Source organism: Sciurus vulgaris, assembly GCF_902686455.1.
Source record: "Sciurus vulgaris genome assembly, chromosome: 5".
NCBI classification, from domain to species: Eukaryota; Metazoa; Chordata; class Mammalia; order Rodentia; family Sciuridae; genus Sciurus; species Sciurus vulgaris.
In genome coordinates, this window is record NC_136465.1 from 157,944,207 (window position 1) to 158,016,295 (window position 72,089).

The following is a 72,089-nucleotide window of genomic DNA, read 5'->3' on the forward strand; positions in this document are numbered from 1 at the left end:
ATGTATCTTCTTTAAACTTATATCTTGAGTTCTAAATTGTCATTATTTTATTTAGTCCTAATTTTATATCATTTTAATAGATGTCAGCTTTCTAGTGAGATGTTCATCTTGTCCTTCTATTTGTAAAACATATTAATCAGATTTATTTTAACATCCATGTTCAGTTTATCATTATTTTATTCCTTATTTCTTCCCCTCCATTCTCATGCTGGAATTTCTATTGACAAAGAATTTATCAATTTCTGTTTTATTTTCCTTCTTGGGAAACTTCTTGAACATTGATCTCCAATCAATTTATGTTTGTTTTTCTCCTGGGACAATTTTCCTCACTTTATCTTCAACATCTATATTGATTTTTTTAAAGGTTGTGCTGATTTTTTTTTTTTTTTTTTTTTTTTTACAGACTGCATTTTGATTCATTGTACACAAATGGGGTACAACTTTTCATTTTATGGTTGTACACAATGTAGATTCACACCATCGTGTAACCATATGTACATAGGGTAATGATGTCTGTCTCATTCCACCATTTTTCATACCCTCGCCTCCTCCTCCCTCTCATTTCCCTCTACATAATCTAAAGTTCCTCCATTCTTCTCTCACTCCCTGTCCTGCCCCCCAACTTTATATATCATCTTCCACTCATCAGAGAAAACATTCAGCCTTTGGTTTTGGGGGATTGGCTTATTTCACTCAGCATCTATTTATCTGCAAATGCCATAATATTATTCTTCTTTATGGCTGAATAATATTTCATTGTGTATATATATACCACAGTTTCTTTATTTATTCATTCATTGAAGGGCATCTAGATGGGTTCCATAATTTAATGATGATGAACTGAGCTGCTATAAACATTGATGTGGTTGTTACTGAAGTATGCTGACTTTAAGTCCTTTGGGTATAAACGGAGGAGTGGATAACTGGGTCAAAAGGTGGGTCCATTCTAAGTTTTCTGAGGAATCTCCACAATGTTTTCCAGAGTGGCTACACAAATTTGCAACTCTACCAGCAATGTAAAAGTGTACCTTTTTCCCCACATCCAAGCCAACATCTATTATTGTGTTCTTGATAATAGCCATTCTAATTGGAGTAAGATGAAACTTTAGATTTGTTTTAATTTGCATTTCTCTAATTACTAGAGATGTTGAACACTTTTTCTATATTTATTAATTGCCTATGTATCTTCTGTAAAGTGTCTGTCCAGTTCCTTGGACCATTTATTGATTGGGTTCTTTGTATTTTTGGTGTAAAGTTTTGTTAGTTCTTTATAAATTTTGGAGATGAGTGCTCTATCTGAAGTGCATGTATAAAAGATTTTCTCCCTCTCTGTAGGCTCTCTTTTCACATTACTGATTGTATCCTTTGCTGAGAAAAAGCTTTTTAGTTTGAGTCCATCCCGTTTATTGATTCTTACTTTGATTTCTTATACTTTGGGAGTCTTGTTAAAGAAGTCTGATCCTAAGCCAACATGATGAAGATTCAGGTCTACTTTGTCTTCTATTTGGTGCAGTGTCTCTGGTCTAATTCCTAAGTCCTTGATCCATTTATGAGTTGAGTTTTGTGCAGAGTGAGAGATAGAGGTTTAATTTCATTTTACTACATATGAATTTTCAATTTTCCCAGCACCATTTGTTAAAGAAGCTATCTTTTCTCCATTGTAGTTTTGGTTCCTTTGTCTAGTATGAGGTAACTATATTTATGTGGGTTCATCTCTGTGTCTTCCATTCTGTACCCTTGGTCTGCCTGTCTATTTTGGTGCCAATACCATGCCATTTTTGTAACTATTGCTCTGTAGTATAGTTTAAGTTCTGGTATTGTGGTACCTCTTGCTTCACTCTTTCTGCTCAGGATTGCCTTGGCTATTTGAGGTTTCTCATTCTTCCAGATGAAGTTCATGATGGCTCTCTCTATTTCTATGAGGAATGTCATTGGAATTTTAATTGGAATTGCATTGACTCTGTATAGCACCTTTGGTATAATGGCCATTTTGACAACATTAATTCTGCCTATCCAAGAACATGGGAGATCTTTCCATCTTCTAAGGTTTTCATCAATTTCTTTCTTTAGTGTTCTGTAGTTTTCATTAAGAGATCTTTCGTCTCTTTTGTTAGATTGATTCCCAAGTATTTTTTGTTTTTGAGATTTTTGTGAATGGAGTGGTTTTCCTAATCTCTCTTTCAGAGAATTCATCACTTATGAATAGAAATGCATTAAATTTATGAATATTAATTTTATATACTGCTACTTTGCTGAATTCATTTATTAGTTCTAGAAGTTTTCCAGTGGAGTTTTTTTGGATCCTCTAAATACAGAATCATGTCATTGGCAAACAGTGAGAGCTTGAGCTCTTCTTTTCCTATTCATATTCCTTTAATTTCTTTGGTCTGTATGATTGTTCTCGTTAGTGTTTCAAGGATGATGTTGAATGGAAGTGGTGAAAGAGGGCATCCCTGTCTTGTTCCAGTTTTTAGAGGGAATGCTTTCAGTTTTTCTCCATTTAGAATGATGTTGACCAAGGGCTTAGCATAGATAGCCTTTATAATGTTGAGGTATGTTCCTACTATTTTTTCTAGTGTTTTAAGCATGAAAGGGTGCTATATTTTGTCAAATGCTTTCTCAGCATCTATTGAAATAATCATATGAGTCTTAACTTTAAGTCTACTGATGTGATGATTTACATTTATTGATTTCTGGATGTTGAACCAATCTTGCATTCCTTGATCATGGTGCACTATCTTTTTAATGTGTTTTTGTATGCAATTTGCCACAATTTTGTTAAGGATTTTTGAATCTATGTTCATCAGGGATATTGGTCTAAAGTTTTCTTTCCTTGATGAGTCTTTGTCTGGTGCTAATTTATTTTTAATATCCACTTTGCTTTGCGTTTTCAAAATTTTTTAAAATAGTATCGTCTTTTATTTGAGGAGATCATTTGTAGTTTTGGGGTTCTTTGTTTGTTTGTTTGTTGTACTTTTGTTGCCTCTGTTTTCTCTATTTCCTTCACATCTCTTTTTAATCTGCTTATTTGGGTCTATTTCTATCACTTAGAGAATTTTCTCAAAAACCTGATAATTATTGTGTGTTAATCATCATGTCTGTGTATTTATTTAAGAGTGACACACTTAAAAACTCTATGTCCAAAGTTCAGTTAGATGACTAGTGATTTCTATTATAAGATAAATGGGAATGGTATTAGTTGACTCTAATGTCCATGTTTATTTGATTTTAGTTTGGGGAGATTGTGTTTCACTGAAGAGTAATTCTCCATTTTCTTGCCTCAAAGTTTTAAGTATTAAAGCCAATATTCTGGAATCGGAGCTCAGGAAGGTGTCGCTGTTCTCACCATTAGGTATGTATATACTGATCTTTCTGTTTCTGCTCCTTAAGCACATTGGTTGAGTCAACAGCTCTAAGAATTCAGCTTCCATAGTTGTATTAGTCAGACGAATCTCCAGAGCAGCAGAACCATTAAGATATGTAGAAATATAGAAGGGAAGATTTATTATGGGAGTTGGTTCATACTATTAAAGGTTGAGGAATCATAATATCTAGTCTGCAAGCTAGAGACTCAGGAATGCTGGTGGAGTAATTAGTCTGAGTCTAAAGACCTGAAAATCAGGAAAGAGCATGGTGTAACTCCTAGTCCTCAGCGAAGAATTGAGAACAAGGGGCAGATAGAGAAGGGAAATCTACCGGGTTAAGTCCCAGAGTCTTAAAGGTCCAAGAACTGGGAGGAGAACAGGTGAAATTCTGGCTCAAAAAAGGAAAGAATTCACCCTTCCTCTTCCATTTTGTTCTACCAAGGCCTTAAATACCTTGAATGATGTCCAATACCCACATTGGTGAGGACCGATCTGTATTCCATCTACTGGCTAAAATCCTCTTCTCAGAACCTCAGAGACACATCCAGAAAGATTTTACCAGTTATCTGGACATCTCTAAAACCTAGCTGAAATGATGCACAAAATTAATAGTCAGCTAGTCCAATGTCTCCTATTTGGGTAAAAAAGGAGTAGTCACTTGGCTGGCTGGGGGAGGGGAGTGAATCTGGGGGATCTAAGCAATCCCTTTGTGATGACTTGTAGTATTTTTCAGTTCCATCTTTAACTCCACATGTAGAAGTAACTGTGAGCTCCAAATATCAAGACTTGCTGGGGATTAGTGACACTAATAGATCTCTCCTTTTGACTTTATCCCCTGAGGATTTCTGTCTTCTCACACTTTCAATCATTACCCACTTATCCACTTGCTTCTTTGTCTTATAGAATTGTTTACATTTTCAAAAGATGTAGTCTTGCCTATTCTCTATGTCTTTGGGAGTTTCAAATTTTTCTTCTACTCATCTATAAAACTGAAAAAGCAGTCTCCAATGACTCAAGAAAAGACAGTCATAGTAGTTGTGAAGAAGTCACCTTAGGCACTGTGTCCTCTCCTGCCATACGGACACTGGCCTCCTGACTCATAGGATTTATCTCAGTCCAGTCCCTTTATTTGCCCAAGGGATACTGGGAGTCATTAAGCTCCGTGAGCTCAATTTCCTTATTAATAAATAGACGATAATGCCTACCTCATAGAGTTCTATGGGAATTAAATCAGATAAACCACATTTAATATATAACACATTGACTGCTGACAATAAATGTTCCAGCAGTTATCATTATCATCATCATCATCATCATCATCATCATTATCAGTATTAACTTTAAGAACAGGTGTCTTAAGAGATAAGCAAGGTGGAAAACTGTGAGCACCGTAAAGGAGGCCGCTCGGCACAGCGCTGGGACTCGGAGCAACCACTGGGGCTCCGGCGGCTGCCCAGGGGAGGAGTGGTGAGGAGAGCTGTGTGGACTCAGAACACCGGGGCCTGCCCTGAGGAGGAGGAGGAGGAACGTGGCCGCTTGGATTCGCAGTGACTGCACCAGAGCTACAGGCGGTTGCCAGAGGAGAAGCTGCACGGCGAGCTGTTTGGACTCAGAACGACTGCTTCTGAACACCGGGGCCTGCCCTGAGGACGAGGAGGAGGAAGAGGAGCGCGGCCGCTTGGATTCAGAGTGACTACACCAGAGCTACAGGCGGTTGCCAGAGGAGGGGCTGCGTGGGGAGCTGTTTCGACTCAGACCACTTCTGAACCCCGGGGCCTGCCTGGAGGAGTAGGAGGAGGAGGAGGAGGAGCGCGGCGGGTCATTTAGACTCGCAGTGACTGCATTAGCACTCCAGGCGGCTGCTCAGAGGAGAAGGCGAGTGGTGAGTTGTTTGGACTTAAAGTGACAGCTCCTGAACACAGGGGGGCTGCCTGGAGGAGGAGCGTGGTGGGTCGCTTGGTCTTGAGTGGCTGCACCAGAGCTCCGGGCGGTTGCCCAGAGGACCCGTGCTGCGGGTCAAGTGGATTCAGAGCCACTCAGAGTGACCGCTCCTGAACACTCGGGGGGTTATCTGGAGAAGGAGGAGGAACGGGGAGGGTCACTTCGACTCGGAGTGATTGATTGCCCAGGGCTACGGGTGGTTGGTGGGAGGAGGAGGCACGCAGTGAGTTTCTTGGACTCCTAGTGACCGCACCGGAATACTGGGCGGCTGTCTGGAGGAAGAGGCGTGTGGCGGGTCTCTGGGTCTCAGAGCGATTGTACGGGGCCCCAGGTGGCTGCTCAGAGGAGGGGCCGCACAGCCAGGCGATTAGGTGCAGAGCAGGGTCCCAGGATCTAGGAGGCTTCTGGGTGGAAGAGCCACACAGAGACAGACTTAGGGCGGAGCGAAGGTTCCAGGCCTGTGGGCAGATTCTCTGAGGAGGGGCAGCCTAAGGAGATTCATCTGCGAAGGGTGAGGCTCCCAGGCCCAGGAGGTAGGGCCGGGCCCCTGGGAACTTTGCAGAGGAAGGCAGCCCAGCCCAGGCGGTAGCTGTAAATTGAGGGGAACCTCTAGGAGGGTACTGACAAGCGAGACCTCCCCTCCGGGTGAGTCTTCCCTGCCGGGTGAGGTTTCCCCACAAGGACGGTAAAACTAGAGACTCAGGCCCAAACAGGCCTTGCCTCAGCCCGCAACCTAGGTCACCTTTGGATGACCATTGGTCAACAAGTGGAGGCACCTCTGCCCACTAGCAGGGATTATACCCCACCTGAAGGCCACCACTCCTAGAGAGGCAGCTTCCTTGTGGAGCACCGCATTATCAACTTCCTCCAAGACTTCAGCCTACTGAAGGCTAAGGGGGGATATATATAGAAATCTTCAGGGACATTGTAAGTCAATAGAGGAAATCTGCAATATCTCAGCGGTCCACTGATACCTGAACAATATGAGAAAACAAGGAAAGAAAATGCTGCAAACAAATCTAGATGTTACATCAATAAAACCCAATGACAGCATGGCAGAAGAAATGACAGAAAAGGAGTTCAGAATGTACATAATTAAAATGATCAGAGAAGCAAACAATGAGATGAAAGAGCAAATGCAAGCATTGAATGATCACACCAATCGACAGTTAAAAGAGCAAATACAGGAAGCAAAAGATCATTTCAATAAAGAGTTAGAGATATTGAAAAAAAACCAAACAGAAATCCTTGACATGAAGGAAACAATAAACCAAATTAAGAACTCCATAGAAAGCATATCCAATAGGATAGAACACCTGGAAGACAGAACCTCAGACATTGAAGACAAAATATTTAACCTTGAAAACAAAGTTGAACAAACAGAGAAGATGGTAAGAAATCATGAACAGAATCTCCAAGAACTATGGGATATCATGAAAAGGCCAAATTTAAGAATTATTGGGATTGAGGAAGGCCTAGAGAAACAAGCCAAAGGAATGAACAATTTATTCAATGAAATAATATCAGAAAATTTCCCAAATCTGAAGAATGAAAGGGAAAATCAAGTTCAAGAGGCTTATAGGACTCCAAATATACAAAATTACAACAGACCCACACCAAGGCACATTATAATGAAAATACCTAACATACAAAATAAAGACAGAATTTTAAAGGCTGTGAGAGAAAAGAACCAAATTACATTCAGGGGGAAACCAATACGGATATCAGCAGACTTTTCAATCCAGACCCTAAAAGCTAGAAGGGCCTGGAACAACATTTTTCAAGCCCTGAAAGAAAATGGATGCCAACCAAGAATCTTATACCCAGAAAAACTTACCTTCAAATTTGACAATGAAATAAAATCCTTCCATGATAAACAAAAGCTAAAAGAATTTACAAAAAGAAAGCCAGCATTACAGAACATTCTCAGCAAAATATTCCATGAGGAAGAGATGAAAAACAAAGAAGCAAGTCAGCAAAGGGAGGAATTATCCTAAAGGAATTGTCAAATAAAGGAGGAAACAAGTTGTGTCAAACAAATAAATAAATAAAATTTAAAAAATGAGCCAAATGACCATGAAACCAAATCATATCTCTATAATAACCCTGAATGTTAATGGCCTGAATTCATCAATCAAAAGACATAGACTGGCAGATTGGATTAAAAAGAAAGATCCAACAATATGTTGCCTGCAAGAGACTCACCTCATAGAAAAAGATACCCATAGACTAAAGGTGAAAGGATGGGGAAAAACATACCATGCACATGGACTCAGCAAAAAAGCTGGAGTATCCATCCTCATTTCCGATAATGTGGACTTCAAGCCAAAGTTAGTCAGAAGGGATAAAGAAGGTCATTTCATACTGCTTAAGGGAAGCATAAATCAGCAAGATATAACAGTCATAAACCTCTATGCCCCAAACAGTGGCTCATCTATGTATGTCAAACAAATCCTTCTCAATTTCAGAAACCAAATAGACCATAACACAATAATACTAGGTGATTTTAACACGCCTCTCTCACCACTGGACAGATCTTCCAGACAAAAATTGAACAAAGAAACCATAGATCTCAATAACACAATCAATAATCTAGACTTAACGGACATTTATAGAATATACCATCCAACCAAGAGCGAATACACTTTCTTCTCAGCAGCACATGGATCCTTCTCTAAAATAGACCATATATTATGCCACAAAGCTAATGTTAGCAAATATAAGAAGATAGAGACACTACTATGTATTCTATCAGATCATATGGATTGAAGTTAGAAATAAATGAAAGAGTAAAACACAGAAACTATTCCAACATCTGGAGATTAAACAATATGCTATTATATGATGAATGGATAGCAGAAGATATTAGGAAGGAAATTAAAAAATTCTTAGAGGTAAATGAGAACAAAGAAACATCATATAAAAATCTCTGGGACACTATGAAAGCAGTACTTAGAGGGAGATTTATTTCATGGAGCACATTTAATAAAAGAAGTAAAACTCAACAAATAAACGACCTAACACTACAGCTCAAAGCCCTAGAAAAAGAGGAACAGAACAGCACCAAAAGTAGTAGAAGACAGGAAATAGTTAAACTCAGAGCTGAAATCAATGAAATTGAAACAAAAGAAACAATACAAAAAATTGACAAAATAAATAGTTGGTTCTTCGAAAAAATAAACAAAATTGATAAACCTTTAGCCACACTAACAAAGAGAAGACGAGAGAAAACCCAAATCACTAAAATTCGGAATGAACAAGGAAATATCACAACAGACACGAGTGAAATACAAAACATAATTAGAAGCTATTTTGAAAATCTATACTCCAACAAAATAGAAAATTTCAAAGACATCAACAGGTTTCTAGAGACATATGAATTGCCTAAACTGAACGAGGAGGACATAAACAATTTAAATAGACCAATTTCAAGTACTGAAATAGAAGAAGTCATCAAAAGCCTACCACCAAAGAAAAGTCCAGGACCAGATGGGTTCTCAGCCGAGTTCTACAAAACCTTTAAAGAAGAGCTCATTCCAATACTTCTCAAAGTATTCCATAAAATAGAAGAGGAGGGAACCCTCCCAAACTCATTCTATGAAGCCAATATCACACTGATACCTAAACCAGACAGAGACTCATCAAGGAAAGAAAATTTCAGACCAATATCCTTAATGAACATCACATACAAAACATACATCGCATACAAAAACATATTAAAAAGATAGTGCACCATGATCAAGTGGGCTTCATCCCAGGTATGCAAGGTTGGTTCAACATCAGGAAATCAATAAACGTAATTCACCATATTAATAGACTTAAAGTCAAGAATCACATGATTATTTCAATAGATGCAGAAAAAGCATTTGATAAAATACAGCACCCCTTCATGCTCAAAACACTAGAAAAAATAGGGATAGTGGGAACATTCCTTAACATTGTAAAGGCCATTTATGCTAAGCCCATGGCTAATATCATTCTAAATGGTGAAAAACTGAAAGCATTCCCCCTAAAAACTGGAACAAGGCAGGGATGCCCTCTTTCACCACTTCTATTCAACATCGTTCTTGAGACTCTGGCCAGAGCAATTAGACAAACCAAAGAAATTAAAGGGATACGAATTGGAAAAGAAGAACTCAAACTATCCCTGTTCGCTGATGACATGATTATATATTTAGAGGAACCTGGAAATTCCACCAGAAAACTCTTAGAACTCATAAGTGAATTCAGTAAAGTAGCAGGTTACAAGATCAATGCCCATAAATCCAATGCATTTTTATACATAAGTGATGAATCTTCAGAAAGAGAAATTAGGAAAACTACCCCATTCACAATAGTCTCGAAAAAAATAAAATACTTGGGAATCAATCTCACAAAAGAGGTGAAAGACCTCTACAATGAGAACTATACAACACTAAAGAAAGAAATTAAAGAACACCTTAGAAGATGGAAAGATCTTCCATGTTCTTGGATAGGAAGAATTAATATTGTCAAAATGGCCATACTACCTAAAGTGCTATACAAATTCAATGCAATTCCAATTAAAATCCCAATTGTGTACCTTACAGAAATAGAGCAATTATGAAATTCATCTGGAAGAATAAGAAACCCAGAATAGCTAAAGCAATCCTTAGCAGGAAGAGTGAAACAGGGGGTATTGCAATACCAGATCTTCAACTCTACTACAAAGCAATAGTAACAAAAACGGCATGGTATTGGTACCAAAATAGAAAGGTAGATCAATGGTACAGAATAGAGGACACGGACTCAAACCCAAATAAATACAATTTTCTCATACTAGACAAAGGGGCCAAAAATATGCAATGGAGAAAAGATAGCCCCTTCAACAAATGGTGCTGGGAGAATTGGAAATCCATATGCAACAGAATGAAACTAAACCCATATCTCTCACCATGCACGAAACTAAACTCAAAATGGATTAAGGACCTCAGAATCAGACCAGAGACCCTGCAGATTATAGAAGATAAAGTAGGTCCAAATCTTCACCTTGTTGGTCTAGGACCAGACTTCCTTAACAGGACTCCCATAGCACAAGAAATAAAAGCAAGAATCAACCACTGGGACAGATTCAAACTAAAAAGCTTTCTCTCAGGAAAGGAAACTATCAGCAATGCGAAGAAAGAGCCTACAGAGTGGGAGAATATCTTTGCCAATCATACTTCGGATAGAGCACTAATCTCCAGAATCTATAAAGAACTCAAAAAACTCTACTCCAAGAATTCAAATAATCCAGTGGACAAATGGGCTAAGGAAATGAATAGACACTTCACAGAAGAAGATCTACAAGCAATCAACAAACATATGGAAAAATGTTCAACATCTCTAGTAATAAGAGAAATGCAAATCAAAACCACCCTAAGATTCCATCTCACCCCAATTAGAATGGCGATTATCAAGAATACGAGCAACAACAGGTGTTGGCGAGGATGTGGGGAGAAAGGTACACTCATACATTGCTGGTGGGGCTGCAAATTAGTGCAGCCACTATGGAAAGCAGTGTGGAGATTCCTTAGAAAACTCGGAATGGACCCTCCATTTGACCCAGCTATCCCACTCCTTGGCCTATACCCAAAGGACTTAAAATCAGCATACTACAGAGATACAGCCACATCAATGTTCATAGCTGCTCAATTCACAATAGCCAGACTGTGGAACCCACCTAGATGCCCTTCAATTGATGAGTGGATAAAGAAACTGTGGTATATATATACAATGGAATATTACCCAGCCATAAAGAATGATAAAATTATGGCATTTGCAGGCAAATGGATGAAATTGGAGAATATCATGCTAAGTGAGATAAGCCAATCTCAAAAAGCCAAAGGACGAATGATATCGCTAATAAGTGGAGGATGACACATAATGGGGGGGAGGGAAGGGTTAGTGTTAGGGTTAGAGTTAGGGTTAGAGAGGGGGGCAAATATGGAGGAAGGAAGTACTGTATAGAGGGTAAAGAGGGGTGGGAGGGGTGGGGGGAAGGGAAAAAATAACAGAATGAATCAAACAACATTACTCTATGTAAATTTATGATTACACAAATGGTATGCCTTTGCGCCATGTACAAACAGAGAAACAACATGTATCCCATTTGTTTACAATAAAAAAAAAAAAAAAAAGAACAGGTGTCTTTTTGGATTCACTCATATCTCTTGGTAAAACAACTTGCTTTGGTTGTAAAAAATGAGGAAAAAAGTAAGAATCAAAATCATATTTTCCAGAATATATCATCATTTAACTTAGAAAGTGTCACACAAGCCTTCATGGGAACATTTGATAAAAGTCAGTGCAACCACCTCTTCAGTCATGCATTAGACAGCAATTCATGGACTGTTTCTATAAAGGAACAGATAGCAAATATTGTAAGATTTATGGGACATACCATCTGTGTTACTACTCAACTCTACCACGGTAGTGTGAGAGCAGTCATGTACAATTCACAAGCAAATGTACATGGCCATTTTCCAAATAGAACTTTATTTACAAAAACAGGTGTTTACCACATTTGGTTAGACAGTTCTAAGCTTCCAGACCCTACATAAGAAAAACATCTTATTGTTGAAAATATTAAGAAGGTTAATCAATACTATTTCTATAATACCTGTGAATTCTCAGTGACTTTACACAATGTGTATTTCTTATAGTTTGGTGGGCAACTTTATAGTGATGATTGGGGGACCCTATCTCCTTCTAACTTGTATCACTTCCATCTTCTAGATTTCCTTAAAGTCATTTAAGAGATCCTTTAATCCAGTCCTGGAATCAAAAGAGAGACTGAGGAGGAGGCCAGGCCACATTGAACCCACATTTTATTAGCAGACATAACTATAAGAGACACTGGGAAATGCAGTAACTTTCCATAAAATTTCTCACTAAATAAATGAGCAATTTCTACCAACATGGACTGCAAGTTAAAGAGCAGCCCATCCATCTAACTTTGACAGCCATATTTTCCTCCCAACAAACTACAAAACCAGAATGTAATCACTTAGAACTGCAGTATCAGGAAAGATCATGTATGTGGCTTCAGAATCATCCCCAGGGTGAACTACTTAATTTTTTGGGCCCACTACAAAATAAAAATTTGAGTCCCTTTTAACAAAAATCTGGTTCAAAGATTTTGTCTTCTTTCTGTAGTTTCTTTGTACCTGTTCTGGTGCTTTCTTAATTTGCTAACTAATCTCACATTTCCTTGGTCATGGAGATGCTCACAAGGAAAGCACACACATTCAGAGACAACCCAGGTCTGTCCACAATTCAGCATATAGAGCATACTCTGGGCCCTGACTCTTTCTATGTTTGGATCCAAGTTTCCCCAACCATTCCTACAGCAGAGGAGCAATGGCCAAGGCCTCACCTTGGATGGGTAGGCCTGTTTGTGAGCCAGGGTTCCAAGTTCCCAGCACCTATTCCATTGTCCTAAGACCTCATATATAAAACAGGCATTCAAAGGCAAAATATTAAGAAATTCAAGATGGCAATCACAAAATATTAAATGTCCCATCTGAGTATAAGATCCTATGAGACAGTACTAGTCACCTGTCTCTGCCTGTCAGGTGGACCATCTATTGGGGATGATCAAGCTTTAAGATGATTAGCAAGGAGTCAAATCTTTGGTAGCAAACTGGAACCTTTCTGTGTGTTCTTATCCAGTTCTTTCCAACCCTATTCTACAGAAAAGGACTTTTGTAGGATTCCTACAAAACTTTACGCATAGATTGAATTGGTCATTAAGAATATATCCCTTAGCTCTGGGTGTTTAAAATTTTTACAGGTTAAGAAAATGTGATGCAAAGTGTGAAGGCCCACTGTTTTCGTCAGCTTTTTTGCTGCTGTGACTAAATGATCTGATCCAGCACAATTATAAAGGAGGAAAGGTTTATTTGAGGACTCATGGTTTCAGAGGTCTCAGTCCTTAGAAGGCTGACTCCATTCCTTGAGGCTCAAGGTGAGGCTGAACATCCTGGCAGAAAAGTGTGGCAGAGGGAAGCAGCTCACAGCATCAGGAAGCAGAGAGAGAGAGAGACTCCACTCTCCAGATACAAAATATATACCCCAAAGCCACACCCTGATTCCTACCTCCACCAGTCACACCTATCACTTCAGTTACCACTCAATTAATCCCTATCAGGGAATTAGATTAAGACTCTCACAACCCAATCATTTCTCCTTCAAACCTTCTCGCATTGTCTCATATATGAGTTTTTGGGGGACACCACATGTAAACCATAACACCCACCTTCAGACCTCTGAGGGTCACGTGGAGTTGCCTGTCAATGCTGGGTCCTAAGTCTGAGGGGCAAAGAAGAAAATATGGAGCATGGTTCAGAGGTCCAGGGGCCTCCTCTGGGACTGAAATCTAGACACATAGTAGGTGAACAACAAATATTAGTTGAATCCACAAAAAAGTGTTCTGACACTGAATCATTCTTCTATTTTTATATGCAACATTTATTGCCATTTTAAAAGTTGTATAAATGAATCTTAAAATGTTAGCTGTCCATTCATTATTTATTCCATACTACTCATACCATAAAAGGTGATGTAGAGAAAGGAAAAATTTCTGACTGACTTGCAATCCTACTTCCTGAATTCATCAGCTTTATGGGTATCGACAAGATGCTGCATTCTATGAGTCTCAATTTCATCATCTCTAAAATGGACGTGGTAGTATTCACCTCACATTGAGACAGCATAAGCATAGAGCTTGGTACTTGGCAAGCACTCAAAACGTGGTAACCATTGTTAGTGTACATTGGTGGTAACGCCAGTCATTATTATTGGGAGGTGGGAGAAAAATCTTCAAACACAATCACTGAACTCCACAAGATGATGAGTTTAGAGAAAGAAATGAATTCTAAAACAAAAACTACAAAACCGGAGGGTAAACACTCAGAGCCCTGGGAGCAGGACAAATCACGTATGTGGGTTATAAAATCAATAAGTGGTACCATTTTAACAGCTTCTCATTTAGAACAAAGATCTTTGTAAGAGAGTATTTCAGGCTATCTTGAGTCTGCTGGCTCCAAAGGTGGACTCTTCTTTGGTGGGTGAAGGGCACCATTTAAATATGTGGCTATTTGGTGGCTAGGAATTTACAATGATGCAATTATCTGTGAAATGTGAGTACAAGTAAATAATGCACTGCGTGTACCCATAGTAAATAATAAGATCAGGAAATGTGAGTCATTTCTGAACATTGCCTTTAGTGCTGCAATTCAGCCAGCATTGGTTATGTGCTGTAAGCTCGATGGGGAAGAGGAAGCATCCTCATAAAATAAACATTTGTCTGCAAATTTTCCAGTTGAAGGAAAGGCTAGCTCTTAGTACTGCTATTCTCACTGCATATGATGATTGGACATTAGTGAATCACACGGCCTGGGTCAGCTTGAAATTGTCCTATAATGAAATTGAAATATAATAGGAAGTTGTGTTATTTTTGTATTGTCAAAGAAACATACAGCTGTGCTCCTGTGTTGAAAAGTGACCCTCAAAATAAGAAAATGACACAGGGACAGTCTGAGCCCTGAGATTAAAAGTGGTAACAAAACAATCTTGTTTCTGCCTCATAAAGGATATTCTCACCATTGAAATACCTCTATGGAAACCAGTAATAAGAAAAGATTAAGTCTATCAGCTTTCCCTGAACTTTGATGATCTTATACCTAATTTTAAATATGGGAGCCCTGTTCACATCATCAGGCTGATTTTATTTTTGACTTCAGAAATATCTAACTATTCTTAGAGGGTCCATGTACAAAAATACAGAAGTCTGTTCAGTTCTATAATGTTCTAGGAGAGCACTGGAATTTCATTTAAATTTAGAAGACTGGAAAGAATAAAACTTATAAATCTCTTAGTGAATCACAAGCCTGCTGCATATTTGAGTATACTGTTACATAATATATTTATATTTGACTATGCAATAGATATGTTTGCCTTCTATTATCCCTGGAAACATGTCTAAATCTCTCTCGTTGCTCAGCAAGAGAACAGGCCATTATATTTTAAATGTGTAAGCCAGAGTTATATTTGTGAATTTCATAAACTCATATCTAAGGCAGTATTAAATTTCTACAGCTGCTATAATTATCGTACTTCGGTGGTTTAAAACAACAGGGATTTATTATCTTCCAGTTCTGGAGGTCGGAAGTCCACAAGTGGGTTCCCTTGAAGACTCTTTTGAGGACTCCCGGAGAACATCTCCCCTTGCCTCTCCAGCTTCTAGAGGACGTCTGCATTCTTTGGCTGGTAGCTTCTTTATCTTTGAAGCCAGAAGAGCACCATCTTCACCCTTCTGTGATCTCCAGCCTCCCTCTGACGCTAATCCTTATGATTATATGAAACACTCTCAGGTTGTCCAGGATAATCTCCCCACCACAGGATCCACAGCTTAATCACATCTACAAAGACTCTTTTACCACGTAAGGTAGCACACTGGCAGATTCCAGGAAGTAGAGCAGGTACTGATCAGAACAGGAGGAGCAAGAGGGGCATTATTCTCATGGTAATTCTTTTCTCTACCTCACATGCAAGTCAGTGCCTCTGCTGACATTATATATCAGCATATAAACCAACTCAAGTCTTTTTTGTGCTTTAAATAAATAAAGAACTCCCCTATTGACTGTCTAAATCTCCCTGTAGTTCTTTATCTCTTTTCCCATTTATGGTCAGATGGCTAGACGTGCTAACTATACCTACTGCCTCCAGGACATTTTTCTTTCTACCAGTTTTTAAAATCTACCTGATGCTACCTGACACCTGCCTCTACTACTCTACCATGGTTTGAAGTAAGGTGAGCAAAATCCAATGTGATTGGTGTCCTTATAAGAAGAGAAAAAAGACACAGAGAGGACACAACCAGGTGAGGACACAGGTAGAATAGGACAGAGAGACAGAGACAGTAGAGACAGAGATTGGAGTGATCAGATGTAAGCCAGGAAATGTCAAAGATTGACACCTGCCCAAGAAACCAGGAAGAGGCAAGGAAGGACTGTCCTCTACAGAGCTCAGAGGGGTCCTACTTCTGCTGACACCTCAATGTGCAACATCCAGCCTCTAGACATGTGAGAAAATAAGTGGGATTGTTTTAAGTCACCCCATAGGATTCTTTTATCCCAATCAAGAAGCCTGAAAATATTCTTGTCCTTGTCTATTCTTGTCCTTTACTTTCCATAGATTCGATCCATCACTAATTTTTAAATTCCGTGTCCTGAACATCACTCATAAATATTTATTTCAGGCTGACATGAACTATTGAAGAAACCTTCTTTATCCTGTTTTCTCTAACCTCATTAATATATCCCAATCCAACTTTTCATCACTTTTCAAGAACACAAATGTGATCTTCTTGGCTAAGAATCCTACAGTACTTTCATATTTCCTTCAGGATAAAATAGAAACTTCTCCACAGATATACAAGGCTCTCTGAGATCTCACTTTGATCAGTCCAGCCTTACATCCTTCCACTTTTCACTTTGACTTTATCAATGCCCCAAAACTCCATCTTGAAGCTCCAGGAGCACCTTGCTACCTCTGCCTCTGTGTTCTGTACGGTCTGCTTTTTCTGTAAAGAGGGCTCCTTCCACTCATACCTCAAGCTCTCACCCCATCTTCCATCCAGCTTGGAGACTACCCCCTTAGAGAGGCCTTTTCTGAGTTTCCTCCAGGAGCCTCACCTCCTTTCTTTATTCCATCACCTTTGCAGCATCCACCACTAAACAAGCAATTCCAGGGCTGTCTGGGAGTTGTGGGTTGGCAGGACTGAGTTATCTTAGGAGCATTAGCTGTCTGTGGGGAGCAAGTCTGTCTCCAACTTCGCACTCCTGAGATCTATCACTAAGATGGAGCATGGTGGGAATTCGGTAAATATCAGCTGATAGTATGCATAAATTAATTAAGTGAACTACAACAGTAAGGCATTGCTTGAAAAAACTCAACATACTAGGATTTGGCTTTAACCAGATAGAGGAGAAAAGAAGGGAATGCTCGTTTATGCTGTTAGTACTTGTCAGTTTGTCATTCACACTAATTAACTAATTAATTAAATAATTTGTTCCTTTATTTACCAGACATGAGTAGTGCACACAGGATGCAACAGATCCTGTGCCTGGCACTGCAGACACAAAGAAGAAAATGTCTTTCCACAAAGAACCCAAAATTGTGATAGCACACTAATGATCATTATCATAATGTTACTTGTACATGACTAACAATTAATTGAGAATTCTTTTCAGTAAGGAGATGAGTCAGAGTTTTGGTGAAGTAAGATGGTAAGGAGAAAGTAGGGAAGCATAATTTATCTTTATAACCATCACCAATTTGTAAATGGAAAAATCACACCCAGAGAAATTAAAAAGGAATTTCAATTTTTTCCTTTGTCAAAAAAAAATTTAAGGACTCAATTTGGAATTCAGAATTCTAGGTCCTAAAATATTTCCTGTTTGATTTTCTTACATTTCTCACACACCACAGTTGCCTGGACTCCCTTTGCATTAATCAGCTTTCTGTTATTATGACAAAATACCTAGATAACCAACATTAAAAAAAAAGTTCATTTTGACAGTTTCAAATGTTTCAGCCCATGGGACCTGTGGCTCTGATATTTTGGTTCTGTGGCAGTATAGTGCCTCACAGCAGGAGCAAGTGACGGAGAAGACCTATTCACGTCATGACAGCCAAGAAGGAGTCGGGGGGAGGGGGGCAAGAAGGAAGGGACAGGCATCCCAATATCATCTTCAAGGTCATGTTTCCAAGCACCTAACTTCCTTCCATTAGGCTCCACCTCCTAATAGTTCCACGACCTCCTACTATTACCAGAGGGTGGTGACTAACACTTCAAGCATGGGCTTTCCAGAGATAATTACCCAAACCACAACAACCCCTCTCTGAACTCCCTACTGTCAACTTCTCTCCTCCAACTGTTCCTGTCCCTTGATCCTAAACTCTTGAGGCCCTTTCTTCCTCATTTCTTCTTCAGCCCCATCATCTTCCAAGCCAATGACAATAATTGGTCCTCTGCTATCTACCATGTAACCTGGAGTTCCCTAGAAATAGGAGATTGCTTCCACCATAACCCCCACTTCCTTCTAACAGTGTCGGGGGAGAGGGGAGGTTCCAGAAGAATGAAGTTGTTTTCCTTAAAAGAAAACCTTATTCTTTCATTAAATTGGACAAATATTTTCTAAGTATGTTTGGAATGATTTGTGCATATGAAGCTACTCTTTCAATTGTAAACTTTATGAAATCTGAATACAGATAAGATATTTCACATGAACAGTGCTTAGCACAAGCACTCAGAAAATAACTATTCTCGAGTTTCAATTTTTGTCCAGAGAGACAGATAATAAACAATAAACATAATAAAAAACAAATTATATACTGCACTAGAAAGTAAGTACTATAGAAAAAAACTAAAAGGAGCATTTTGGAAGAATAAATGTGAAATAAGAGGAAAAGTTTTTAGAGAGATTGCCCAATTAGTAGCCAGTAGAATACAATCTCTTTTACTATACCATGTTTCTTTAATTAATATAGATTATAAAGTCATTATGTATTAATGGTAATGTGTAATGGCTTTCAAATTGCAATAATGTTTCTAGAACACATATTCAGAATAGCTTGGGAGTATATATTCATAGGTAATTTCCAAATCTGTTCTGGTAGCAATTTTGGATTTTGACTTATCTTTAAACGTATACACATTTAATTGTAGAAAGCACAAGCATTGTTTAATAGGGAAAGCATGGAATAAATGAGAGACACTGAAGGCCCAAGTTCTTGTCTCAGTTCTGCTGTTAACCACAAGTTAGGTCTTAGACACATCATTGAGTCTTGTCTGCCTTTCAGCCAAGCATTGAGCTGGGGAAGGTTATTGCATTTAATAAAGTCTACCTAAAATGACAGGAGTATATGAAATGTCACATTCTATATTTAACTCAGAAACAAATTATTTACCCCCTTGTTAACGACCTGTTTTCTAAAGTTGTCATGAAAATGTCTAAGAGAATTTTAATTTGGTCTCCATAGCGCTCCTTACATGCAGCAGACTTATTCTGTATCCTGCTATACATAGACATGGTATCACTCTCTTTTAATTTTAAAGCATTTCCCTTCATCCACTAAGTTTTGTTACAAATTGTGAAGGGTTATAAACACTGTGCCTTTCTGGGTTTAAACTCAAGCACTAAGTATTATTACTCTAAATTGCAGGACCTCTTTCAAATCAAATATTTACATCACTGCTCTGATTATATACATCACATATTTGGCCAGAATTATGATGACTGCTTTAGGCTTCTTTCTTCCAAGTTGCAAGTCTTTTCATTTATCCCGGCTAGAAATTCTTTCTCTTAACTCTTATTCTCTTTGACTTCCACCTACCAATTGTGTACACAGGAATAAAGACAGGTTATTTCAAGTAACATCTCACCACTATCCCAGTGAATAACTCTTGCTGCCTTCCCTGAATTAGCAGCTGCCCACATGTCTCCAGAGCTCTCGAGGTTTTATTTTTCTAACCCAGATAAAGATTTAAGGGAAAAGAAAACCCTTCTAATTCATTTACCCTTAATATTGGCTATTTTAGGACCATGGCCATTCTCTTATTTCTTACCAAACAAATATTTGAAAAATTGTCCAGTAAAATAGACTTCAACCTTCTGTACAACAGTTCAGTTGGCCAAGTGACTGAGTCCATCTGGTTCCAACTGAATCTTCAGAATTTGGTCAAGTCTTATTCAGCATGTATCTTTCTTCTTATTGACCCTGGTTTGTAGGATTAAGGGATATTTCCAACATCACCTCTAAGTTCAAGAACCTAACAAGAATTGACATTATGTTCATGTTCCCTCTTTAACAGTTCCAGCAAAATCTACAACTCTTCACCCAAACTCAGAATACTGATCCAGAGACTCCTTGACCAATGTCAGAGAGAGCAGAGGGGAAGTTCTGCTGTGCTCTTGGTCTTGGCTGATGATGTAGGGAAGTAGAGATCTCCCTGTCTAAGAGGGTTGCCATTAGTCTCAAATGGTTATCACACAATTGAAATGTGACTAGTATACAAGGGAGCTGAAATTTTCATTTTATTGAAAAATAATTAAGTCAGTTACATTTAAAAAAACTTATAATTTGGCTACTAAAAAACTTTCAAGGAGCGACGTGGTATGTGACTTTCTATTGTCCACTGTTAATTTTACAAAATCTAAACAGAGATCAGTATTTCCAATCAAAATTTAGTGTCCACATTGAGATGTGTTTTAAGTGTAGAATAGAATACACTTCAGATGTCAAAAATTCAGCCTTAAAAAATGCAAAATATTTCTTCAATGATTTTATATTGATTTGATATTATAAAGGTGCCTAGAGTAAATTGGGTTAAGTAGGATATATTAGTCAAACAAATTGTACCTATTTATCTTACCTTGTTAATGTGGCCACTGAGATTTTTTAGTTACATGCATGGTCCATATTTTCACTGGACAGTCCCAATCTAGACCAAACTTGAGAGTGTGAAAAAACAGAGGCCTCTCTGTCCTGTGCAAAGCCATGAGACTAATGCTGCAGGGACTAATTTCTGTCAATCGCCTCCATGCTCCAAAATCATTCTGGGTTCTCTTTCTGCATTAACTCCATTAATAGCCATGACCATTCTGTGATGGAGATACAACTGAGGTCAACAAGGATGAAGCATCAGAATCCTGAAGTCAAGCAGTTCAGAGGTGGCTAAGCCTAGGTCCAAGAAGAGTTCTGTTTCAAAAATGATAATAGCCTTTGAACCAAACCTTTAATGTGTATTCATGGAAGCTTTTTGTGTGCTTACATATCTAATCACAGATTGATCTTGGGCTTTGCTGTTGTACCTACCTCATAAAAGGGATGGGATTTTGAACCTAAGACAATGGATGCGAAGTGCTGAGCAAAGTGACCAGCACCTGTTAAGTACTATTCCCTTTTAGACGAGGAAGTCACCAGGTGGCTGCTGTCTAATTCTATTCTCGTGGGCTGCCTCCCTTTTCAGGATACTCAGGATATGCATCACCATGGACTCACAGGCAATCTCTCAGCTTTCACTGTTGTTGTCCTATTATTTCATCTTTTGTTCTATCTACGTATTATATCCACTGCTCTGCCTTTTTCTTTACCTTTCTGATCATTTCACATGTGTAGCCAATGTTCCCTCAAATGTCAATCATCAAGTTAATCTTCAGTCAAAATGATTTCCCATTAATATTACTACTGGTGGGAAATTTTAACCGATGCCTTTTGTCCCCATTTTCTTATGTGTGGCGGGCGAGACCCGGGGCCCAGGGTTACGCCACGTGCATCTAAAGATGGCGACTGGCAGAGAGCAAATGGTGACCTGATTATGCCTGGAGAGAGGCAGGAAGCGTTTACAATTGGCTGTATGATAATCAGTTCAGCCGCCTAGCGCGTGGACAGATATACTTTACATGTATGCTCCAGCGAGTGATCGCTTGACCTTTAACAGGATTGGATGGACATATCTGGTTACAATTGCTTATGCATGAGACTGCTTATATATTGAAGGTGTTATTTGAATAAAGCGGAAGCTGCTTCATGAACCTCTGAAGTGTATGTGTCTTTTGTCCCGCTGGTCAGGCCAAAAGAGCAAGGAGCGGCGCGAGCTGCTTGGAGCAGCTGGGCAAAGAAGCCGCGGTTTTCCGTACTTATGATTACTAGCTGGGTAGTTCCTAGGAATTTGACTAATTTTTAGTTGCTTAGCACAAGCAGGCAGTACAAACTACAAAAACAAACCTCTCAGTGACTTTTCCCATCCTGTCTCCCAAATGCTGTCATCCTCTAAGGCAAGCAGGTACAAACAGGAGCCAGTGACCCTGGTCTTTATTATAGGGACTGAGTGGCAAGAACTACAGATGCCAGATGCAGCCAGCTCTCAGAAGCAGAGTGTCCACAAAGCCCAAGGACAGTTGCTCAGGGGAGCAAGCACGTGTGTGATTAGTTGGAGGTTCTCTCCTTCTGTCTTTGATCACTGGTGAATCCATTTGAGTAAAAGCAACAAAGAGGCCTTAGTGGGCCACCTTCCCTGAGAAGGGCATGGAAAAACAGTCATAAATGTCACTTTCTTTAATGGTTTTACAACTTGCAAAGCACATTCACCTACATTCATGTTCACATGCAGCTGAGGCTTATAGCTGCCTGGAGAACCACGGTGACCAGGGCCTCCTTGGCCACCTCCCAACTGGAAGCAAATTTGTCAGGAACAGAAATTGTTTCTGTTTTTCCTCACTGCAGTAATCTCAGCACTTGGTCCTGTGCCTGGTCATTTGGTAGGTGCTCAATCAATAGCTGACCAAATGAGTTTCAAGGAAGATCTAGAAAGCTGGGAGGCAGCCTAAGCACAGCCCACAGGGAACAGGGAGCCACAGGCAGTGGGGAACACACAGCACTGCTCCCCTTCCCTCCTTACCCTGGTCTCCGTTTTCCTCCTGATCAGCAATGAACCTCTTCCTTTCCAAAGGAGGGTTGATCACTTGTCCCCTCGTCTTTGTGTCTGGCCTTTTAAATGGATGAAAATGAGGTTTCAGAGAACATGAAACCTAAGCAAATACCCTATTGAGTGCGTGGGTCTGAGCAATGACAGTTGATGGGTGAGGACCTAATTACCAAGCCTGGAAACCTGGTTCTTTCCTGTGTAGGTTCAAGGTCCCTTTCGTCCTGCTGTGGAAATGCCACAGAACTGCAAAAACACATCAGAGCGAGTGAGCACCCATCTCCACACTGAGTTCATGCCAGAGCTGAACATTTGCATTAAGCTTTAAGCAAATTAAATAAAAAGGCCAAGCAAAAGGGAAGTGGGGTGGGGTCAGAACAGCTCTGAAGACCTGGCCTCCCACGGTGCTGAACACAGCACTTTTAGGGTGCAGCGGGCACTGCCTTGCTGTGAGAGACAGGAAGGACTCCTGCAAAAGGAAGGTTAAACCCCAGGAAGCAAGGAAAGGCATGAACATCTCATTTCCTTTGATTTGGTGTGATGTTAAATAAAAGCCAGCAAGAGCCAGAACACAGGACAACAGGAGAACAGGGGCGTGGTGTGTAAACCCACCTTCAGAAATTGTTGGTTAACACTTTGTAGTCAAGGCATTGCAATGTTTGGTTCTCTTTTCTTTATCCATTCTTCCATTTATCTTAACGAACCTACACCACAGTACCGGTGCTGGGTTGGCACAGGATGTAAAAGAGGACCAAGAGGCATCCCCTCAAATGGCTCACCCTATCATATGAGAATGAATGGTGTCTTCCCAAAACTCCTGCACTGAAATCCTGTCCTGTGACGTGATGGCATTAAGAGATGCAGCCTTTGGGAAGGTGCTTGGGTCATGAGAGTGGAACCCTCCTAAATGGTAGTAGTGCCCGTAAGAGATCCCAGAGGATTGCCTTGTCCCTTCCCCTACCTGAGAACACAGAGAGAAGGTGCCTTCTGCAAGCATACTAAATGGGTCAGCACCTTGATCTTGGACTTCCCAGCCTCCAGAACTGTTTAAATAAATGTCTGGTGTCATAGGTCACAAAGTTTATGGTATTTTGTTATACAGCAGCCTGAATAAACTGAACCAGTTAAAAACAAATAATTGGTCTGTAAGGCACATTTCTAATATACTTATTAGAGAGTCATTTTCTAAGGTTCCTGTAACAAGTTAGCACAAATTTGCTATCTTAAAACAACACAAATCTATTTTTTCACAGTTCTGGAGTTTAGAAGCCTGAAATCAAGATGGCAGCAGGAACATGCTTTCCACAGAGGTTCTCCAGGGAGAGTCCTCCCTTACCTTTTCCAGCCTCTGGTGGTTTCAGATCTTTCTCAGCTTGTGGTTGCACCCCTCCCATTTATACCTCTCCCTTCATGCACCTTTCCTCTCTCCATCTGTCTCTCCTCTCTGTATTGTTTATCTCCTGACACTGAAGTCAGCAATCACCCAGATAATCAAGGATAATCTCATCTCAACATCCTTAAATCAATGACATCTGCAAAGACTCTTTCCAAATAAGATTACATTCACGCACTCTAGGAGGTGGCCATACGTCTAGGGGCCTACTTTCAACCCATGAAGGTTGTATGGAAAAGTAAACAATGAATGACCCAGGAAACCTATCTGGAGGGATCACTTTTGAGTTGCATTTGAAATGACGTGTAGAAAACAAAAGAATTAGGTAGGCACATTTTAGGTAGAGAGGAGGTATCACAGCTGAAGTGTAAAGACATAAAGGTTGAGTATAGGACAACAGCAAGGCACTCAGTGGCTCTGGAGGGTAATGCTAATGAAGAAGAGCACCCAGGAGGGCCAAGTCATAGAGGCCATATGTGCCATGCTGTGGAACTTGAGTTCTCTCCTGTTGGTTAATATTTCCTGGTGAGTATGCTACAGCACATGGGTGGGTCACATTCAGAACTTGAAGGTCAAGTGTAGATCTTGTATTTTTCCACACTGAATGTGTTAGGGCCATGCATTTCATAAAGGTTGAACTTGGAGGGTGTGACATGATGCAGAGAGATGGAAAACTATTCTGACCTAAGAGCTATAACACAATGTGGTAAAACAATGTCACACCAGACGTGTGCATGTTTGCCGAGCCAATAAGTATGTCAAGAGTTTGGGGACAGCAGTGAACAATTCTATTTGGAAACCAATGTGATACTGAAGGAAAAATCTATGCTTTGAGTTTTCTGAGTATGACTTCTCAAACATCGACTCAGAATCATGCCATCTTTAGAGAAAGATTGGAAAATCACTGGTTTTAGTAACAGAGTCAAATTTTCTTTTCTTTCTTCTATCCTTCTTATTTAAGTGTTCCGCTGGGTACTTTTACCCAGGTGGGGATGAGAGGGAGATGGCTTGAGGCAGGACCAGATGTGGGGTTCATCAGGAGAGCTGTGCATTGACACAGCAAGTGAGGGCCACTCTATCAGGAGAGCAGTAGGTAGGTCATAGAGAAATGCTCTGAGAGCAAAATCGGGGATTTAATGACCAATGCAGTCCAGGTGAAAGGGAAGAAAAGAAAGGAATTCTAATTTAGGCAAAATTCAGGAGCAGATGTCTCCCCAGGCACATGGGAACATTCTTCCCTGTCACAGTCTACTCCCAGCTCCTCAGAATGGGGACGCCCACCCTCACCTCTGGGTCTTGCTACTTACTCTTCCATTGGGAATGTTGGTATTACTAAATAGGAAAATGAAGTTCAGAATGCTCCTTAGGACATAATCCCAGGTATTTTTTCTCCAAAATTACTTGTCTAACATACTACATCACCAACCCAAAATAAAACTTTCTGGGATAAATGATAGGTCTTGTACCTGTGGGCTTTAGAGTATTTGATAAGAATAGATTTGCTAAATGTAGAGAAAACTTTAATAGTGAAGAAAGAAGTTTATTTCTACTCTGAAGTAAATGAGGTACTCACCTCATGCTAGTCTAGGAGTAGCATGGTGACTCTGTGGTCTGAAGCTCTCAGGCACCAAGTTCCTCCTATCCCTGAAATTTGGTCCTCACTTCATGGTTCCAAGGTGGCTGCTAGAAATCCTGCCTCAAATCTTTCTTCCAAGCGTAAGGATGGAAGAACGAATAAAGAACAATAAGATAAATGACACCCAACAGACGGAAGGGAAGTTTAGTGGAAGCTGTTTCTTGAGACGAATGCATTCATCATGGAACGAGTGCTCACATTTCTCTCCTGCCCATGGCTAGGCAGGTCTCAGGAGAAAGCTTTGTTTGCTCCAGATGACTCTGCTCCTGCCCCTGCTTTCCCACCACTACTGGCAGGAGTAAAGAGGGGAGCCCCAGAACTCGGTGCTCCTCACCAAACCTCATGCTGCCTTTTCCTCAGCGCTCACAGTCCCCCTACCCCCATCTGCCCAGCTGTTATCTCCATGTGGGTTTCATCCCTCTTCCCACCAGTCACCACAAGAATGTCTGAATCCCAGGCCAGTCTTCATCCAAGCACTTGAGTTCGTGGTTGGCGAGACCAAACTGCCTCCCATCTCTCTCCATCCTCCTGCCTTGCTATGTTTTCCTCCTTAGCACCTGGCACCTCCTGAGATCATGCTTTCAACTTACCTGTTCCCTTCCGGTTGATTGTAAACTCCATGGGGAGGAACAGAGATGATTAGGATTGTTTTAATTTTATTCCCTGCAGGATCTCCAGAGCCCAGAGTACAGGGAGTGCTCAGTAAATGCTTGCTGAACTCATGAATCTCACTGGTCAGGACTTAGAACGTGGTGTCTAGACCCCCAAGAGAAGCTGGGGGGTGTTAACTTTATGCCAAGTGGCTGCACTTGGGAGGAGGGAAGTATAGCTGTCGTGGGAATTCGCATCCTCCATCATACAGGACACCAGCTACATGATCCTATGTCAACCTTACACAACGTCTACCTTCACGAAGATAAAACCATAGAGACGATGGGCAAAAATCTGTTCTGACACATAGGATGGAATATAGGTGACTTCAAAATTTTAATGACAGAAAACCCTGCTAGGAAAAAATATATATTTCATGAGATTTTATTGTGCGTGTACATGGGGAAACTGATGCTCAAGAAGGGAGCCTTACTCTAGGACAGTCTTAAGTGTCCAAACAAAGGCCAATTTTGTCATGTTGGGTTCTAGCAGGTGTGCCATGAAACATTTACTCCTACGGTTGGAGTTCCTCTTCTTGTTGGTTTGCCACAGAGATATCCCACGAGGGAAAGAGGAGGACATAAGTGGTCAGAAAATTCCGTATGTTTCAGATAGAGATAAAGAGTAAGAAGTGCAAACAGCTCAGAAGACATGAGAAGCCAGTACCTTTTGAGTTTGAGAATTGATGTGTCTTTGTTCAAATGATTTTTTTTTTTTTTTGCCAGAAAGAATCAATTATCTTTATTTATTTATTTTTAATTATTTATTTATTTTACAATACTCCATCAGTGACTTTTAGAGCCTGGTTAGTTCCAGACATCTTTCTGTCAGTCCAATAGCATAGTGCTTGTTGAGTGTTGCATATGTGCATTTCAAATGGCTAAGTTTCCAGGTTAATTTGTGTTAACTGATGGTCATATGCATTACTGAGAACAGATTTTTTAAAAGAAAAAAAAAAATCCCAAGAAGTTAGCTCTCCATTATTTTCCAACTCCTGTTAGAAGATCTGATGCTATAGGATGTTGATAACTTTGTTGGTGATGTATGAGGCTGAGCCAAACTCAGTTTTCTCTTCTTCAGATGTTGTGTTTAAAGAAGTGTTGACAAGCAGGATTTTTTTTAAAGTGGCACTTTCTTTTGGCAAACTATTTGACAAGTGGAACCATTATCAATTTAGAGAGAAGATGGCTTCCTGTAGCAACCCAGGCCTCCACCTTGCCCACCACAGGCATGCATAAGATCATCACCTTGGCCCTGAAGTCTGCCAGTAAGCAAGAATAGAAAACAGAGCTGCTTCCACCTTCATGCTGTGTTTTAAAGTAAGAAGCGACGGGGGACGTCTTTCTACACAGGCATCCCTGCCACCTCATCGAGGGACTTGAGGGGCACTATCACAGCATGATATCGTCCTGGCAAAGCCCTTACCCTGTTAGACTGCAATTCCTCATTAAGTTGTCTTCACCTACCTACAACTAAGTGCTCTGTGAGGGTAGGACCTGTTTCTGACTTCATTTACACATTTCCAAAACTTCCATAGACCCTGGTGCCTAGTAGATATTCAGTAAATATTATTGAATTGAACAAAATCACCTATCACAGCTTAAAAGAAAGATCTGAGGGTCTAGTGAGTGGAGGTACGAAAAAGGTCAAGATTGAAAAAGAGGGATCAGCACAGAAAAAAACTTCTTGAACAAAATCCAATAAAATTGGAATGTCTGCCCTCTGAAAATTTGGTCTTCACAATCAAGTGAACTCAGCTTATGAATAATTTTTAAATTTTTAGAAGACAGATTGACAACTCTGAGGGAGTTTGAATAGCTTAAATTATTATTGTTAAAGATGGCCCCAATGTGGGTCAGTGTCATTTCAAGCCTCACAGGAAATAGAAACATAAGTTGGTTGTCATAGAAATTAGGAAATGATTCATATTGGTAAAGAAGCTTGGTTGGAACTTGGACTTGACTACTTGACTTGCAATTCAGAATATTTTTAGTTGATGTTAAAGCCAAACTCAAAAAAGTGAAATCCTCAATCAGTTAATTGAGTGTGTAGAAGAATTTTTAATTTGATTTCATCCAAAGAATTGCTGTGATGAAATAATTGTAAGCTGTCTGGTACATTTACTTCAAATTTTCCCCCACCCCCACCCGATATAAAATCTGCTTTACGTTTTCATGACCCTTCAAACACACACACACACACACACACACACACACACACACACACACACATTCTCTCTCTCTCTCTCTCTCTCCATTCCCATCTCTGTCTCTGATTAGATTGGAGATCTGTAATTTGTCTTCTCCTAGGAAACTTGGGGTCCTTTATGGAGGGGGGGCCTTTGAATTAGAATGTTGTTGATTCCTTCAAATGTGTGAATTCTCACCTCAACTATCAGGGCTAAAGTCACGAAATGCTAAGTGGTAAGCAATAGGAGAGTGGAATAACTAAGCATTTATATTTCTGTACATAAATAAATTATGATGATCTATATATCCGTAAATATGGTGCAAAGGAGGAAATGTCAGAAGGGATCCTATGTAAACTTATAAGACATTTCACAAATATTTATCTGATGAATATTTTACCGACACTAAAATGAAACTATGAAACCAACAGCTTGATAAAGAGACTATCCTGATGGTTCATAATATAGGTGACTCAATACAGACCCTGCTTTTGGTTTATATCTACAGTTACTTCTTCTCTAAATGTCTTTCAGTGTAATAATGGGTTTGCTGAGATCATGGTGCCATACTCAGCGTTCATGTCCATTATGGGAGTCCATCTCCCCATCCACCTCATGGTTATATACCATGATGGTCTTCATTTTACCCTTGACAAATGAAGCATAGGAAGGTTAAATAACTTGATAAGTAAATGGTGAAAGCCTTCATTCAAAACCAAAGCCCTCATTCCCTCCACGAGTTTTAGAAGTACTTGTAAGATTGCTTGGCCGTTTGCAAAAGAGTATGCATTCTAAAGAGCCTTTTGTCTCTTTCCAATGACCACTCAGTTTGTAATTTTCTGATGTTTAGAGTGCTTCCCACTAGACCCCAATCCAATTTCTATCACTTTCCCCCATTGTCCTGGGTAACCATTCTAAAGATTGATTTTATGTACACATACCTTTCTGGTGATAAAAGTTCAGTTCCTTCTCTATTATCCATTTTACCTCCTTTCTTCTCTCCATTTGAAAAAAATATCTCTGATGGAAAGATTCATATTGTTTGTAACCAAAGACATTGTTCAAAAATGCATGGAATGACCCCAAGAAGAATGGAGATCAGATAAAAGTCCAGGACCTGAGTCGGACATCGAGTGATTGCATCGTCCTTCAGAAAAGAAGGCCTGTGGTAACTTACGACAGCTCCCATTTTGAATTAAACAACATTTTGAAAAGGTTACATAGAATTTTTTTATATTAGTAGCTGAATGAAAGCAGAATGATATGTGGATCCAGATTGTCCAATTACAGGTTGAATCATTGAATCTTCTGCACAATGTCACCTGACCTGCTGGATGATCCCGAATCCCTGGTTGATGACTTTTCCTCTCAAATTATCTGTAGACTAGGAAAAAAACACTAAAGCCATGATAAATGAGATATATCCTGAAAAAATGTATGATGACAAGTATCCAGAAAAGCAGTCACTTCCCAATGTGTCTTGATTGTAACAGATTGCAGTGGAATTTGAAAGATCTGGCAGGAGAGTTGACTTTGGCCCTGATCACAGTAAAAATAAAAATTAGGAAGAATGATACTCTAGTCCTCTCCTAAGAATGGAGACCACTTGTTTGAAGAAATCATATATTTTACCAACCTCAAATTGAGTTGGTAGAGTTTGAAAAGGGTGGGAATGGATTTGGAGAAATCACAGCTGAGCAGTTCATTCCATCTTGGTAGAAAGGAATCTGCCATGTTTTAAGAGATGTCACAAAAGAATTTCAAATTCCTGAGGACTCTGTAACCTGTGGTAAAAACTCTGGTACTTTCTCTCCAAAGAAGATCTCCATGGGTAATGTCATAGACTCTGCATGCTTATAAGTTTTTAAAAGTATGTTTGAAGTAAATGAAGGCAGAGAACAATATGTCTCTATTCTCTTAGTCAAAACTTTCAAAATTAAAAATTTCAATAATTTCCATGACTTTCTCTCCTTTAAGCTAAAAACTTCCAGCCCCTTCAGTTTTCTCCTCTTGGATTTTTCCTTTGTGTATTAGAAAAAGTGGATCTGAAAGCAAAATTTAGATTTAAATGCTTTAGGTTGAAGTACTTTTACAAAAATGTTCTCCATTTCAGCAAACACTATTGGTTTTTATTTATACTTGAACACCTGTGTAAACTAAGTGTTTTTTCTAAAATGGCTTAAAACTTTTACATCATAAAATGCAGATCACTTGATTAGATGATACTCAATTCAATATTTTAAAAAAGAGTTTCTGATAAAAGCAGCTTCGAATAAGCTTTCCTACACTATAACTATAAAAAAGTCCATTTGCCTATTTAGTCTACCATTGCTGAGTGAGAAAAAGATATAAATGTCATTGAAAGACAGATTATTTATTATATTTTCCCATCTGCTTACTGCATTGGTTATTTGAATCTCTTCTAGGTGTAAAATGCTTTATATTAATAAATTCAAATGGTGTCTGTTGTCTTGTACAAACACAGATGTCATTTTTGCAGCTTGAACTTGTTTAAGTACACAAAATTTTAAAAAATAAAAAAATGTAAATATGAATTTTGAATTGACAGAGACTAAAATCGCAGCAAGAATGCACAGTCCATGTTCAATTCTTAGACGTTCATGTTTAATTCAATAATACAACATTTCAACTTATCACTAAATTTCCCTCTATAAAGCATTTTAATGTTTTCGATGTATTGGCATCAAATGTAATATTATTTACAGTTCCTGTAGACTCTTATAAAGGCTTCATCTACAGAGGGCTGGATTCATAACTATCGAGAAAATTTGTTGTTTTTCCGTTGAAAGCATTGATAAACAGGTCAATTGGTCATTCATCTATTCTCAGCCTTCTGTCTCACAATAATCACAACAATGATTCTATCAGAAAATGACAAGATGGGCCGGACCATCAGCATAGCCTGAAGGTACTTTGAGGACACTGGTTTCAGCTTTTGTTTTCAAAGTAATATATAGTAATAATACTTCCTATGACTGTAGGCCAAATTTAATATGAGACACTGGCCTGGCTTGGGAATCTAGCTCCAAGCAGTCCTCTACCTATTTCTGTGAGATTCCTATTTGCCACATTTCAGTTTTTTTTTCAAGAGCCACATCCAGCAGCCAGGAAGAAATGGGAAGCATATTTGAGGACTTTGCCTCTTTCCTCCAAGGCCTTTTTGCATGCTTCAGGATCAACATCCTCATCACCATCATTATTGGGCATTTACCATATGCCACACGTGGGACCAAAATCTTTTTATTGCTCAGCCTATATGAAAACTCTATGAGATTGCTTGTATTATCATCTCCATTTAGAGCTGCAGAGAGATAGAAACCAGGCCCGAACTCTCTTGCTATTAAATGGGAGAATCAGGGATTCAACACAGGGGTCCAATGGACACACCTACCCTTATGCTATGGTGATTTTAACTATTAAAGACATGCTAACTCATTTGATCTAAGGTTCAAGGACCATTTTTGTTTGCTTCATTCGTCACCCTTTTATCACTTCTAGACACCTCTTACAAAAGCACTGACGTCAAAATTCCGAGTCTTTGGAATTGGGGGTTTTGAAATTAAAGGAAAGACAAATCCCAGTTGTCTCTTGGGTTTACTATAGGACTTGATAGGGAGTCATCCACCTTTCTGCCAGGATATTTATCAACTTGGCAACTCTAGAGGAGAAGATTTTGCCTGCAACAAATAAGATTTTCCTCAAAGGTGTGTATTAGGTTAACACTAAATGTCCCTAGAATCATTGAGATCTACTTCAGCAAATCTGAGCTTATGTAAGGAAACAGAAAAGTTCAGACTTTACCTTCAACACTGGCTGAAGCCCAGGTCAAAATGGGAACCCTCTGCGGCCACCCTCCTCAGTTGCCAGGCATTCCATATCTTCGTTCTGTACCCAAACTCTCGGTCTTCTCTAGTCCCCCAAACACAAATTGCCTCCTGCTGCAACCTTAACCAACCCTTTTGCCTTGGAAATATAATTTGTCTTATGTCCTCTTAGACCCTGCTTCATATGATTACTTGTGGAATTCCAAATTTCAGAGCTGAGCAAGAATGGAAATACCATCTCTATACTGTCTTCTTGATGCAGACAAGACACCCAGGGCTTAGGTGCATGCCCTAGATGGTCCCATGGATGAGGAGTAAGGGGAAAAGTGCCACATCCTGCCCGCTGACCTGTAGTCCAGTGCTCTTTGCACAGCACCACCCTGTCACCTCCTGTAATGTGCTGTCTACCAGTTAATGGAAAAAAATTTCATCTGCAACACAGATCCTCATGAACGTTCCACTTCCTTCCAGTTACCTTATGCATTTCATCAGGAGATGCTTTTGGAGAAGTAGTGTTAATGATTTTAAGGGGCTTCAGGCCTAAGTAATCCAGTTAGAGAAACTTCCAGGCTAAATATACTTACATTTATTGTTGATACGCATTCATGATGGCGGTTTGGTTGGGCTCAATGAAAACTGGACCAATCTAGAAAAGCTACATCTAATCAAAGAGTGAATTATGAGATAGAAAACAGGGCCCAAGGGGGACTGGGGTAGCCTACAGAATTTAGGATTACTCAGCCTGAAAACAAAGAAAAAAAACAATGAAGCTACTTTTAGAATCGCCTTCTGGTCAAATGGATTTATAATACAAAAAAAAAAAAAAAAAAAAATAGTTAACTTGCCTTCTATTCTAAGGATGCACAAGAACAAATTGGATTTAAATTGCAGCAAGATCAATGGGTGGCCCCACTGAAAGTCAATGTGATCAATCAGTTAGCCTCTAGAGGCCTTCTGTAGCCCTACCATAAGGGATGAACTTGACCTGCACAATATCAGAAGCTATCTTATTAGAGACAGTGAAGGAGAGGTATATTTTTGTGATGGTCAATTCAGGCTTTTTGCTGAAAGCAGAGGTGTATACTGCACATGATCTTGAGTTTCCTCACAATCATATTACCCTGGAGTTGATTTTGTTTGCTTTATAACTGCTGAGAAATTTTGAGGAATCACCTACCACATGCAAGCTTCTATTGTGTGAGCAATGAACCCTCTATTGTCATTGACAAAGGGATCAAATTTCATCCTGTCTCAAAAAGAGTGTCCAATTTCTGACCATAATATGGTTAAAATGGCTCTCTGCAAACAGGTTTCTAAATCAGTTTCCTTACTAGCACAATGGGGTAAAATCTGTAATTCTCCTCTTTGAATTACTCTGACTGTGCCATGAGAAGCACAAAGTCAATCTTCATTCCTACCAAAATCTGAAGGTTAAGTTTCCAGGTGAGAAGGAGGTGGCTCTGAAGCCATGATCAATCAGGGGTGTCAACCTGCCAGAAGTAACTTATCACAGTGGAGACTCTGGACATTTTAGTTGAAGCCTTCTTTTTTTCTCACTCCTGAGACTCTGACATCCAGTCACTTTTTTTTTTTTTTTTTTTCCCATTGGAAGGAAGATACAGTAAAAGTGAATTTATGATCTCCACACAATGAAGTGCCTTTTCATTACCACATTGCTGATTTCTGATATACCAGACTTCCTAGCACTTTCTTGTACCTTTTGAAAACATAATTGTTCTCAAGCTAATGGTGAGGGTCATTGGAATATGTGGGAAGCACTGATCACATTTTTCTTATTGAGACAGACTATTTCCAAGGCAAGAACAGATTCTTTCACTCTTAATTCCAAAAGTGAAAAGACCACTAGTTAATTCAACTTTTATCATCACTTTGATTTTAAAATGAAAGTCATCTTTTCAACACCTAATCCCTTATAGGTAGTCAGCAAAGCCTCTTGTCTATAGCGTTGGAAGGGTATTAAGTATTCAGACTTAGCAGACCTGGTATCTAAAAGTACCTTTCTTACTGAAAATCCAAAATTAGCAAATCTGAACTACATAAAGTGAATTTTATTTACAGTGGAGAGGAGAACAGAAAAGAGAACTGGACAGTAGAGACATTTCACTTAAGAGATGATCCTAAGCACAAAAGAGGTAAAATCATGTTTATCAAGTTTCCATACAAGTGATTGTCTTCCACGGACTGTCTGCCGTATTTTGGGTTAAATACTATGGTCTTGCTGATTATATTCTCTCAAATATATCTGACATTTTGACAGTATCTCAGTCCTCTCAGGCCACCATAACAAAAATATACATTGGGTGGCTTAAACAATAAAATATATTTCCTAAGAGAGCTGGAGGCTGGGAGTCTAAGATCCGGGTGCAGCATGATCAGTTCTGGGGAAACCTCTCTTCCTTGCTTGTAGACCCCTGCCTTCTTGCTGTGTCCGCACATGGCAGAGAGAAAAAGAGAGCAAGCTGTTGGGAGTCTCTTCTTATAAAGGCACTGATCCATCATGAAGTCCCTATCCACATGACCTCGTCATTCCCAATCACCTCCACAAGGTCTTATCTCCAAATATCATCACCTTGGGGCTTAGGACTTCAACCTATGAATTTGGAAGGACATAGCATTCAGTCCATGCCAGGCAGTAAAGGCTGTGCTTAGACAAATCTTCCTTTTGTACTTTCAGACTTTTAGAAATCTTTCAGAAACTCACCTTCTACATCCCTGGAGCTAAATATCCTCTGGCTCCTCTTGACCACATAGAATCAGTCTGTATTCTCTTCTCTGTTTTCCTCTATCAAACTGCCAGTTCTCACTTGGCCAGACTAGAAGAGAGGTTTCATGGGGTGTGGAGGTCAAAGGAGTGATCTTGCTGTGCCTTGCATCATTCCAGGGAAATAGCCTTCTTCTCATTCTTCCTGTATACCTGTCTTGTATTTCTCTCATCAGCTCTCTATGACCTGTCAAGGACAAGACCCCACACTGTTCCCAATGTCTTAGCAACTAGGGGGAAACAGAACCCAATGGTGCCTTATGACTTACAATGCTTTCGTGTACATCAACTGGTATGACCCTCAATTTTAAAGGCAACTCTTATTTCCCTTAAACAGATAAGAAAATCAAGATCAATTGAATCCCTGGACTCTTTTGCCTTCTGACCATGAAACAAAGGCAGCACAAGATGATGAACCCACGTCCTTTGGGCCAGAGGTCCAGGCCCTCCCATGACATCATAGTTATCTGTGATAGACCAGCATCATGTAGCCAGCAAGCCCAGGCCAGTGTAGTTCCAAAATGTTCTCTCCATAAGCTTTGCAATTATGACACAATACACCTTCCATTGCCCCATTATTCTTAAACGCTTTTTCAACCTAAAAGCTAGTAATTTAGTAACAAATCATAGAAAGAAATGCATAGACATACATATGTTGTTTAAGTATGGAGAATACTTGCAGGGGCTTCAGCCTTGTCCAGAATGAATGAGGGAAGTGTTAACTGTCAGAGGATGGTGCTGGTGATAAACCAATTAATTACCAATGAACTTATCTAATCAATAAACTCAAGAGCCAATACTCTTCCAAAGGAAGGGGATGCGACGAATTGAACCATGCCAGATCTAGCCTCCAACAAGAGGGAGAAGCCCATCTTCACCTTTATTTATAGATACACAGGTAAAGGGGCCCGGACCAGGAGGGGTTTCTTCTGTGAGGAACAGGATGGGGTGGAGTTAGGGAAGCCATTTGCTTAGGGAACTAGCATATCCCCAGATGCTAAGCCACTCCCCTACAGGGCCACCTACTCCCAAGAGGCTGTCAGTTCCTGGGAGACAGGCCTCTGTACCCCATGGCTCAGCCAAGTCTGATTCCTCTATGCACGAATGGCTCCCCACAAATACTAACTACCCTGCTGAGCTCCCACTACATGCTTCTCTCAATCATGGTGTACGGAGCTGTCTCCAAGGAGGGACCATTCATTTTTTGAGTCCTCAGTAGGTTCCCAGCATGAACCTGGATCTCATATGGGACTCACAAAATACCTGCCAGGTAAGTGCATGTGTTTTCAAGCTTGACAAATCCTGGTCCCAAGACTGACCATACCACTTAGCCATGTGACTGATCTTCAACTAGTTAATTTTCCTTTTAGGCCTCAGATTCCCCTTCTGCTAAAGTGGAATAGAAGTCACAGCTAGTAGTACTCCAAGTATTAAAAAAGACAACACATATGCAGGACTCAGCCCAAGAACATAGTAAACATGATCTGTTGTCTTTATGGTTGCTGTTTATTATTGAAAAATAAATAAGGGGTAGTTCTTATCTAGGAAGACTCATAGCATAATGTAAAACTGAAACAGGCTTGAATAATGCCATTACAGGCAGATTCTGGAAAGGGAAGGGAGCAGAGGGAGTAGGGCTCTCTTCCTACTAAGTCCCAAATGTCATAACTCTCTTGCCCTAAGAGCAGCATCCTGACTGATTTAAACCCCAGTAACTTTTTTCCTCAGGGAAACAGAAATCTCAGTGCATGAAAGTACGTCGGCAGAAGTGCTAAGCATATGGGGTAAAAACCCACAGCAAAAAAAAAAAAAAGAAAAAGAAAAAGAAAAGTGTAACAGCTTAGGACTCCAGCTTGATGTAGTGTTGCAATTCACAGCCTTGTCAGTCTGTTTTATAACACCATTGCTCAAATTTGTGACAAAGTCCCAGCCCCAGAATCCTGGAATGAAGAAATTTGGCATGGGGAAGATGCGTTTACATTTTCTTCATCTGAACATTTTCATTTAGATGTTTCTCGGGTCTGCGTTTCTGTATAGGCACCCCAGATCACAAGAAGGAGGTAAAAATACCCAGGCTCAGTGGGACAGGAGTTCATCTGGCTCTGAGCCCCTCCCACCTGCCGGCCTTTGGGATGCTCCCCAGCAGAGATGGAGCAGGGCACAGTTGGATTTCCAGGCACTGGAGTCGTCTTTGTTTTTCCTCCCTCAAATATTTCTCATGACTAAAGTTAGTTGAAGGAGATTCTCCACTGTTAATCCATTCACCCTTACAGAACCCTCTGAAGTGGACGCGTTCATTATTCTCAATTTACAGATAGGGAAACTGAGGCACAGGGATGCATTTACCCAAGGCCACAGAGGCAGCAAATAGGGTGTGGGTCTATAAAACCAAGCAGGCTCTGGAATCCATTCTTGATGGCTATGCTAGCATTTGGGGGGGGATCTTGGGGAGGGGCCGGTTTTCCTTTTGTGATTGCATGCCATTTATAAAACTGAGATCAGAGTAGAGACAGTGGCTGTGAGTGGGATGTGGGCCTCTGTAGGGCTACCTGACCTGTGGAATTTGAAAGTATTAATATTCCAGGGTTAATGTTCTCACAGATTATTTTGATTTTGCACATTGGTTTAAAAGGATTAGACCACCTCTATCTGGAAACAGATAGGTTTATGTATTTAAATGTTACCAAAATGTGAATTCTATTGCAAGTAGGTAGTCCTCATTTCTACTAGGTTTGTGATTTATGATCTTAAATTATAGTCTTAAGGATGTGGGAGGGAAGAGCGAACATCAGATATAGAGCATATGGCTTCTTCTTAAAACAATTTAAATTGGACTTTTTATGTAATTTTTCATCTCTCAAATCCCTTTTCACACTCAAACTGCAAAGCCAAATTCCACTTAAACCAGATTATGAGTGGACAGATATTACAGGGTTTTTTTTAGTTTCCTAACATTTCTTAGAGGGGCAAGTGGTAGATTTATTCAATGTCCTCCTTCTATCCCCATGAAATAACATATCTGAAATCAATCAGTAACTAAGAAGACAGAGACTTTTTAATTCTCTATCACATACTAAAAAAATATGTCTACACCTTGGCCAGTGGCTAGCATTTGGTAGGTACTCGATAAAGTGTTGATAAATGAATGGTTCCAGAGTGTCAAAGATGAATACAAAATGCCCCGGCTCCCAGGGGTTTATCATACAGAAGGAGTCAGTCATGCAAACCAGAAACTGAAATAAAACGTGGTAGATTCTGGAAACAATGTAGATGTATAAGCAGCATAAATGATTACCTATGGTAGCAATATTAAAAAGAGAAGCCCTTCAGAAAGAGGTTACTGTTATTTCTCTTTCATAAATTGTATTAGATGTTTTAGATTGAAAAATGGGATTTTGTTAAAAAATGTACAGATGTAATAATAAAAAGAATATCACCATCTACCCTGTTGCCTATCTTTAATTTCAGCACCCTAAAGTGATAAAAATTAAAGTCACTTCCTTATATAAGGTTTATTTGTTCCCTAATAATAACAGAGGCATATGCTACACATTTCACATTGGATTTCTACAAAACACCATAAATGTATCTCCAAAACAATAATATGTGGATGCAACCTTTTTAAAAAGCTACATAATGTTCTTGATGAATGTACTACACTATGCTCAGTGATCTGTTATAGATGGTCCACTAGGTAATAACCACGATGTTATTTGGGGGGACGTTTTTCTTTATCTTTAAAACATCCCAATACATCTGTCCTCAGATGAAAGTGCTTTTGTCTATTTGCTTCTTTCAGTAAGTTTTATTGAGGCATGGTTTATATGCAATGAAAGTTGTCCATTTTAAGCACACAGTTGGATGTTTTCACAATAATGTTTACAAAATATACATGATCATGTGATACAAAATTAAAATAAAGATTGTATCCCCCACACTCAAAGAGGTTCCTTTAATATACCTTTGCTACCCAGCCCTGAGCAACTACTAATCTGCTTTTATGACTAGATGGGGCTATTTCTAAAATTTCAAATAAATAAAAGCATACCGTTCATAGTTTTTGTTGATGACTTCCTACCTAACTTTTAGAAATCATGAACTAGTTGGGCTTGGGGGCCCACAGTTACAATCCCAGTGGCTTGGAAGGATGAGGCAGGAGGATTGTGAGTTCAAAGCCAGCCTCAGTAACAGTGAGGTGCTAAGCAACTCAGTGAGAATCTGTCTCTAATTAATATACAAACTTGGGCTGGAGATGTGGCTCAGTGGTCGAGTGTCCCAAGTTCAATCCCCGGTACCAAAAAAAAAAAAAAAGTCATAACCTAGATGTCTTCCCAAACTCTTCTACTCTTCTAATGTATGGTTTGGTTCATCGTTCTTTGAACAGAGATTTTTAAAGAGCAGTGGTTATGATTTTGCTGAAATATAACTCATCATACTTATTACTGTTTATCTTATTTCTTTTTCTTTTATTTATTTACTTATTTTTTTTACAGATTGCACTTTGATTCATTGTACACAAATGGGGTACATCATTTCATTTCTATGGTTGTGCACAATGTAGATTCAGACCATTTGTGTAATCATACATGTACGTAGGGTAATGACGTCTGTCTCATTCCACCATCTTTCATACCCCCCCTCTCATTTATCTCTACATAAAGTTCCTCCATTCTTCTCTCAACCCCCACCCCCCACCCCCATTATGTCATCATTCACTTACCAGGGAAAATATTCAACCTTTGGTTTTTTGGGGTTTGCTTATTTCACTTAGCATGATATTATCTGATTCCATCCATTTAAAAGAGATCCTACAGAGTGGGAGAAAATCTTTTCCACATGCACTTCAGATAGAGCACTTATCTACAAAATTTATAAAGAACATACAAAACCTTACACCAAAAATACAATGAATAAAATCAATAAATGGGCCAAGGAACTGGACAGACATTTTACAGAAGAAGGCATACAGGTGATTAATAAATATATGAAAGCATTCAACATCTCTAATAATTAGAGAAATGTGTCTTACTCCAGTTAGAATGGCTATCATCAAGAACACAATAATAGAGGTTGGAGTGGATGTGGGGAAAAAGGCACACTTGTACATTGCTGGTGGAGTTGCAAATTGGTGCAGCCACTCTGGAAAGCAGTGTGGAGAATCCTCAGAAAACTTGGAATGAACCAGTTATCCCGCACCTCAGTTTATATCCAAAGAACTTAAAATCATCATATTACAGTGACACAGACACATTAATGTTTATAGCAGCTCAATTCACAATAGCTAGATTGTGGAACCAACCTAGATGTCCTTCAATTGGTAAATGGAAAAAGAAACTGTGGTATATATAGACAATGGAATATTATTCAGTCATAAAGAATAATAATATTATGGTATTTATCTAATTTCTATCTCTTATTTTTTCATCAAAAAATCAACTGAACAGGCACGTGTTGGTCTATTTGCAGACGGTTCTTATGCTGATTCTATTCTCTCTTCGTTACTAGAGTAGTGTGTTGAATTCAGATGGTTTAAGAGGTCCAACTTTATTATATTGAATATTCCAATCTGCAGTACATCTCTCCATTTATTTAGATTTTTCTTTTAGCAAAGCTTTGGAGTTTTCAGGGTGCATCTTTGGCACAAATTTTGTTAAATTTGGAGAATCTTAAGTAGTTTATGTTACTGTAAATTTGTTTAGATTTTAATTCCCAATCATTCATTGCTTGTATATAGAAATACAACTGATTTTTGTATGTTGACCTTATATCCTATAAGCATGATGAGCTTAGTTAGGTTTCTTTGGTAGGTTAAAATTTTCCATATTCAAACATATGATTATATGAAAAAGATGGTGTTATATTTTTCCCAATCTATGTACCTTTTTTCTTGAATCATGGTACTGATGAAGAATTCTAGTACTACTTGAACACAATTAGTCTTATACCTACTCTAACAGGGAAAGCATTTCATGTTTTTTATCTATTAATACTTGTTTTATTATCTTTTTAGTCAGTTAATTTGGTAAATTTTTGTTCCAAAATGCTGTATCGACCTTGAATTCTTAGAATAAACCTCAGTTGGTCATGATCCATTATATATTTTATGTTGTTGGAATTGATTATATTTTTCTATAGTATTCTCTGGTCATGACCTTGGTCTAGTTTTGCATCTGGTGTTACTGCCCTCATAAATGGAATTGGGAAGTTCTCCCATGTTTCCTGTTTTCTGGAAAAATATGCAAAATTGGTATTACTTCTTCCCTAGATGCTTGATACAATTCACAGGTCAAGCTATCCAGGCCTGCAGTTTTCCTCATGGAAAGGTTTTAAATATAACTAAAATTTCCCTAATAGATACAAGGATATCCATGTTGCCTATTTTCACCTTTCTGAGCTTGGTAGTGTTTTTGTTTTTGTTTTGTTTTGTTTTGTTTTGAGGAATTTGTTTATGTTATGTCAATCTTCAACTATATTGACATGAAGTTTCTTATACTTGTCATTTATTAATCTGGAATCTGTAGTGAATCTGTAGTGCTGCTTTAGTTCTTAATGTCAGTAATTTATGCCTTCTCTGAGTTTTATTTTTTCTTTTCTTTTCTAGATTAACCTCGCTAAAATTTTATACACTAACTTGAGTTTTTCAAGCAACCGCCTTTTGGATTTATTGCTCTTCTCTATTGTTTGTCTAATTTCCATTTCATTATTTATACTCCCATCTTATTTCATTTATTCTGCTTAGTTTGGGTTGTTTTATTCTTTTTTTTTTTTCCTGATTTTTTTTTTTTTAGAGCAAAAACTTAAATCATTGTTTGAGACTTTTTCAATCTTTTCTAATGTGAGTTTTTCATGTTATAAATGTCTCACAAATGTTATAACCAAGTCTCACGAATGTTGATATTTTACATTTTAATTTTTATTCAATTCAAAATATTTTCTAATCTCTCTTGAGAATTCACTTTTGACCAGTTATTCAGAAGTGTTGTCTTTTAATCTTTATTAATTATACTTCCGATAGTTTTCTCTGGCTGACTTCTAATTTAATTCATTTTTGTCACGAAATAGATAATGTCAATCCTTTTAAATTTATTAAGGATTTGTTTTATGATCCAGAATATCATCTTCTTTTGGGTTTTTTTTTATTTTATAGAATCAATCTTCAAAGTGAGATTGCCATGTGGAAGAGTTTGTCCATTTTTATCTTTAGCAGATTTTGCCTAATTACTTTCATAAAAACACATAATTCATTCTGCTGTATTCCCATGTCATCTTCATTATAAGATGTTATCAAGCTATTCTATTTTTCTCATAAGTTTTGTGAAACACAATATTTTATTTTTTAATTTTGCATCTCCCAGAAAAAAATAAAATACTGTATTGAGGGATTTTTTTCATAAGCATATCATTCATTTACATTTCTTTTATGACTTGCTTGTTAATATTCTTTGTCCAATGCTTAATTTTAAACATAACTTATCAAGAATTTTATTGTTTTGAGTCTTGAAGTTGATATTATTTTGATGAAAATGATACATTTTTGCCCTTAATGTAGATAAAAATAATATAACCTGAGTCCCATGGCATACACCTGTAATCCCAGCAACTTGGGAGGCTGAGGCAGGAGGATTGGGAGTTCAAAGCCAGCCTCAGCAACTTAGTGGGGCCGTAAACAATTCAGTGAGACCCTGTCTCTAAATTACAAACTTAAAAAGGGGCTGAGGATGTGGCTCAGTGGTTAAGCACCCCTGGGTTCAATTCCAGGTACTACTACTACTAATAATAATAATAATGTCTACTATTTACAGAGTGTCTACAATGGGTTAGGTGCTTTACATACATTCTTCAAATAACCCCCAAAGCAACATATTTATTTATTCAAATACCATCAGTAATTGCCTGATATAGTACCTCAGCTTTCAAATGACAGTTGAGAAAACTGAACTAACTGAAGTTATTTGTTAGTTTACACAGGAAGTTAAGTGAAGAGCTGGATTTGACCCCAAGGTCTACTGCCTTCAAGACCTAGGCCCTATCAACCTTCCTTTGAATGAAGAAAAGTTCAAAATGCCATCTCTGTTTTTACTGCTACTCTGATTTTAGGCTAAAAGAAAATAATAATCCATCGTCATGTTCTGAGGTTTCAGGAGGGCCTCATTAACCAGTGTCCTGGGGTCACGTGTCCCCTTCAGTCCAGTTCGTGTCAAAGGTGAGTCTCAGACCATCTCACACTCAGCCGTTTAGTGTCAGTCCTCTTTCAAGGACAGCAGGAGCACAGCTGTCACAGAACAGATGCAAGGGGCTCAGCAAGGGTCTGAACAAGACCACTCTCAGAGTTGGGGTATCTTCTTCCCTTTCTTTTACACAAACTCAGTTCTGGTCAGTTAACGGGGTTCCTCTCTTAAAGGGAGTTGAAGCCGCTCTTGCAAAGGAAAGTTTTGTTCTAAGGTTCATGAAAGTTGCATCTATGCAGGTGGCCTTGTCTCCTGGAAGTCCTCAGATCAGGTTGTATCAAACTGCTAAGTGACACGAGGGCTAAGGCCCCATGAGATGCTCAAGTCGGCCTTTGGGCCATCAGTTAATTTTATAAAAACAATATGTCTCTTATAGCCTCCTATAACCATTTACATCAAAGCTTTGAATTTATCTCAGAATGAATAAACATAGCCACGGAATTCACTAGCCAAGAAACAATGTCATGAAATCCCAAACATTCAGAGCCACATTCTATCCTCCTGTTGTTGGCCAAAGATCATGCCTTAGTCTGTTCCATCCATAGTGTACACTGTCTCCCTCTGGGGACTCAAAATCCTAAGAACTACCATGCTAGTGCACCTCCCTCTTAGGCTAGATACCGTCTCAATAGCAAAAGTCCAGAGCATCGTCTGCAGAAACTCGGGGTCCAAAAGCCTGGGCTGATTCATGAACTACGTGATCACAGCTTCCACCACAGGCTAGGATCCGCACACAGTCAGATGAGTCACAGAAGTCAGAGAGTTGAGGAATTCCATTTGGCAGAATGGCAATAAGCAGCCCTCCAAAATGTTTTGCATGCAATTATTATTATCTTAAATTCTGAAAACAGAGAGTGAGTACAATGGATGCTTTCCCCATTATCCTTATTATCTCCATAGAATCAATTTGTGCAGAATTGTCATTTCATAGGACTGCACATTGCAAATGCTTCTAGCTACCGCTATTGCTCCCCTATTATGTGGTAGAGGCTGCCCTCTGCTCACACTGACCCCTCCACCACACTCCGTCTGCCTTGCTAACGTTAACGGGCTTCTGAACATAGACTACAGTGTCTCTAGTTGTTTGACTCCATCCAGATCTTTCATCCTAGTTAAAGATTTTTATTTCTTCTTCCAATCGTTGCTTTAAATAAGGCAGGATAAAAGATATTTCTACCTTCATGGAGCTTATATTCTTGAGGAAGCTAAATGTGGTCATTAAAAAAATGCCTTCCTCCAGCTTTGTCACTTACAAGTTGTGATTATAAATTACCTAAGCTCATCTGGGTTGCAATTACATCTAGGCTGGTTAAAAGGTAAAAATGAGGTGATAGAGTTGGAGTGTCTTAGCACAGGACTGACCTAATATATAATAAGTCCTCAATATCAGTGAGATTTATCATCATCATTATTGGTTTTTTCTTTGTTGCTGTTGTTTTTAAATTATTTATTTATTTTTTACAGACTGCATTTTGATTCATGGTACACAAATGGGGTACATCATTTCATTTCTACGGTTGTACACGATGTAGATTCATACCATTCATGTAATCATAGTGTACATAGGGTAGTGATGTCAAGATAGACATCATTATTGTTATTACAGTTCCGCTTATGCCTATTTTCAATGACCATGTGCACTCTATTTTAGAAATGCACTTTCTGTTCCCTCAACTCTGTCACTCAGATGTCACAGTCTTATTCTCTATTGTATTCTCTGTATTCTGTCGGACAAAAATGCTAACTGCTTCCTCCTATATTATCTGTGCTCAACCCCATTGTATTTTCTTTATTTTAAGCTTCCATTAATTTAAAAGGCATCTGGGATATTCTCCCAGATCTAGCTTATTCAGCCCAAACTTCCCTCTGCATATTAGAGTGAGTCCCCCTGGAGAAGTGTTGATATCTTGAGTGATCTGTGGAGATGGAAGCAGTCATGAGGATCAGCAGGGTTGACTTGCAGACAAATAGACGGTTGTGTGCATCCTGAGGCAGGATGCTAAGGAACAAATCAGCTCTGAAACACTGACTCTCTGTCACTTCCACTTCCAGGGGAGAGACGAACAGCAAAAGAGAGACCAAGAGGAAAACATGCTAATTTCAAGCATCATGTAGGTGTGCAGAGGGGTCGAGCAGTGGGGAGGCCCGAAGAGCTCTGGAGTGGAATTAGGACGTCTGGGGTTCAAGTCTTCTCTCTGACCCTATCCTGATGTGTGACCCTGAAAATATCAAGTACACTCTCACCGTGTTTATTTTCTCAACTTTAAAATCAGCCGAGGTAGCTTAAGGATTCTTGTTGCTTCTAAACTGCTGTGCTAATCTCTGCTGCATAGCTAACTTGGACTGAGAAGCCTTTATAGTAGCCCTTTTTAAGAAAATTTCCTCTCTTCTTCAACTCTAAATGGTGATAAAGAAACCCTACCTGCCAGGGCTACTGTGAAGTTCAGACTGGAAAGTACATGCTGCAGAGCACTGGCCAATGGCTAGGGCGTAGGAGATTGCTAATCCATGACATTACCTCTCCCCACCTTGAAATCAGAGCATGATCCTCTGGAGATAAAATAAACACATGAAAAATAAACCATCTTTGAAATAAAGATGGGGAAGATGAACATAGAAGCACAGTTACTCTCCAGGTGGTGGGATTATAGGTCTATCTGGTTCCTCCTTCTGCAACATAGTGGTTTGATTTGTGGCTTCTTTTTTTTAAATTTTTTTTAATTTTTAATTTTTTTAATTTATTTTTTTCAATTTTTACAGACTACATTTTGACTCATTGTACACAAAATGGGTACAACTTTTCATTTCTATGATTGTGCACGATGTAGATTCATACCATTCGTGTAATCATACATGTACATAGGGTAATGATGTCTGTCTCATTCCACCATCTTTCATACCCCTGTCCCCTCTTCCCTCTCATTTCCCTCTACATAATCTAAAGTTCCTCCATTTTTCTATCACCCCCACCCCCACCCCTCTTATGTGTCATCATTCACTTATCAGGGAAAACATTAGGCCTTTGGTTTTTGAGGATTGGCTTATTTCACTTAGCACGATATTCTCTAATTCCATCCATTTATCTGCAAATGCTATAATATTATTCTTCTTTATGGTTGGATAATATTCTATTGTGTATATATATATATATAGTTTCTTTATCCATTCATCTATTGAAGGACATCTAGGTTGGTTCCACAATCTAGCTATTGTGAATCAAGCCGCTATAAATATTGATGTGGCTGCATTACTGTAGTATGCTAATTTTAAGACCTTTGGGTATAAACCAAGGAGTGGGATAGCTGGGTCAAATGATGGGTCCATTCCAAGTTTTCTGAGGAATCTCTATATTGCTTTCCAGAGTGGCTGCACCAATTTGCAACTCCACCAGCAATGTAAAAGTGTGCCTTTTTCCCCACATCCACGCCAACATCTATTATCGTTTGTGTTCTTGATAATAGCCGTTCTTGACATTGAATCCTGGTCCTAATACCAACTCTCACTATAGACAAGTTGTATAAACTCTCTCCAAGTGGGAGTGCTAATAATACTTTCTTTTTAAGGAATTAGTTTGCATTTGTGAAGTGCATATTTAGCACTATGTAAGTATTTGTTACAGACTTTCCAAGTCTCTAACAATGGACATGCATGTTTATAATGGGAAGGACTGGGCCTGTTTTGATAAGGTAAGAATTATCACACCTAATTTAGTTACCATGCCAGGCCCTGTTCTAACCAATTTATATAGGTCAACTAATCCTCCTCGCAGTCCTGTGAGGAACTGCTGTCCTCACACTCAGGGGGCAGCTGTCCCCCATGGGGTCTCTTTAGCCCTGGCAAGGCACAGGGATGGGAGTCTGCTCGTCCTGAGATGCCACGCTTGTTGCTGACCTCTACAAGTAGCATATCTTGAAACTCATTTGCCCAGAGACTGAGCTGCTGGGGCTAAACAGGAACAAAAATGGACTTGCTTTACCTTCTTGTCCTTTTCTCTGCTGGCGCTTCCTTGGGAACCTGGTGTGCATGCTCCTGCTACTTGTCCTCTCACCCCAGGTTCTCACGTAGGGAAGGGCAGTGGGTAGATGGCCTAAAGGCTTGGTTTGGATCCTTCCCTGACTTCCATTCTGATGACGTCGAGTACATTACTTGATGAAAATCTCACATTTGTATGCAAAATTCAGTTAGTTCAGAGTCTCTGACAATTTTTACCGTAGAAAAGGAGAGAGAGAGAGAGAGAGAGAGAGAGAGAGAGAGAGAGAGAGAGATTGTCATCTGTTAAAACACTGAATACACGCCATCTGCAAAAGCTTAAGGACGATGTTTAAAATACCAACATCCATTCTAGAGTGTTGTGCTGGACTCAAGATGACAAAGGTCACTCAGAACTACCCTCCTCCCCACCCAGCCATCCTGCCCCTGGTGGTGCTATCACAGAGCCACATAGGGAAAGGCACACTGTAGAGGAGATGTTGGTATTTTAAGCATTGTTCTCCTTGAGATTTTTTGAAACAACTCATATTCAGTGTCTTAACTGATGACAATCATTCTCTCCTTTTTCATGGCAAAAATGGTCAGAAAATCTAACTGAATTTTACATGCACATTTGAGGCTTAAAACAAGCAGTCCTAAAATTCAAGGTTAGAATGTGTGACCCTTTTGATTTCCAGTAGATGGATTATGCAGTGATTTTCATTAGGCATAGTCTCTTGTGATTTACACGTCAATAAAAGCCTCCACTTGAAATTTTCAGTATCTTCTGCATATTTGTTGCTACTGAGGAATAAGAGGAGAGAGAGGGAAGCCATTTACAAGGTGATGTTTGTTTACTTATATTTATCCTTATTATCCAGAATAATCCCAACTTGAGAGTCTTCAGCCAGAGGACTATCAAATGCTATAATAAAATGCTCTTAACATTTCTTTTCTGCTTTTTCAGAAATTGCCCATTTTGACACTATTTAGAGTAATATTAGTGTTTTCAGAAAAATGCTACTAGGTGGCCTGCATATAATTTAGTCTACCACTTTAAAAATTACTCACACTTAAAGTTCAGGATCTGTTACATTTATGGCATGACTTTTTTTTGTTTCCTAAAGAATAAATAAAAAATTCAGTGAAAAACTCCAAATTTATTTTCACTGTAAGCATTTTCACCCAACCATTTTAAACTTGAAAAAGAAAAAAGGAATGCATTTGTTATTTTGACCTCTGACAGACCTATTTGCCTTGCAGGTCGCATTAGTAATTCTTCAACATCCACTAAAATTGCTGGCAGTTATGTGTGCAAGGAAACCATTTCTCATCCATTTCTTTTCCCTGAATCCTTTATGAAGGAGACATTCTAATTTTCTGGTTCAGAACATTAGCATCAATTGGAGTAACTCCTTTCAATGTCACCAGGTAAATATCCACTTGGTATAATAAGAACAACTGCAGCCTTAGGTGATACAATCCACCTGACATACGGCTGCATGTGTCGTATTAATTATTTATAAATCCTCAACCATCATGAAATACAGACATTTTGATCCCCACTTTACAGATAAGAACATCGAGGATTCTAGTAACTAAGATACCTGATTGCCGTTACAGAGGTAGCATGTTGCAGAACTTGAATTTAAAAACCAGGTTGATGATTTTTGTAATTCACATACATTAATAAGGTATTTTATAATCAAAGAATACAGAGAGCCATGCCGAAAAAAAAATGTGAGTGACATAAAAATTTCCAAAGCAAAGCTGATTCTACTTACAAGTGTCTATAATTGGAGAGAGTTGGTGGAGTAGAGTAAAAATAATTTGGTCTTTTCTAGACCCGGACTCAAAACTAGCTCCACCACTTGGCAAGTAAATGACTTTGAGAAGTTAATTCTATCTATAATGACACCTTTTAAAGTTGGGAACATTAAATTAGAGAAATCTTATCAGTATTGAGCATAATATCTGTACCTGTATGGCCTTAATAAGTGGTCTATTTCTTTGACCTCTATTTTTTCAAAAAGCAAACATGCATTTTTAGCTCCCCCCAAAATAAATATACTACAGTTGTTATCGTATGACTTCCTAATGCCACAGTTTATTGGTCACTTATCAGCAGGCATAATATTCCACCTTCTTACTGAGGATTTGCAGGAGTTTCCTCCCCTGATGCATGTGTGAGAATGCAATTCTTTTCTTACCACCAGAAAGATAAAGGCCACTTTCCTCCCTCAGATGCACAAGGTTTCTATTATGTGAAAGCAGATTGAATGCTGGTCCAACAAGATTTGGCATGGGGTCTAATAGGAAGTGAAATGGAACTGGGACTCAACATGATTTATCACAGTCATTTTTATAAATACCAAAATGGAAAACTTTTTAGGTGTCGGAATGAAAAGGTGAATTGACTATCCCATTAAAGATCAGTCAGTACATTTCACATAGGTCGTTTGAACAGAACCAAAAGGATGTTAAGAGGACGTGAAATACTGATGTCCATAGCTGCTAAATGCCGTCTGATCAACGCCCACAAACGTAATAGGATTAGGCAGCACTTGCTTGGAATGGCGGGCAGAGTTGCTTTTCTTAAAAAATCATGGGAACTTTGTTTACTGAGACCTGGAAGAAGTGACAGTGAATTTAACCCAAGTGGTCGGTGAACAAGAGGTTCAAGTGAAGGGAGAGCTTGGCAGGGCAGATAGGTACCCAGGCTGAGACCAAAGGGTGGACATTCCAGTTTTCACCCAGATGGAAAAAACCCCATGAGAAAACTATCCGAGGCAGAAGCTTCTTTCTTAGAATGGAAACAACTATTCCACTCTACTTTCTGGTCAAATTGTAATGTTCTACTGGAGGGAATTTTTAATCTTTTCACTTTCATCCCTGTTACCCAAATTGAATTTCGTAATAGCATCATTGTCATGTGTATCCCACTGGGCTCATTCTTTACTCATGGCTGACTTTAAGAAACTCCATACCATTAGGAAGTAAAATGTGTGTTCCACCTAGACATCTATGTGTTTATGCAGCTCTGTGAAGCTGCATAAACGCAGTGATCCTTGGGCCAGCTGCTCTGTATATATAATGATATTCAACCCTTCCAAATGTCTAACAGTTTACAGAGGACTTCTCGTACAAAGCAAAGAAAAGGGAGACTATATTTACTGAGTGTATACGAGGTGTGGGGTTTCACTCGTAAATGTTTCACTCGTCTTCACCATTTTCTGTAAGACAATTATCATCTGCGTTTTGCTGCTGAGAAAACCGAGATTCAGAGAGGATCAACAGCCCTTTTAAATCACACAGCTAATAAATGGCAAATTCTGGACTATAACCCAATTATTTAGAGTCTGAGCCCAGACTACAACAGGAAGGAGGTAAGTTGGAATGAGAATATATACGACATGGAAATCCAGCTAATTAATTCAGATTCCATGGGTTTAAATTGCTGTTGAAAAAATTGATTCAAGGGTATGGTAAGAAAATGTCTGCAGTCTTCTTCTTCCCCTCAACCCACCTCTGGCTGCCCTGCCCTCTTTATCTGCTCATTCCTACCTATATTCCCTCCATGAACCTGTCCTGCCATTCATATGTATTTTTCCATACGATGAGGATGATTCTATTTCTAACGTCATTTCATGGACCAGGAAACAAAGCTCAGGGACATACAGGGGAGAACCGGGCAGAGACAGTGTTAGAACTCTGATCCCTCTTCATCAGAGTACACAATAGCATAAATTTGAATGATAATATGTATTTGAACATATAAGGTCATATAAAATTTCAGCTTACTGTAAATTCCACTGCCAAAAAAGACATTTCAAAACACTGTATATTTCAGAGGTAGAATATCCAAAAATACAACCAAAACCTATAAAATGAGGAATACAGCAAAAACCAGGGAATACAAATAATTGCTGCAATAACCAAGCTGAAGTCGTGGGGTGCTAAGGGTAATTGAACTCCTTCACAAATATCTTAAAAGCAGTGACTCTGTATTGATGCTGACTAGTGATCATTTTTCTCAGGTAATATCATTGTTGCACAGAATATCATAAAGTTTAGGAACAAAGAAAATAATTCTAGAATCCTCTACAGGAAAAAAAGGTACATTTCAAGGAGAAGTAGATTTTTTTTCCCCACTTGTTTTTGCTTTATCATGGCACATTAACTTGATGAAAATTTCCCTCGTGAATATGAGGAATGGTTTTGACCCTATGTACTTGTATGTTTATTTTGATGGTTCTAAATTTAGCAAAACATTATTGTCATCATTGATTGTAGAGAATTATTCACTTGCGAGCAAGTCAATGGTTTCATGGGTTTATGGTATCATAAGGGATATTGACTGTCAAGTTTATTTACAGTAATTGATGGTTTTTTAATTGTTCTCTGTCTCTGCTCCTAAATTATGATCACTTCAGGGGAAAAAGAGAAGGCTCAAGTCAGAGGGGAAAGGGTTTCAGGTTGTGTGTACTTTAGAAGAAACAGGGTACACCTGAAGACTCTTTAGAATTGTTCTAACACTGGAAAAAGCCTACGTAGCCTTCAGTCTCCCAAGGGATGTGTCCCCACCTTCCTCGTGTGAAGTGGTTCCCTCCCTCCTCCATGTCTCCATCTAACCTAAACTTTACTGCCTTTCTCCATGGATGGCCTTCTTCCCCTACAAAGTGTCTCACACTTCCAAAAGCTTATAAAATTATGGAATATACATATGAGGCTGCGTCCACTGTTGTACTGTGAGCCCCTTAAGAATAAGAACTGTGTGCGTTTATTGACTTTGCATCCTTAGTGCCTGGCTTCGTGTGAGGACTTACACATGCTCAGTGGAAATCTGTGGAGACCCAGAATGCACAATGACCAGACCGGAGCCAGCCGGCCTGTGTTCAGCTCCTGGCCCTGACATTGACTAATGTTGAAACCTTGGCCAAATTACTAACCTCTCAATGCCTCAGTTTCCTCATTGATAAGATGGGAAAGTGATTTCCAAGGCAGCCATGAAGATTGAGTTTCTACATGTCAAGGGCTTAAAACTGAGTAATAGCAAGAATATTAGTCATGACAATGACCACTGTTGCAACCCACACCCAATTTCAGTGACTCTTCCAAATAGAAGTTCATTTCTCCAGTACTAAGGTTCCCTGCCAGCCAGCAGTTCTCCTAGTAATGACTCAGGAACTACCTCTATTTGGTATCTTCTATTTGATAATGCCATCATCTTCAAGTCATAGGATGGAAGATTCCATAGACGGAGATAGAGAGGAGAATTACATACGGAAGTTTTGCTTAAGGACCAGACCTGGCAATGGCATGCATCAGGTACCCCCAAAACCAATCACAGAACCTCACCTGGATGCTAGGGAACTGACAACAGAGTCTTCATTATGCGCACAAAGTGAATGCACAGATTTAAATAGATGTTACCTATTATTTAGTAAACAGACACTGTGAACATATAAACAGGTGGTCGTATCCAGGTAGGTTAGTTTCTATTGCTTAAGTGTTACAATTTTACTTTTAAATTCAACAATTTTCTGTACATCTCTCTGGCACCAATCTTCTGTACTTGATGGCATAAGCCTATCTGGGATGTTTAAATGGGGAGTCACAAAGGTTTACAAGGGCAGGTGACTTAAATATGCTATGTGGGTGGGATCTAGAAGGTTCTGAGGTAGCAACTGCCCCATCAAAAAAGCAGCTGCTTGCTGGGGCATCACCGTGGTAGTCAGCAGGAACACCTTCCCAAACCTGCCCGAGCCTTGTAATTTCTCAAGAAAAGCCAGAAACCAGAACTTTAATTTGAGATCTCTCAAATGTAAGAATGTTGATCATTTTTTCTCATGTTTTAAAAACACTGAGTGGATAAATATATGTTTGCCAAAGAAAGCAAAGCCTTTTTAAAGAAACACGAAGGTAGCTTTTTGGACACATTAGCTAATCCATTAAGGTGATATGTTGATGATAGTCAAGACACTGATTAAGAGCTGCTTGAAGAAGTGACGTGAAAGCAAGACCATGAGATGTGTAAGCAAACTCATCAAAGGTGGCCTTGGTCTCTGAGTTGCTCCTTCCCCAGACAGTCTGGGCTCCTTCTGCCACCACCCTTGAGTGTCTTCTCCAGGATTCTATTGGAATATGGACCTTGTTCTAGGAGGGTGGGGAACTGCATCAACTCTGGAGCCGGTCTACCCAGGTTGGCAGCCTGATTCTACAAATGAACCAGCTCCTGGTCTTCCCACTTGTAAACTGAGGATATGAGCCATACCCATCTCAAAGGAGTGCTGAGTGACATCAGTAAGCTCATAGGTATAAAGTAGTTAGAATATGTGTAGTAAATGTTCAATAAATGTTAGTCATTATTTAATTATCACCGCTATCCTACAGGCTGAGGTTGACTGGTGGGTCTCCTGTTTGCAATCCTGCTTTATGTTATGGAGACCAAGAGTCAACTCAGAAGGCATGAGCATACAATAAAACCAAGTACTGGATGCTAGACTCTGCTTCCTGGGAAGTACCTTTGCAAGGATGTAAAAACATTATTTTTCTAGACTTGAACTCAGTAGGGTTTACCACTCCTCCTGCCTCTTACCTTCTCTAATCACTGAACTATCACTGGTGTGATTGAGCTAAAATTCCCAGAAGAAAGGAGGCTTGGAGAGATTAAGCTAATTACCCAAGATCACACAACCATAAGGCAAAAGGGTAGAAAGATTGGGGTCAGCATCAGTCCCTGAAGTCAGGGGGGCCCAGACTTTCCATCCTACTGCAGTAAAACTTTATTTTGCTGAAGCAGAAATTTGAGTCTCAGGTGATTATGAGGCTAGTTTCTGAGAACAAACCCCTCAGCTAGGAAATCAGTCTAACAGAGGATTCACATTTCAATAGGCATTTGCTGTTCATGGCTCATTATTGAGGTGTGCAGAATTCCCATGACATAAGGAAAGCTTTGTTTCTTTATGACAAATGACCATACAGTGGAAGATCAAATTTTAATGACAGTTTAAAATGCTGTTAGCTCTCAGCAACAGAGCTGCCTAGGAAGTTGATGCATCTCAACTGAATTAAGAAGGTATTCATAAAGCTCTGGATGTTTCTCTCAGCAAAATCAAGGATCTACATATACACAGAGCGTATTACAAAATGATGGCCTATTAGCTCAATATGGTGATTTGGAGAAGCAGAGAGGATGTTGTTAAAAGCATGTCGATGCTGTTAAATGGAACATGGACTCTCCAATATGCATCCATTATTGGCACTCTCTATTGGAATTTTGGGTCATTGGCCTGTTAGAAAGAATAAATGAGTACAAACAATTGAGTGTCTATTTATAACATTTTGAATTCTTCCCATAGAGACCAGTTAATTTTCCTACCTTATTGCTTGAACAATGCACAGAGCCATTTGGAATATTTTGACAAAATACCTCTTTTTTATGATTTTATAAACTGATTCAAGAAAGGCATGGCCCTGCAAGAGTGTTGTCTGAGGATCAGGGACTACCTGGTTTCAGACTGAGGTCTGCCTTCTAGAGCGTGGTACCCAGACATGCCAGACACACCACTAAGAACCCTCACACACATTTCTTTCACTCTCACAATAACCCAATGCATTTTAGTAACATAATTTCATTTCCATGATTTGGGAAACTTTGGTTCAAAGAAGGTTAGTAACTCACCTAACATCATATTGCTGGAAAATGGCAGACAGGTGATTCTGATTGAAATTCGATGTTCTTCATCATTTGGGCTGCCTCATGACTTGAAGCAACTCTCAGAGCTAATTTTAAAAAAAGAGACAAGTAGCTCAGAAAAATATCCAGCCATTAAAAATTATTCCATTGTCCTCTTCTGTTCCCTGTCATGACAATGATGGAGGTGAGCATCAGTTGTTTGAAATATTCCACAACAATTCCTTGGATGGTGTTTCTAATTTTAGCTTCCGCTGGCCCCAGTTTCTTCAGGCAATGAATAATTTGCATGGCAAGTTTACTTCTGTACAAGACATTAGAGTTGAAACCAAGGACACTTGGAAGAGTTTCATAGGAAAAGTTGGTCTCCAAACTGCATTAAAACTTGCTAAGTATTCAACATTGAGGGTACACTATTGATTATGTACTTAATCTTTTTATAGTTTTCAAGTGCCTATTAAATTCTACTTCAACACAATAACCATTTATATCTCCATAATGATAATGGTAGGACAGTAAATTTTAAAAGCTCATTTGCAACTATATTTTTATTCCCGGTAAAAACCTTTGCCACTCCTAGGTCACTCTCTCTGCAGGATTTCTAAAAATATTTAAAAGCAGGGAACAGGGGAAATCCAGGATCTAGGTTTTAATCTTGTATTGGAGACTGTTCCATCCGCTCCTCTTCTTGTGGCAGTTAATGACTTAGGTTTTATCCATTTTCACCAATGAAAGATTTCACTAATGGAAAAATTTCTCTCCTATCTCACTATCAATCACTTCAACACTATTTTATCACGGTTCTTGGTGAATTCTGTAGATCACAGTTTGGCAGGATAGTTAATATTTTAGGCTTTTCAAGTCGAAAGGGACAAAACAAGAATATTACATAGGCACTTATAGACAAAGCTAGCAGTCACTTGGGCCACCTCATTTGCTTGGAATGATATCCTGGACGTGGGCGTATGCCCCAGTGACCCGGATCCTGGGATCACCTTTTCCTTCTGGAGATCCCAGATATAATTACTGACTCCAGGGCTGACATTCCACATCTTGATGCCAGCAGTTGCCAACAGTAAGTCCTTATTAGGTAGGTGAGTACCAGCACTGAGTGACCATGATATACCTCCGCACCAATCCCACCTCCCAAAACAAGGTTTCCTGTCCTCCTTATCATCTAAATGTGCGCTTCGATTGGTTTCCCCACTAGCATTTTGACCGCACACTCTACTCCAGCCACTGGGGCCTCCTGCTCATTCCTTACACCACCCAGTCACGTCCTGTCTGAGGTTCTGGTCAGTGTGCTGCCCCCCACCTGTCACTCTTTCCCCCGCCTGTCCTTGGTTCAGGCCCTTACCCACTCTGAGCATCAAGTTGTTGCTCAAATACTACCTTCTCTAAACACAGTTTAAAATTGCCTACTCCTCCCTCTAGAGCACCCTTATCCCATTTATGTCCTTATTTTGTCAGCACTTAAAGTCACCACCGTATAGTCTGCATTTTACTTTAAAATACATATATCCATCTCCCCCACCAACACTCCCGAGTAACTAAAATGAAAGCACTGGTAAGCACAGAGACTTCTTTTCCTTTTTCTTTTTTCTTTCTTTCTTTTTATCTTATTTTATATTTTTATTATTTATTTATTTTTTAATTATTTTATTTATTTATTTGTTTATTTATTTATTTTGGTCTGCTTTCTTCACTTCTGTGTCCTCAACAGTAAATAGCATATGGTCAGTTCTCAATGAGTACATTGGCTTAAATAAATGAATCTGTTTCTCTTGTCTTCTTTTCATTTATTCTTTTTTATAGAATTGTGCACACAGATCTCAAATACACAGTCTGATGAAGTTTTAGACAAATACACACCCATGTAACCCCTATTCAGGTAAAAATAAAGGGCATTTTTATCACCCTTAAAGTTCTCCTTGGCTTTTTTGTACTGTAAGTGTCCACTCCCTGGGGTAGTGTGACTTCGATCACCCACATAGAATAGTTTTTTTCTGTTTTTGAACTTCATATGAATGACATCCCATCTTTCACTCAACATGACATCTTTCTCTTTTATTTAATTGATATACAATTCACATATCATAAAATTTACCTTTTCAAAGTGCACAATTCAGTGGTTTTTAATGTGCTATCAAAGTTGTTCGACCACCATCACAGTTTAATTCTAAAACCTTTTCATTACTTCAAAAATAAACTACATAGCGGTGCATGGTGGTGAACCTCCTCTAATTCTAGCAACTAGGGAGGCTGAGGCAGGAGGACTGTTAATTCAAGGCCACCCTCAGCAACTCAGTGAGGCCCTGAGCAACTTGGTGAGACCCTATCTCATAAATAAAAAATAAAATTGGCTGGGGATGTAGCTCAGTGGTAGAGCACCTCTGGGTTCAACCCCCAATACCAAAAAAATAACTAAATAACTAAATAAACCACTTACCCAGTAGCAGTCGCTACCAATTTGGTTCTCCTCTCAGTCCCAGGCAACCATCAACTTTCCATTATTTTATTTTTCTGGATATTTCATGAAATATAATGATACGATATGTGATTTTTTGTACCTAACTTCTTTTATTTGCCAAGATGTTTTCTGGTGTTATACATGTTGCAGCATGTATCAATCGGTACTAATTTTCTTTAGTAGCTGAATTCAATGCCACTATATGGATAGATCACAAATGTTTATTCATTCTCCAACGGATGGACATTTGAATATTTCCACTTTGGGTTATAATGAATAATGCTCTTGTGAATATTTGTGTACAAGTTTTTAATGCCACTATATATTTTCAGTTTTCTCGGGAATGTATCTGAAAGGGGAAATCCTAGGTTTTATTGTAATTCTATTTTAACATTTTAAGGAACTGTCAAACTATTTTCCAAGCTACTACACCATTTTACATTCCACTAACAATATACGATGTATGAGGATCATAAGGTCTCCATATCCTTGCCCATATTCATTATTCTTTTTTACTATTGTCCCCTTAGTTGTTCTGAAATGGCCTCTCATTATTGTTCTGATTTGCATTTCCTTAATGACTAATGATGTTGACTATAATTTCATGCACATATTGTCCATTTTTGTATGTTCTTCAGAGAAATATCTATTGAAATTATTTGTTCATTTTGAACAATGGGTCTTTTCTTTAGTTACGAGTTCTTTCTGTATTGTGGATACTAGGCTGTTATCAGATACACGATTTGCTAATATTTTCTTCCACTGTATAGATTTTCTTTTCATTTTCTTGATGGTATCCTTTGAGGCACAACATTTTTTACTTTTGATTAAGTCACATTTGTATTCTCTTTTGTTGCTCTTGATGTCATGTCTAAGAAGCGATTATTCACGGTCATGAAGATTCTTGCATGTTTTCTTCTGAGTTTTATAATTTAAGCACAAATTTTAGTTTTTGCTATATTTTGAATTAATTTTTATATAGGGTGGATGGAGGGGTCTGACTTTAATATTGTGATTAAAGATGCTACCCTTAGGCAAGTCCTTTGTAGACAATATATGCACTCATTTCACTTACATGTATGGGGGTGATCGGTAGGTGCATGTTTAAGTGAAAATGGCCAATTTCTCAAAGCTGTTTTTACAATGTAGAGTTTCCATTTCTCCACATTCTCACTAATATTTTGGGTTATCAATTTTGTTTTAATTTCTGCTATTCTAGACAGTAGCCTCTCTATATGGTTTTAATTGGTACTTTCTTGATGATTAATGACATTAAGTACTTTTTCATGTGTCAAAAAGGAAATCTGGTAGCTTTTTTTTTTTATCAGAGGGATAAAAATCATGGCCAATTTTTAGTTGTCTTTTGATTTTTGATTTATAGAATCTTGTTTTTCTATCTACAAGTTCTTCATCAGGTAAAAGCTTTGTAAACATTTTATCTGGGGCCTTTTCATATTTTTAATGTTGTGCTTACTGAATTCAAGTTTTTAATTTGATAAAGTCCAATTTTTCTGGTTAATGCTTGTGGTTTCCTATTTAAGAAATAGTCCCTCCCTAAGGTTATGAAAATAGCCTCATATGTGTTCTTCTAAATGCTATATGAACTTTGCTTCCACCCTGAAGTTTATGATCCATCTCTAATAAATTTTCACAGGTAATACTTCATTCTTAAGATTTACTTCTCTATAGATATATCTGGTTATTTCAACACCATTTATTGAAAATCTCTTTTTCCTAATGAATGGAATTGAAGTCCTTGTAAAAAATTGATTGTATAAGAGTGATCCTATTTTTAGACTCTTCAGTTCTATTGATATCATTTTCTAGGTTTATGGCAATATGCCCATATTACACTGTCTTGCTCAGTATAATTTTATAAATCTTGATTTTGGTAAAATAAGACACAAACGTTATTATTGGCTAGTTTAGGTTATTTGCATTTCTATAAAAATTTTAGGACAGTTTTTTTTAGTTTGTATAAAAACTGTTGGATTTTAATTGGGAATCCATCCAATCTGTATATCGACTTGAGGATATCTGACATCTTAACAATATTGTTATCTATAAAGATCGCTCCATTTATTTAAAATATCTTTCATTTTCTCAACCATGTGGTAATTTTTACATTTCCATTGTAGATGTATTGTACTTCTTTAGTTAAAAGAATTCTTACGGCTTTGATACTTTCAAAAACTAATGTAAATGGTAATTTTAAATTTATTTTTAATGTGTTTATTGCTCTAAGATAAAAATGTAATTGGTTTTTGTATGTTGATTTTATATCCAGTGACTTTGTTAAATTCCCTAGTTCTAGTGATGTGTTCAAACATTCCTTCTGGTTTTCTGCTCAGGTCTACTTCTCACTTTAGTTGCAGTATTTCTATTGATTTAACATTACTTCTTTGAGTTAATCTCTACTTCACTTCTTACTTTGGATTTGCTGAGGAGAAATTGGAGCAATGTGAGAAACTAATCTAGATGAAAAGCCACACAGGGACCCAAGATATAAAACAGGCCAAATATTATTCCTGTTGAGGTTTCTTTTTCTAGTCTTATCTTTCTCATTTCTCATTGTGAACCACATAAGCCTTAAAACCCCTGACATCTTCCAGAGGTTTTGACATACATGGGAATTATTCCAGACTTCTCTTTTATCTTTCTTTTCCTCAGCTGACTCTTATTCCTAACTCCTGAGGACTGGCAGAGTGAACAATATCTTCAGGTTTTACCAAAATTTACTAGGAATGACCTAAAGAAAACATAGATATAATAAAGGGCAAAAACACAGAAAAGAGTTTCAGGTCTCCTTGAAAGACAACATGAAAAATTGAAAATGGTCTAGACTTTGGCAAGAGCTTAGATTTAAATCTCTTCTCCTCCATTTGATAGATGAGTAATCTTGAATAAAATTACCTTTGTAAATCACATTTTCTACTTTTATAATGGAGATATGTGTTGCTTCCTACAAGGACTTTGTGAAGGTTCAATAAGATGGCGCATGTAAAGCCCCTGGCCCAGCGTCAGGTGTCCTTCAGACTTGACAGATATCATGTGTATGCTTTCCTAAGAAAATAATCTGGGATTGTTATGGCTTAGATATGAGGTGTCCCCCAAAAGTTCACATATGAGTCAATGCAAAAGTGTATAGAGGTGACATGACTGGGTTCTGAGAACCTTAAACTAATCAGTATATTAACCCACTGATAGGGATTAACTGGATTGTAGCTGTAGGCAGATAAGGTATGGCTGGAGGAGGTGGGTTCCTGGGGGCATGTCTTTGGGACTTATATTTGTCCTTGTTGAACAGAGCTCCCTCACCCCCCCTACTTCCTGGGGCCATGTACCCAGATACTTCCCACCTCCACACCCTTCTGCCATAATATTCTGAGCCCCAAGGAATGGAGCAGGCCATTTGTGGACTGAGACCTCTGAAACCATGAGCCCCAATACAAACATTTCCTCCTTTAATTCTTCTCATCAGGTCTTTGGGTCAAAGCAGTGAAAAAGCTGAGATAAAATGGGGATCTTACTAAATGTGACTTGTTTCAAATATATAGTTCCTCTTTTCTTTAAAGAAAAAACCTCCATTTGCATCCTTTACCTCATCATCTTCTACCTCCCCAAAACTGCACTTAAAATTTACTTCCATGATAATTTCTGTTGTGTTTCACACTCTGGTTTTCTCATTTGAACCAGCTCTTCTTCGTTTACAAAAGGCTGAGTTTAGTCCCCACCCCACCCCCCCTCATTCTATATTATCTCTTTGGAATTCTCTTGTACTCTATCTACTCTCCTTTGCCAGTGACTCAAATTTTCATTTCTGGGCTGTGATTTCATGCATGAACTGAAGATCAGCGTTCCCTACTCGGCGTTTTTGCTGGAGTATTCCACCCACAATTTGAATTCCCTGAGACCAAAATGAAATGATCTACTTTTCCGTGCAATCTCATCTGTTCTTGAGGGATGTTAAGCTCTCTTTGTAGGATTAGTACTGAGAATGAAGGAATTAGTGGTAGCAGACCTGGAGCAAATGTCATTGTAAAGCTATCCAAATGTGTATTGTGCGAATAAGCATGGGAATGACATCATCAAAAGAAACTAACAGTGGGAACAGAGGTAAGGGGTCCAGAACAATGAGAAAGTTAGGCAGGTGAGAGTGAATTGCTCCTTCCCAGAGTCATTTCTCTAGGTGGGAATAGGCTCCATTACGTGGGAACACAAAGACAGAGCTTCTAAGAACACAAAGCCGCCATTTGCTTGTCAGAGTTCTGGGAAACGCAGCAACCAAAGTAGTTTTCTTCACCTTAATGATAGAATTGAGTGCAAGTTGATAAAATTTAGTACAAAGCTATGGTTGAGTCATAATAAGATGAATGCAGAGGCATGAGATGAAGTTTCCTTGGATGCCAGCTTAATGAAGTCAAGATTAATTGAACCAAATTTATTCTCTCAACATACCTTTATTGGGTACTTACTGTGTGCAGAGAAATAAGCTGGAGACTGGGCATACAACTGTGAATAAAAAGAAATTCATACCTCACAGTTCCTTTTTCTCATGGACAGTCTGGGGAGAGTTTTAAAATGGTAGAGAGCCAATTATAATATGGGGGTGGGATAAGATGCCAAGAAGAGGAGAGAAGTGGGCTGAGGGGACACCTAGTTATAAAACTAGGAAGTGGATAATGCACATTTGTCATGTTAAATGGTAGCCCAGAATCAGAATTTTTGAGTCCCTTTTTCAAAACTACAGGAAATTTCTAGACTTATCTATCACACTACCAGAAAACCTGCCTCCCCGGCCTCTTTTGCAATGGGACACGGGTCCTAAAATCACACCACTCAGACACACCTATGAAAGACTTTGATTTAGAATTAAATTCAAAGACATTTTGTATTATTCCATTTAACTTGGAAGAGTTAAAACCAAAGGCCCCATGTGGAACTATTTGGCCTTCAGATTGGTGCTGCACTGGTTGGAAAGTCAAGTTCTTGGCTCAGGTTTTGTGTGAATGCTGGTGGCAATCACGGTTCCAGTCAAGTAAGGTTCCTGGCTGTGGTCCACCTCTAACACCCAAGGCTAGGTGACGTAGGAAGTGGCAGTTCCCTCATTGGATGAGTCCTACAGTATGGCTTGGGGCACAATCCCTGGAAATGAGCCTTGAGCTTGATTAGCCAGCATGCTCCAAAATTTTATGAACCATGTAATATCCTTTTCTGCTTAATAAGCCAGATTTGGTTTCTACCACTTAGAATTAAAAATAACCCCAACAAATATGAAAGGCTTCCCAGAGGAAGTAATGTCTACACTGAGATGTTTAAAAGAGTGGAGTTTAGAGGAAAGGGAAAGTGTTTGGAGCAGAAGGGCATCCAGAAAAAGAGAAAGAGAGGATCCTGTGCTTAAGGGACACAATCATTACCTGGCATGGCAGATGGTGAGGAATGAAAAGGAAGATGGACCTGTTAAGCAGGGGCCTGGCCACAGGCTGGATTAAGAAACTCTGTAGCAAGACTGACTCAGCAAAGGAAAGGCATGGAGGTTGTAGTTGAAGATCTCAATGCCAAGAACTAAGAGGCTGAGACAAGCTCACTCCAACTTCATTCTCCTGTCCTGTTTGTTGCCTCCAGGACTGACATTTCCTTCATTCAGGGTTGAGTTTCATTGCCTTCATCTCCAAAAAAGAACATCTAGTGCAAGATGTCAATCATGAAATACTTTCCATCATGGACAAGAAAACTACCTGTGAGAGATTTATCCAACAGAAGAAGTAGGGAGACTTTCCATACAGCACAAAAATATTAGATTAATTACTTATTCAGTTTGTTTCAGTGGTTCTGCCCAAGGGAATCCAGTTCAGATTCCATACACACACCTTAGGTTCACTGTTTATTCCAGAAAGTAAGACAGAATGGCACCAATCACCCAATGTCAATTTGTGAGTTGGATATGAAAGATAGTTTCACATTTTTCAATGCTGTCCTCAATGTACCAAGAACCATTTGGTGTTCAAGTACCAAAGACCTTGAGAAGTACATGTTCCCAGAATATTAAGAGATTTTGTTTACAAATGGTTCTAAAATAAAATAAGATGGAGAAATTCTCAAACAGCTTATGTGTCAAAGGACTTCTTGGGATGTTAAATATGCTTTGAAATCTCCAAGAAGGAGAAAAGTACACTGCATATTCTAAATTTACTTGAAAACTATTTTGCAGAGTTTGTATCCACATAGATGACCTATACAACCCTTCTCGGATATTCTTTCTCCTTGATATGACCCATGAGTCCTGTGAAGCTGAGTCTCAGGTTAGTATTTATCTGAAAGAGAGATTGACCAATAGGAATGACTCAGGACATGTCATTTATGCCGTGACTTCCCATTTCTCTGAGATTTGCTGTCTTTTTTATGACAAAAACCTAATCCCACATATCTAATCTTTTCCTTTATCACAAGTCCATTTTGCTTCCTTTGTTTTTATTCCTAATTTCTTCCCTGTGGTATTGATTTCCTCCTACATTGTAGAGAAAAGGCTTTCATGAAGTTCCCCTAGAAAGTCTTCACTTCCCAGATTCCATCAGATTTTCACATTCTAATGGTGGATCTGACACATTTTCCAACTAAGATGCACACACTTAAAGATATCAAAAACCAAGACCTTAAGAGAAAGAACCTTTCTTAATGAGTTAATATGTGTTCAAAGGCAGATGATGTGAATTAAAAATAAGAAAGCTCAGGGACCAGAGATCTGGTATACACTAATGAGAGGAAGGCAGTGAAGAGAGAAACTTTAGCTCCTCAAAATGCTATGAATCTGCAGGTTGAAGGAAGAATCAATTTCCTGTGATTTTGCTTGTCCCATCAGGAGGAAATAAACCATATTTTCCTTGATGTCAGACACTAAACAAACAGGGCATTGCAGAACTTCCCACATTTGCTTAAAGTAGCTATTCTCAAACTTTAACCAGCCTCTGAAAAGCTCACCCAAGAGCTTTTCTAAATTCAGTTTTCCAGGTTCTACCCCAAGTGTTGGAAAATCAGTAGCTCAGGCATTTCCACCAAGTTCCCAGGTGAAGCTGACAGTGCTGTTCTGGGGAACATACTTTGAGGATCAGGCCTAGAAAATCGCAAACTAGCTCCTGGGGACCAATCTCATAGTGATGGAGGGCTTCATAGCAAAACACTAACAAGCACATATTTATTTGGCTAGAAAGACACTGGGTTCAATACCAGATATCTCACTAGCTGAGGTCCTGAAACAGTTTATTTATCCTGTCTAAGCCTCAGTGATGCCATTTCCAAAATAAGAATAGGAACTGTCGTGAAGATTAAGTAGGACAACACCTATAAGGTTCTCAACAGAGACTTCAGTACACAGTACAGCACCCCAAAAGTTATGAGCAACAAAGAATATTATTTTGTTGATTTTTCAGAAGTCTCTGGTGTTATCCTACCCCTAAACTGTAAGTGCTGAGCAAAGAGATTCTTAGTTTTGTTTTTTTTTTATATTTTTAACAGCATTTATCAAAAATCCAATACCTTACACATACTAAATCTCTAGCCCTTTAGGACATAAACCCAGAATTATTACAGAACTCATCCTGAAGTTCCTGAAGTTGTTCTACTTTGGAAATTCTTTGTAGCGTGTGGGAGGGGGTGGAGAGATGTTTTCTCCAATTGCTTCAGTGGCCTTGAAATTGGATTCCATCAGCAGCAGGAGTTAGAATTTGGAGTCCACAGGCAATGAGCCTCCTTACCCACTACTAATTGAAAAAACTATTTAGTCAAATAAGGTGGTCTCTGAGAAGAGCCCTAGATTTCTTGGGCATCCTCAGTTCTCGTATAAATAGAGTCCCTCAGAGTCTCTCCACCTGATCCAGCCCTCCCCCTCCATCAGGCTATGATCAAGCATGGTACTCTATACGCTTACCTCTTGTCTGGCAATGGGCAAGCATTTCGTGCATGCTTCATGTCTGTTTTTCTCACATCTAACCTTCTTTTTGTGGGAAGACCTGTCTATTCAGTTCCCCTCGGGGTCCCCTAGAATGGAACCTGGAACAGAGCTAACCATAGCAAATATTGAGAATCAGCCAAAATGACCAAATGCCCAGTAAACCTCAAGAGCAGAGTGAGAAAAGAAATTTGATTTCTCTTGCATGTAGCAACTGTTATATTCAATATATGTATAATATATATACATTTAAGAATAAATAATGTGACTCCTCCTGTTTTGATGATTGGATATTGGATTTTCCCACCAAGCTCAGAACTTTATTAATCCAGTCGAAGAGCCAAAATCAAGAACCTTATGTAATACAGGAATTTTTGCTTAAAATAAGGAATGAGGCTTTAGGGCTTCCGTGCAAGTCGGACAGTCCAACAGTGGTAAAGCACTTATAAAGTGTCTGGCAATAGTCACTCAGTTCAGCTATGTTTTTTTTCTCCCCGAACACTAATCCTTTTCTTCATTACTTTCTTTACACCCTCCAATATGGTTATACATGTAAATGAATTTGTGTGTCTTTGCTTCTCTTTTCTCATTTTAAATTACCTCTCCCCTTCGTCATAAATTGTATATTCAGAGTTTCATTTGTGACCAAAAATGCAATTGTTTAATTGTGCAATCTGCAATTTATAATATAATTATGCCGACCAAATTATTTCCTGGGCGGCTCAATTACTGTGATTACATTTGTTAAGTTTACAAGACACATGCTGTTATTCTCCTTTCCCTCTGGCTGGGAAATAGTTTTATTTCGCATTGAGTTCTTGGATTCGGGGTTTGGAGTGGGTATCATAATGGGGAGTGGAATTCATCACTTGTTCCTGCTGCTAGAGCCCCACTTGTGTTAATGAAGATGGGGGCAGATGCTGCAAAACCTCCCGCAAGTTTTACTGTCTTGTGTCCACTCAACACTTAGCAAGAGAGATTGATGATGGCATATTGCAAATTATCTTGCAGAACATTCCATCTCAGAAAAAAGCAGCTAACATTGATTGGATGCTTTCTGCGTGCCAGACACAGGGCTCAGCACTTGACGTACATTTACGTGGTTTTCTTCAGAACAAAGCTACGAATATCCCTGTATCTCAGTCTGGATTCCCCAAGAAGCCAGAGACTGTGACAAGGGCCTGAATGCAGGTAGTTTATTTGAGGAGGTGACCCCCAAGGAAAAAAGACTGAGGCCTAGTAAGGAAGCCACTCCAGGGGCAGGCTAGCCAGCTGGTTACCCCTCGGTGATGGGGGTTCTAATCGGCAAGGGCTGCTGTAGGCAGCTGTGCAGATAATGCCCCAGGGTTACATCTGAGACTCCAAAGGGGGGTCTTTTTCTTTTGGATCCTGTCCCTCTTGGCCAAGAAGTCGCCCCACAAGATGTCGACACCATAAGGTTCCCAGGCTTGCAGTGCTTGGAACCAATGCGTCCTGTGTCTGCCCCACTTGGCTGGAGCAGAGAAGCCCCGGGTGGTAAGACCAGCAGGGGGGGGGGGGGGCAGTTGGGAGGAACTTCCATCAATCACTCCTGGTGATCACAGGGTTCCAATTATACTGTTTCTTCTTTTGTGACATTACCGTTCCTTTAATTCATCAGCATTTTCAGAGCTTTATGTGGTTACAATTGAGACTTTAAAATGCACGTATTTAATACAAATTTGATGAGTTTGGACATACGCATATACTCCTGATGTCATCACTGCACTGGAGATAATAAACATGTCCATCACCTCCAAAAGTTGGCCTGGTTCCATCGGTGTGTGTGTGCATATGTGTGTGTGGAACAGGAACACTTAACAAGAAATATACCCTCACAAGTTTTCAAGTGCATAACACCCTCTTGTTAACTGCAGACACTACGGTTCAGAAGATCTCTAGAGCTTATAGAAATGTAACTTCATACACATTAAGCAACACCTCCTCACTCCTCCCATGCCCATCCTCTGGCAACTGCCATTCTGTTTTCTATTTCTACAGGTTTGAATACTTTAGATACCACATTTAGCTTTTTTTTTTTTTTTTTTTTTTTTCTTTTGCGGTCCTGGGGATTGAACCCAGGGCCATGTGCTCACAAGGCAAGCACTCTACCAACTGAGCTATCTCCCCAGCCCATTAGATACCACATTTAGGAGAAATCATACTTGTCTGTGATGGCTTATTCCACTTGGTATAATGTCTTCAAAGATCATTCATGTTGTCACAAATGGTAGGATTTCCTTCTTCCGAAAGCTGAACAATATTTCATTATATGTGTAGACCACAGTTTCTTTCTCCATTCGTCTGCTGACAGATATTTGGGTTGTTTCAATATCTTTACTACTGTGGATAATGCTCCAGTGAACATGGGCATGCAGATACATCTTCAAGATCTTGATTTCAATGCTTTTAGCTATATACCCAGGAGTAGAATTGCTGGATCGTATAATAATTCTATTTTTTTAACACTCGATCATTCTGTTTTACCAAGTGGATTCAAAATTTTCCATTCCCGCCAACAGTGAACAATAGTTCCAATTTGTTATGATTAGTCAACAAATATATGAAAAAAATATTCAAACAAATAAGAAATGTTTAAATTAAAACTACACTGAGATTTCATCTCACTCCAGTTGGAATGGCAATTATCAAGAATACAAGCAACAATCAATATTAACAAGGATGTGGGGTCTAAAAATTGGTACAACCACTCTGGAAAGCAGGATGGAGATTCCTCAGAAAACTTGGAATAGAACCACCATTTGACTCAGTTATTCCATTCCTCAACATATACCCAAAGGAAATCAGCATATTACAGTGATGCAGCCACATCAATGTTTATAGCAGCTCAATTCACAACAGCTAAGCCTCAGAACCAACCTAGGTGCCTTTCAGCAGGTGAATGAGTAAAGAAAATGTGGTACATATATACAATGGAATATTACTCAACCATAAAGAAGAATGAAATGATGGCATTTACTGGTAAATATGTGGTACCAGAGACTATCATGTTAAGTGAAATAAGCCAATCCCCAAAAAACCAAAGGCCAAATGTTCTCTCTGATATATAGATGCTGACTCATAATAAGTGGGGTGGGGTAAAGGAAGAATAGAAGTTCACTAGATTAGACAAAGGGGGGTAAAGGGAAGTGAGAAGGGATGGAAGTAGAGGGCAGTAGAATGAATTGGACATGACTTTCCTATGATAATATTTGAATACACAACCAGTGTAACTCCAAATCATGTACAAACACAAAAATGAGAAGTTATACTCCACGTATATATGCCAAAACACATTTTACTGTTATGTCTAAGAAAAACAAAAAACAATTTTAAAAAGAGTTCCCATTTCCACATTCTCTACAGCATCTGTTATCTTCTTTTTTCTCTAGCTATTCCAGCAATTGTGGGTGCTGTCTCACTGAGGTTTGATTTTCACTTCCCTGACACACTCTCCATATATTGGTTGGCCATTTGTATGTCTTAGGAGAAATGTCTAGCCAAGTTGCCCATGTTTTTAAATTGGGGTATTTGTTTTATTGCTGTTGAGTTATCGTGTTGCTTGTATATTTTTACTCAGCCTTTTTTTAGATATAATGGTTTGCAAATATTTTGTCCCATTCTGGGGGTTGTCTTTTCATTCCACTGATTGTTTCCTTTGCTGTGCAGAATCATTTGGTTTGTTATAGTCCCACTTTGGTGTCATATCCATGAAAACATTGCACGATACTGATGATGTGGAGATTGTCCCCCATTTTTCTAGGAGTTTAGCAGTTTCAGATTTCTGGTTAAGTCTTTAATCCATTCCAGCTGATCTTTGTGTGAATATGTAACACGGAGGTCACACGTCCTCCTTTTGCACAAAGATACCCAGTTTTCCCAACATTTGTGTTGAAGAGATTATCCTTTTCCCGTGGTGAATTCTTGGCACCCTCATTGAAGACCAATTGGCCCCATATGCATGGATTTATAGATTTATTTCTAGGCTCGCTACTCTTTTTCACTGGTCTATAGTTTTCAAATGTCTATTTTAATTACTATAGCTTCATAATATATTTGAAATCAGAAAATGTGATGCTTCCAACTTTTTTCTTTCTCAAGATTGCTTTGGTGATTCTGGGGCTTTTGTTATTTCATATGACTCTTATAACTTGTTTTTTCTATTCTGTGACTAATGTCATTAGGAGTTAATTTTTTATTTTATTTTATTTTTTTGATTCATCATACACAAATGGCATACAACCTTTCATTTCTCTGGTTGAACACAATGTAGAGTCACACCATTCATGTAATCGTACATGTACATAGGGTAATGATGTCTGTCTCATTCCATTATCTTTCCTTTCTCCCACCCCGACCCCTCCTCTCACTTTTCTCTACACAATCCAATGTTCCTCCATTCTTTGCTGACTCCCACCCCAGTTATGTATCAACATTCACTTATCAGTGAAAATATTTGGCCTTTGGTTTTTTGGGATTGGCTTATTTCACTTAGCATGATATTCTCCAACTCCATCCATTTACCTGAAAATATCATAATTTTATTTTCTTCATGGCTGTATAATATTCCATTGTGTCTACATACCACAGTTTCTTTATCCATTCATCTATTTAAGGGCATCTGTGTTGGTTCCACAATCTAGCTATTGTGAATTGAGCTGCTATGAACATTGATGTGGCCACATCACTATAGTATGCTGATTTTTAAAAATTAATTAATTTCTTTTTTTTTACAGACTGCATTTTGATTCATGGCACACAAATGGGGTACATCATTTCATTTCTGTTGTACATGATGTAGATTCACACCATTCATGTAATCATACGTGTACATAGGGTAATCATGTCTGTCTCATTCCACCACTTTTCATACCCTCTCTCCCTCTGATTTCCTTCTACATAATCTAAAGTTCCTCCATTCTTCTCTCACTTAGTATGCTGATTTTCAGTTCTGTGAGAATAGCATTGAACCCGTTGGCGGGGACCATTTCCGCCATGCTGCTTGATAAGGTCTGAGCAGGGGAAGGGCTCAGCGACGCCACCGTTCCAGGAAACTGCTGCCGTCATCTCTCCTGGGAATTGAGTGTTTTCTTGTAATTATCATACTTACAACTATGCAACTGCAAATCATATTCCCTGGATTTTTATGAAAAGAATTCAACCTCTATGAGTCTGCAGAGCTTGGGGGAGGATGAGGAATGCTTTAAAAAATGTTCCAATATCACACATAATAAGTCTGAAGGTACAGAGTTTGAGGAGTTCTCCAGAAAACTAAAGTTACAGGAACTGCTTGCTCCTATGCGGAGCACACCTGCCCCAGTTAATGCTTTACCAGTAAAACAGCCTGGCAAACAGAACAGGAGACTTGTCCCCACAGTGCAAGGACCGCCCTACTTAGCTTGCAAGATTGGGGGACGTTTGTGGTCTCCACCTAGAGGGAAACAAGCAGATAAGTGTGAAGACCCACCTCCCACAGATCCACCTCTTCCCTATACAGGAGTGTGCGATGAAAATGGTGAATATGTAATTAATATCTATGGTAAATGGACAAATGTCCAATATTTGTCCTTCCTTCAAAGGCTTGGACGTCAAGGGCCACCCTGGAAATGTAGGACTAAAGAACAAAGAAACAGCATATGCAAACAACTAGAAAAATATTATCTTAAGATCAAATGCCCTTATTGCATGTTAACTGGTTATGAGGAGTTTATACTGGCTTAGGTCTCACATGTGTATTACAATAGGTAGAGGATAAATCAATGACATAAAGAATAATAGGATAAAATTAGGTACTCACACTGATTGTTTGGCAGTAAATAACCTAACTTAGTCTTAACTGAGCTTGTTTAATAGACCTTTAAGGTTAAATCAAAAACATAATAATATGAGCTAAAGATTAAGTGCATGCTTTGCTTAGCAGTTCAGTGAATTTAGCTTAAAATAAAATAGAGACATTATGCTGACAACAGGTCTGACACCAAAGGGTATACAAAGGCCAGTAGGATGAAAAGAGGAAAATATCTTTCACTGTCATTTGCTTAGGTGAGTAGTTTCAAGAAAATAGAGTAAGTTGACCTTAATGTACCTGCTCTGTGTTAGACACCTGCTGGAAAGTGTGGCTAATGACAAATCTTGTGGTCATTTCCCTATAACTTGTATCTTGTTTAATCCTGCTTTACTTAATACTATAAAAGAAGAGCTAAAACAAATCTGAGCAGCACTTGCTTCCAGTTGCTCCAGGGGTTGGTGTCTTTCCTCTGCGCCGACTCCACCCCTCCTTCAGGGAACCCGGGAGTGGCTGGCTCTCAGTAATCCACATATTATATTGAGTAACAGGAACATTTTAAACCTTTCAATCTATGAACATGGGATGCCTTCCATTTGTTTGTGTCTTTTTAAATATCTTTTAATCAATGTTTCAAAGTTTTTGGAATATAAGCCTTTCGCCACTCTGATTACATTTATTTTTTT